Below are 72089 nucleotides of genomic sequence, written 5' to 3' on the forward strand. Positions count from 1 at the left end.
CCAGAGTAGCGCAATCACCGAGTCGGCCGCCATTGTTATTCTTTTTCAACACGCGTGGGATAGGAATATTTAAAGTAAAACTCAGATATTTTTAATTTGAAGGGCAAAACCGTCTAAAGGATCTTCTTACATTATAAAACATTATTGTCAGTCAACATACTAATGTAAAAAAAACTTCATTTAATAATTATAATAGCATAAATATACATTTAAGTGTTCAATACACTCCTTCATAAATGTCACAGTTATAGTTATTACAGCAGCATGAACTTAATAAATTACAAGTAACAAATGAAAACAACAATGTTGCAAATAAAATAACACTAGATCTAAACATTTCCAACTGCATTCCTCGTGCAAACTCTCCGGCTTCCGCATATAAGGGGACACTATACTGAAATTTCTCGTAGTTCATTAGTTTTAAGAGTTCACAACAGTGAAATCAAGAACTACCATACTTACGAAGCTAGATTCACCAAATTTTGATCACTGGTATATCTGCTTCATAATGACAAGTGTACAAAATTGCATCCGCCTATGATATGTAGTCTGCATTTTATTCATTATTTTATTAAAATATTGAACCGCTTTATATAAAAAGTCGCTTGCACTACAATTGACAATATTCTTAAGCGATTTTCACTTATATGGATCCTTACAGACATGGAATCAAAGCTTATTATAAGGTTTTGCTGTAAATTTATAAGTAAATTACTAGAATTTTTTATTATAAAAAATATAAAAATTAATAGTCATAAAAATTCCTAGTAATTTACCCATTCGATGTACACAAAATTCCAATAGTAATGTTTGTTCCAATGTATATAAAGATATAAGTGAATATCAATGAAAAATAATATAAATTGTGACGCAAGGGACTTTTTGCATTAAGCAATAAACTATATAATTAAGTTATTAATAAAATGCAAACCATTTATCATAGAGAGAGACGAAATTTTGTACGTGTGTTATTATCAACCAGATATACTAGTGATAAACATTTTGTGAGTTTAGCTTTAAAAATATGGAAGTTACTAATTTCAGTATAATGTCCCCAAGGATACACTGATGTGAGATTTTGTCATTTTTGGTAAAAAAAATCGTTTCTTTGTTTTTATCTTTAAAAATTCATTTATGATCTAAAGATGCCCTCTGCCAATTTTCATGACCATACGACCGGTCTATCAGCTGTTTAGGGTCACATTTTTAAAAGGCTGCGGGCTCGGACTGTTAATTTAAATGCTCCGTCCACGACCTCCACTCTCAATTTTGCGACCATTTTGGAAATTACGCTCTATTTCATACATTATTTATTATATTAGATTTCCGAATTAGCCAGTGTAGCTTCTCGACTTCTCGAAATATTTCTTCATAGAATCCAACAGGTGTTAGACCTTCTTCAAAGGCTGCTTTCCTTTAAAAGATATTCTGTTACAATGGAGAGCACAACTCTTGTCTAAAGGAAAATTCCACTTGTTGCTAGTAGCCATAACAACGCGTTTTCCATGCTTGGTTTTTTGTTTGTGACGCAAGAAATATTTGCAAGTTTCTAACAGTTTTATAGTCAGTGTTATAATAGTGTCTACAATCCATAGTGATTTGTAAATATTTATCTATTATAGTGTTTTCATAAGATTACATAGTTTTTTAGTCATCTTTATTTACTAGTGTAGGTTAGGTGTGCACTGCGTGGTAGTGTATATAAGGATAAGTTCTGTATATAATATGCTACAGTAGTTCTATATGTTTCAAAATGCCTAGAAAATAAAAAAGACAGAGACCTGGTTCATTATTATTATCCCAAACTTTTGAAGTCAATTTTCTCCACTTTAATTTTCTGTAAATTTTGCATTGCTAAAAATACTACTCTTTCTACAGATTCTGTACTACATGCATGATTTTTTGTAGAGGTTTTTGAATATGTTCTTAATAAAACTTACTATCAGTATTATACTTGACACTCATTTTTGCTGTTGTTTAGTCAACTGTCCGAAGACAGGTTTGAACCCCATAATTACCACCAATAAGGTATCACTCATGAGACAACTAGGCCAGGAGATAATGGGGTAGGGTGGCAAGTTTATTTCCCCCTCCAATGTATGCTTCGCCGATTAGCTACATATTCCACTAATCAGACTTCAGATGCTTACAAACAATTGTCCTTCCTCTGACACATATCGTCAAGTGAGATGTACTTCCTGATTATATATATGCATATCAGCCAGAACAGGTATTTTTTAATACTAATTATTTTACGCTCGAGTTGAATTTTTTCTGTTTTTACACTTTTGGTGCATGAAATATTTTTAATTTTTTTTAGTAAAATAAGGAGGAAAATTGTATAGTAAGTTTCGTTTCTGAAGGTTTAACCAGTGGCGTATACTGGTTTAAGGGTCAGGGCTACCACTGACCCTATTATTACACAAAATATATTTTTAAAATCCCTATAATAAAATTCCTTACCTATTTATATGTGAATTCCAGACGTCTTGATTGGGACGAAAATACTTTGATGACTTCGTCATTGAAATTACAGTTGGGCCGCTTGCAAAGTTTCTGTAGAAATGACTTTTCAATTGACATCAGTGCCAAGCCGGATAAACGTTCTTGTGTATGAGTTGATCTACAATAGGATTTTATTCTCTTCAGCGCAGAAAATGTTCTTTCTACCGATGCTGACGTAGCTGGTATTGTCACAATTAATGTTGCCAATTTAAGGACTTCAGGAATAACTTGGTTCAGCTGGTTTTCATATATGGCAGATAATATTTCATGGATAGGTTTGTTCGAAAAATCAAAGACTTCTGCTGAATATATTACACTTAATTCATTGATCAAAGTGACTGTTATAGGACTGAAATAATTTGTTTAGTGCCTCATTCGGGAAGTTTTCTCTATAAGCAGAACATTTTTGAGAATCTAGAAGATGTGTGAACTGAAGCTTTCCATAATCAGAAAATCTGTCAGTAATTTCCATGTGCATACGATCTAGTATGCTGAAGTACAGCTGCCTGTATTTCAATTCATCACCTCCTTTTCTTCGCTTTAATGGTGGTTCCATTGTATTGTCTGAAGAATTTTCATTTTCCATATTACTCCATATGGACGGAAACCCACTACGTCTGAACTCGGATATAGTATTTTTTTTCTTTTTCTTTTTAACTTTGATACCTCTTGCAAGCAGTATGCTATGTCTAGACTTTTTGTCTGAAGAACATTGTAGAGCACGTGTGTGTGTGCGAACACTCTAGCATAGACTTCAAGAAGAAATATATTCTGAAACTGTGTGAAAAAAATACAAATATCCTTGAGCCTGCACAATTACATCATCATCCCAGTTTTCTTCAGAGTCATTACAAATTATATTTTCAAAGAAAGCAGTCAGTTGTTCTCTGTATTCCTTTACTGTATTTACAAGCCGAGATGTAAAATTCCATCTAGTTGGTGCTGCTTTTGGGAGTTTGTTTTTCATAAATTCCTTGAGTTTTTCTGATCTTTTAGGAGATGATGAGAAAAATGCAGCTAAACCCGACAGTGTTTTGAAAAAATGCGGCATTCTGGAATGGATAAAGTAGCCTAGTTTGTTGCAAAACTAAATTGAGAACATGGCTGTAACAATGGACAAATAGTGCTTGAGGATACTTTTCTTGAACTTTTGTTTTTAAGCCATTAATATTTCCCGTCATAACTGAAGCACCATCGTATGTCTGTGCAATTAACTTATTGCCGACATTGTATTCTGCTATAACACCTTCCACATGCTGAAACAAACCAGCTGCAGTTTTGCCCGAACTGACATTTGTGAATCCTATAAACCGTTCTTGAACATTGGCAGTACTGTCGACGTATCTTAAAACAGTGGACAATTGACTCTGATTAGAGCAGTCACTTGTTTTATCAACAACAATGGCCACAAAAGGTGCTTCTTCTATTTCAGATTTTATGTTCTTTATCATAACCCCACTTATAGCAAATATTAAGTCATTCTGAATTGCGGGAGAAGTACCACGGAATACTGTTGAACTCTCAAGATGATTGGCCAGTAAATGGTCAAATTCACTTAAGGAACTTAAATATTCAATATAATTTCCTCTATTGTCTCATTCCACACTCTCATTATGACCCCGAAAAGCCAATTCTTGTTTTCCTAGAAAGCAGACTGCGTTAATAAGATGCAGTAAAATCTCCCGATTTTTTTTCACAAGAGCATTGTGTTGATTGATGTGTAGAACTTTTTGCTTATCTAGCTGTAAATCAATTCTTGTCTTCCCAAAGTTTGCAAAGTTCATGCTACTATAAATATGAGCTTTTGATGTGTCGTGTTTTAGGACTGCTGTTCGAAGGGAGTTCATATTAGAAAACCCCTCTTTTGACCACACATTAGTTTCGCGGCTAAATAACAAACATGGCCAGGAAAATAGTTTAGATAGTTTAGAGCTACCACACAACCAATTCCACTTACCATATGATGTTGAAGTGAAATGGCGTGTGTACTCACGCTGTTTTTCTTTTACGTCCATGGACAAATATAACTCAGGAGTTGGTCTTTCCATTTTCACAATTTCAACTTTCTCGTTGTACTGTATGTACGACGGTTAAAAGGCACTTTTAATAAACCTTCTATTACACAGTCATTTTCAACACAAACCTCTCCAGAAACTTGTTCTGCCATATTTTTCACAATATCACTTAATTGGGAAATTAAAAACTTAATAATTCACAATTAATATAACTCTTAGACACTCGAACAAATCACAGATTTAAAATACTGAACTGCAAGAACACAATCACATTAATGAGCTAGCGTACTAAGCATATTGTTGCTTCGCGCCTTCGAAGAAACCGATCACGAGAGCGGCAACTCACCCACCTACAGTGCACGATGGAAACAAGAGGGAGCGGGGGGAGGGGGAGTTGTGCGACGTGAGCGGAACGGTCACAGGCAGCGGTTTCTCCAGTGATGCCGCCTTGACAACTTGTTTATTTTCGAGAGCAGAGAGCGCATATAAATCTAACAATTACTTTAATTTTAATTACTGTTGTAAAACTAATACGGTAATACAAAATTATTACATTATGTTATATTATAAACTTTATCTTTTGTAATTTCCTTGGGCTACCGCCGGTAGCCCCGGTAGTCCGCAAAATACGCCCCTGGGTCTAACACGTATGTAGACAAAAATTCTGGCCAAGATAGTAGCAATTTTTGAAAATCTAAATTTACACAATTTAAAATTACAAATTAAAAGTACAAAAGTTCATAGATCTACCTAGAATAGTTTAGAAAATTGAAATTTCACATCAGTCTAACTTTAATAGGGTTTCTAGTTTCTACGGTCTTTATATTTTCCAATCGAGCCAAACAATACAATCTTGTCTCAAGAATGAATTCAGAACTTCACAAATACATTATGTCATTCTTGCAAATAGCAAATAGGATTAAATTCAGAAATGCTTGGTTTGAAAGGGAGAAGATGGTAAAAATTTGAAACTGATCCTAATTGGTACGTGATTTTCATTTGTTTTATGTAGAAGTATCATTGCTGAAACAACTTAAATTCTAGATTACTTTTATAAAAAATATTTTGGGGCCCAAATTTTGAATAAATAAATATCAAAATACAGTCATTCATTAATCTCACAATGTATGCTCGCTTAAGTAGCGAATCGTTCCTTTTTATATTTATAGTCACTTCTTTCCTTTTTCCTTATTTCTTTCACCTTGTCACAGAGAAAACAAATATGCGCTTTTTTCAGTTCTCTGTGAACAGTTCTGAACACAGTAGCACTGCATTTTTTTTCGCAATTAAAGTCCATTCTTTGCCTATACAACTGTATAGTGCATAGCGCAAGCTGGACTAACAATGGCGGATTTGTCGGCATTTGCCGGCTCAAATGATTGCGGTACTCTGGATATCCACGGACTCTGGGTCATTCAGCCAAGCTGCTCCATCTATGAGTGACGCGACGAAACTGTAGTTCTTTTCACCGCCATAGGCGTTGTCCTCTATGAATCGTAGGAGGCGAACCACAGTCTACTATATACAGTCGCGAAGTTTGAGGTGATTTTTTGCAAATCTCGTGATAAAGCGCTCCAAGCGGTTTAGCAACTAGAAACTATAGATTGTCCACGGTCGACTTTGGACCACTGCCATCGTGATCTAATACAGGCCGTATGGCAGACCACGTGACTCGCTTAACAGCTGATCGCGAAGGGCGGTCTTTCAACCATATCAATTAGTTGCAGTACATGAAAAATAACATATATTTATCTGAAATGCAGTGTAATTGCATCAGTAAAATTTTGAACAGTGATTGTGAGACACTTGAGACATAATTCACTTGCAACGTAAGGTATAATATTATTTTTGGTGTAAAAATTACGTTGTTGCAGGCAAAGTTCGTATGTGTAATACCTGCCTTTATTTCGATTAAACATTGAGCCCTTATGTGGTTAAGTGAATTTGTGGTGTTATAAACAGTAAATATGTGTAATAATATACACCTGAAAGTGAAACATTGACTGGGATGTAAAGTAAATTATGATTATACCTAAGTGCAGTGTTACTGATGTTACTCTTGTCTAATCCATTATTGTTAGTTTACCGTATTTGTTTTATTAAATTTAAATTATTGCGCCCTTCTTATGTGTAAATAATCTACATTATAAATAATACGACGTTTGATAATATACACAATTTGAACTAAAAGCGAGATACATATAGTATAGTGTGAAAAATTATAGACTACCTTATAGTTTTCATTACTGTTACAGTATCTAGTATTGTAATTAATTGAAATAAAGCACGCTCACTTCATTACGAAATTCTTGCACATTCATTTAAGCACGTTTCAACAATTTTCAGTTGCATCGCACGCATATTTTGATGTGTTGAAAATATAGGTTATGTTTACTCTATCAGTACTTGCCTTATTTCTATATTCGCAATTATGCATCATAATTAAGCATAACGCTACGTATAACTTGTAAATGCAATTTGTCTACACTTCAATTGTATTTATTCGTTTCATACGGTACTCCAGTCTGATTAGTTTAATATGTTACCAGGCCTAAACTAGCACTGAGGTAGTTCCCTTCGTATTCATACACCTTGCATATACTAATTAGTTCGGTTAGTTCAGGCTTTTATTATGCCTTGCTTAGAGGATTAAATGCATCTCCACAAAAAATAAATTCAACTGTTTTCAGTTCAGAAATTACCGGAACTATACCTCAGCGCTAGTAAGTAATATAACCGTATGTACATTTCCTAGCAGGGAGTGTGGTGATTTTTCTACCTATAAGTAAGGAAGATAACCGTGTTCTGAAGTTTATTCTAAATATATTCTTCTTTATTAAATCTCAAAATAGCTTTCGTTCTCAACTTAAAATGTTGAAGCAAATAGGTTATGCTAACATGCTGAATTCTCTTCACATAAAAATAACAGTTTTATAATCCTGCCACATTATACAACAAATAAATGGAACTTATGCACACATTACATTGAATAACAATTTAATTGTTTTATTTATTTGTTCCCTACTATACTGGGTCGTATTTAATTCTATTTATCTAACCTACCAGATGAAGTAACACACAACCGTACGTACCTACACTAATTTCATAGGAGGGACTGTGGTAAATTTTCTACCTGCAAGTAAGGAAGATAGATGTGCTAAATTAAAATCATAATATAGATAATTCTTCTTTATTAAATCTCAAAATAGCTTCCATTCCAAACTTAAAATGTTGATGCAAACAGGTTATGTTAACATGTAAAACTCCGGTCACATTAAAATAACACCGTTTTGTAATTATTTCTGCAACATATTATGCAATAAGAAGTGAACGTATCTTATACACACATTACACTAAATAAAATTGAGCACCGACACGCAATGAAGTAATATATTTCACTCAGCTCCGTATACTCAAATAAAAAAGCCCGACCCATCGAGTGACGTCACACATCCTGCATTACGGCCTGGTCTAGATCACGATGGCAGTGCTTTGGACTGTGTCGTATTTCCATAGAGTGCTAGCTCGTTGCGTATTTCACATTGATGCTTGTGAAATGTTCGTTATTGGTTGTAATGAAAATGTTAATGGCTAAAATACAATAATTGGAATAATAATATTTTACTAGAGACGTAGAAAAAATAAGTTTGTTTTCATGAAACTTATTGATCACGTTTTATTTTCAATTCTGGTGGGATTATTATTGCTTAGGCCTACTTTTTTTTTTCAAAGGATATGTTTTTAATTATAGCTGTTAATTTTGTTGTAATTTTTTTTGTTACTTTGCTAGAGACGTAGAAAAAGTCTGTTACAATAAAAGTTATTCATCACGTTTTATTTCCAATTCTGGTGTGATTATTATTGCTCAGTGGCGTATACTGGTTTAAGGGTCTGGGCTACCACTGACCCTATTATTACACAAAATATATTTTAAAATCCCTATAATAAAATTCCTTACCTATTTATATGTGAATTCCAGACGTCTTGATTGGGACGAAAATGCTTTGATGACTTCGTCCTTGAAATTACAGTTGGGCCACTTGCGAAGTTTCTGTAGAAATGACTTTTCAATTGACATCAGTGCCAAGCCGGATAAACGTTCTTGTGTATGAGTTGATCTACAGTAGGATTTTATTCTCTTCAACGCAGAAAATGTTCTTTCTACCGATGCTGACGTAGCTGGTATTGTCACAATTAATGTTGCCAATTTAAGGACTTCAGGAATAACTTGGTTCAGCTGGTTTTCATATATGGCTGATAATATTTCATGGATAGGTTTGTTCGAAAAATCAAAGACTTCTGCTGAATATATTACGCTTAATTTATTTTTAAAACGTACTTGATCAAAGTGACTGTTATAGGACTGAAATAATTTGTTTAGTGCCTCATTCGGGAAGTTTTCTCTATAAGCAGAAAATTTTTGAGAATCTAGAAGATGTGTGAACTGAAGCTTTCCATAATCAGAAAATCTGTCAGTAATTTCCATGTGCATACGATCTATGCTGTAGTACAGCTGCCTGTATTTCAATTCATCATCTCCTTTTCTTCGCTTTAATGATGGTTCCATTGTATTGGCTGAAGAATTTTCATTTTCCATATTACTCCATATGGACGGAAACCCACTACGTCTGAACTCGGATATAGTATTTTTTTTCTTTTTTTTTTTTTAACTTTGATACCTCTTGCAAGCAGTATGCTATGTCTAGATTTTTTGTCTGAAGAACATTGTAGAGCACATCTGTATGTGCTAACACTCTAGCATAGACTTCAAGAAGAAAAATATTCTGAAACTGTGTGAAAAAATACAAATATCCTTGAGCCTGCACAATTACATCATCATTCCAGTTTTCTTCAGAGTCATTACAAATGATATTTTCAAAGAAAGCAGTCAGTTGTTCTCTGTATTCCTTTACTGTATTTACAAGCCGAGATGTAAAATTCCATCTAGTTGGTGCTGCTTTTGGGAGTTTGTTTTTCATAAATTCCTTGAGTTTTTCTGATCTTTTAGGAGATGATGAGAAAAATGCAGCTAAACCCGACAGTGTTTCGAAAAAAAAAATGCGGCATTCTGGAATGGATGAAGTAGTTTGTTGCAAAACTAAATTGAGAACATGGCTGTAACAATGGACAAATAGTGCTTGAGGATACTTTTCTTGAATTTTTATTTTAGTAGGTTATTTTACGACGCTTTATCAACAGCTTAGGTTATTTAGCGTCTGAATGAGATGAAGGTGATAATGCCGGTGAAATGAGTCCGGGGTCCAGCACGGAAAGTTACCCAGCATTTGCTCATATTGGGTTGAGGGAAAACCCCGGAAAAACCTCAACCAGGTAACTTGCCCCGACCGGGAATCGAACCCGGGCCACCTGGTTTCGCGGCCAGACGTGCTAACCGTTACTCCACAGGTGTGGACTACTTTTCTTGAACTTTTGTTTTTAAGCCATTAATATTTCCCGCCATAACTGAAGCACCATCGTATGTCTGTGCAATTAACTTATTGCCGGCATTGTATTCTGCTATTACACCTTCCACATGCTGAAACAAAGCAGCAACAGTTTTGTCCGAACTGACATTTGTGAATCCTATAAACCGTTCTTGAACATTGGCAGTACTGTCCACGTATCTTAAAACAGTGGACAATTGACTCTGATCACTTGTCATCAACAACAATGGCCACAAAAGGTGCTTCTTCTATTTCAGATTTTATGTTCTTTATCATAACCCCACTTATAGCAAATATTAAGTAATTCTGAATTGCAGGAGAAGTACCACGGAATACTGTTGAACTCTCAAGATGATTGGCCAGTAAATGGTCAAATTCACTTAAGGAACTTAAATATTCAATATAATTTCCTCTATTGTCTGATTCCACACTCTCATTATGACCCCGAAAAGCCAATTCTTGTTTTCCTAGAAAGCAGACTGCGTTAATAAGACGCAGTAAAATCTCCCGATTTTTTTTTTCACAAGAGCATTGTGTTGATTGATGTGTAGAACTTTTTGCTTATCTAGCTGTAAATCAATTCTTGTCTTCCCAAAGTTTGCAAAGTTCATGCTACTATAAATATGAGCTTTTGATGTGTCGTGTTTTAGGACTGCCGTTCGAAGGGAGTTCATATTAGAAAACCCCTCTTTTGACCACACATTAGTTTCGCGGCTAAATAACAAACATGGCCAGCAAAATAGTTTAGACAGTTTAGAGCTACCACACAACCAATTCCACTTACCATATGATGTTGAAGTGAAATGGCGTGTGTACTCACGCTGTTTTTCTTTTACGTCCATGGACAAATTTAACTCAGGAGTTGGTCTTTCCATTTTCACAATTTCAACTTTCTCGTTGTACTGTATGTACGACGGTTAAAAGGCACTTTTAATAAACCTTCTATTACACAGTCATTTTCAACACAAACCTCTCCAGAAACTTGTTCTGCCATATTTTTCACAATATCACTTAATTGGGAAATTAAAAACTTAATAATTCACAATTGATATAACTCTTAGACACTCGAACAAATCACAGATTTAAAATACTGAACTGCAAGAACACAATCACATTAATGAGCTAGCGTACTAAGCGTATTGTTCCTTCGCGCCTTCGAAGAAACCGATCACGAGAGCGGCAACTCACCCGGCCTACACTGCACGATAGAAACAGAAGGGGGGGGGGGACTGGCAGTTGTGCGACAGGACAGCGTTAGCGGAACGGTCACAGGCTACCCCTCGTAGCAGCGGTTTCTCCAGCGATGCCGCCTTGATAACTTTTTTCTTTTCGAGAGCAGAGAGCGCATATAAATCTAACAATTACTTTAATTTTAATTACTGTGGTAAAACTAATAATACAAAATTATTACGGTATGTTATATTATAAACTTTTTCTTTTGTAATTTCATTGGCCTACCGCCGGTAGCCCCGGTAGTCCGCAAAATACGCCCCTGTTATTGCTTAACCTCATCCCACTTTGTTAACTACGTAAGCCTACACTTCAAGTACCGGTACACGTAAGTTACTCCATTAATTCATATTTCCATTATTATTGCTGTAAAGGGAAATGCAAATTAATATTTATTGGTTTCATAGTTAATTATCGCTATAATTTTGGATGAGTGAAGCGATTATAGTAAATTTCAGTTCGTTTTTTCTTGCAGGTATCTTCGAGTTTATGGTGGAATTTAATATACTTCATTAAAATAATAAATTAACTTTATGTTTTTAATATTTCAATAATGGAGGGAAGGTGTTAATTTCTCCAAAAGAACACGACAACGAAAGTGTAACATATTTTGTCGTCTGCTAGGAGAGAGATCTGCGATGATGAGGCGATAGTAGCGATCCTAGTGGTGGGCAACTACCCATGTTTGCATTTTTACTACATATTGAGCTTCGCGACTGTATATAGTAGACTGTGGGCGAACTATACTAGTATTAAGGTACGTTTTCCTCGGTGCGACTATTGCGATGATCGTTCAACGATGACCGTGCATTATTTCTTTGTATTTTCTATGGAGCTGTTTTCTTCCGAGCGACTCTAGAAAATACAAAGAAATAGTGCTCAACGATCATCGCAATAGTCGCACCGAGGAAAACGTACCTTAACATCTCATAAAGATGATTAGTGAAGCAATGGTCCAATACTAGCAGAGGAAATGGGAGTGCTCCAAGAAAACCTAGCACCAAGCACCGTATTTGTCCACCACAAATTCTACTCATACTCATCGGGCTTCGAACCCGGGTTACTAGTGTTTTAAGCCGGTGCTACAGCCCTTTCGCTTACGATGCGTCTAATCTTTTCTTTAGTGTAGGCCTTCATGTTGTCATGGAGATGTTTGTAAACGTTACAAAGTTCATGTAAGTAGGTCTACAGAACAGAACTCTTTGCGGCATACATTACGATAGCCAGCTGGCATCAAACTCAAGGCCAGTGCACTGAAACCTCACCTCAGTTTAAAAGTAGCTGTCCTTTGTGTGTAATATTAGTCTTATTTGGGTTAAGTATCCCATGTACATACAACAGTATTTGTTTGTTTAATTTCTTGTTACTATGGGAGGATTCACATTAAGGGAACGTCTTACAATACATTTTTGATTTTTCAGATAAATCTGTTCAAGACTATAAATTTGTTTTAAAGTTTCAATCATATGATTTATCGTTTTTGCAAAATTATTATTTGCTAATACATCTTACAGAAGAAATTTTATGAACGTTTTCGCCTATATGGCACCATCAGATATTCAAATTGTCACAAGAAATCTAAACGTAAGTCTAATAAGGTGTTAACAGTAACATGCATAACAATAATTTAAATAATTAATCATGAGTTATATGTAATAAAATCCAATATTGGTGTGGGAAATGCTCAATTTGACTAATTTGTTTAGTTTTGGCCGACTTGCCGAAAGTGAAATCTATATATATATATATATATATATATATATATATATATATATATATATATATATATATAACATGAATGTACATTACATAGAACTCATGTTACATTTCTTAAATGACACTATTATATATAAAAAAATTTTTAAAATTGATAACATTTTAAAATATTGTACTTCATGTCTGTGTAAGACAGATTCTGCGTGGTGTTATGCAAATATAGACGTTAACAGTTAAATGGTGTATGTTTTATATGCAATACATTTGTTGAAAATCTTCTATAATTGTTCACCAGGTTCTTGAATTGTATTGTGTAAATGTGGAATAGGTGCGGCATTATTCATGTTAATTATTTTAAGATATGCAAGGTTTGATGATCGTTTTGGATTTGTATTCGTTAGAATGTAGGCCTATATGTTAAAGGCGTAATTAAAATGTGTATTGATGAAATTGTGTGAAGATTGTGTATATGTGTGCATTGGAGTGTATCACGTGTTCTCGTTGTGGATTTACTGTGTATTGCGTGTTGAATGGCTATAAGACATACCTACCTATTAGTTTCCATTACAAGAAATTCACAATACACTTCTGCAAGAAGATCACAATTACTCGAACCTAGCTCACAAATTCAACTGATAGGACGGAAACAGATTGACAGTAAAGTTTCCATAAATTTACGATGCTAGCAGAGTGTTACGGAATAGATTTTAACAATAATATCTGTAAAGTGTAATAGCCAGATTATTATAGAATAGTTCTGCATTGGTTTCTCATTGAAAGAGCGACTTTAGTTTTTCGATTTTTATCCACTTAAAAGTATTAATATATTTTGCCCCTCTGTGTGCCATTTTCAACCCTTTCCCTCTCTTCATCACGGCTCAGGGATTTAGACCCATGGCCTGGAACGAGTTCAGGTTCTCATTTGAACTATTATACCTTGATATGAGTCGTCCATTTCCAATACCTGTTAAGTCCTTCCAACAAAATTTTACAGAAATCAGGAAAATCTGTCATTTGTTTTCAAATTAGCTTTTCTGTAATTTCTTTGTTTAGTTTTATATGGTAATTTATTTCCATCTGATCTACATGAAGTACTGAAATCATATTGTCATAGTTCCTTTTTAATTAAATATTTTAAGTTGGACTTAACGATATTAGGTTCTGTAACTGGGATGTAACAAGCTTCGGAACTGCATTTGACTATTCAAGATGGCACACAAGGGAGAATACTTAAAACATTTTAAATAAAAGTGACTTAATTACTGATTTATTATTAAAAATGTAGACTATAATTAGACTATTACTATAGTATATTAGCATCATTTTATCACTAGAAAAAAAATGCATATGGAAAATAAAATTTACAAGAACTATGATTCATGAGTGATATATTAGGCCTAAGTAAGGTAAACAAGCCTTTTAAGAAGTTATTTTTAATAACACAGTTAATATGGTAACGTGGATAAAAGCTAAGAAAATAAATATATTTTTTATGATTCTGTCTTTCTAATGAATAATAATTATTTTCTACTTTTCACTTAAAGGTTTATCATTGTATCATCTTGATTTGGTAGTTCACCTATTTCACTATTCTTCTGGCTGCTCAACTCCTATCTGCTGTTGTGTTAAATTTTTGCAAAACAGAAGATCATCGTAATTCTCCCATTCAGGCCCATAGTGATTATTTAAGAAGGTTGTGATATATTTAATTTCATATTTTGTTTAGCTTTACGCCCTTTTCAGTTTCTGTGTGCTGAGTTTCCTTGAATGAATTCCCTCTTCTGCAGATATGTTTTCTTACTCCAACATCAAGGTTGCAGCTTCACTCACCTTGAATAGTTACTGAATGACCCCGTATGGGTTTCTTCTTGATAATATTCCTTTTACGTCTTTAATTGGAAATTCCAAGCTGAAGAAGGCTTTAATATATCTTTGACAGCCGATTTCCAATCAGACATCTGTACATCTGTTCCCAGTTTTAATATAGTCCCAAGTTGAATAATATAATTTGTTCATAGTAGGTTTCAAGATAAGGCTTCTTGCTTTAACTTGCTCCACTGTATGACAGAACAATCTATCGGGAGGTATAAACGAGTGGCCAAAAATAAGGGACAGTAGAATAATATTCTTGGCAGTTTTTGGAGATTCTTTGGTTATCCAGGAGCATAGCATACCTAACATAATGTGGTTTTTATTTATTAATTTAGCAGAAATGATGGATTCAAAAAAGTGCGATTGAAACTGTATCTTCTATAACGCACTTTTTTCTATTGGATTTAACAGGCTTTGCTCCTTATGGACATAACGTTCTATGGATTTGTAACAGTCATGGACTTAACAGGTTCTGGAACTGTAACCAACATTCAGTCCTAAATTTGAATAGGAAATAACGTCTATAATACCTGTAACTGTGGTTTAAAATGTGTAAGACAATGCCAGCTATCAGATGATGTACAAAACTCAAATTTGAATTTTTGTGGACTGGAAATGGGCGACTTATACGAAACGGCCTCTGGATGAATGTGCTATTGATTTAGGCCAGGCCTGCGCAAGGTTTGCGCTCTCCGAGCCGGCTCACAGCTCATGAGTGGAATGCAGATATTAGCTGCGCTCTGTATAAGGGAGGACTGGAAGAAGGGGTGATCTCGTACAAAATATACATAAAAGGAAGTACTATTACGAGTGTTTATGAAATGAATTCCCGTTCAGTGTTTGAAAAACTATCTTGGACTATTATTAATTAATAAAGAAATGTTATTTTACAGAAATAATAGAAATGCTATAGCTACTTAAATGTACAATATCATTTTGTTATATTTTTATTTACCACGAGGTTTGATGCTGTTGGCAGCTGAAAGCAACAGTAACCTACTGATCGTAATGAAACATCAGGTACAGATGTTCGATGTCTGCCTTTATTGCTCACATTATATAAATGTTGAGCCAAACATAGCAATCATTTTCACAGCCAGCCTGTGTAGTCATGGATATTATTGCTAATGTTTAGTCTTGTAAAACTCAACCAGGCTAGTAGTATTATTCAAACGATCTTTAGCCCTTAGATCACATTGAAAATCAATAAGTTCAAGCTATAAATCGTTAAATGTTAAATGTTATGTTCCGTTAGATTCCTCCATACTGTACTGTAGCAGTAGGTAAGCAACGTGAAACAGTTACTGAGAATAGGCCTACACACTGCACTCCACTAGATAACTGAGCGGTCGTTTCCCTCTCCTCTACCTATAGCAAGTCTATGTCATTCTGACGTATCTTCCTCTCCGTTTCGGCGAGCGGTAAACTCGGCTCTCCCGCTCCGAAGGAGTGCGCTCGCTCGTTGAGCGCTGTTTGTGCAGGCCTGATTTAGGCTATAATTTTAATGTACTTTAGAATCCTATTCTCAGGCATAATATTGTAAACGTTGAAACCAACGTATCCATACTTTAGCCATTTCCTGAGATTGAATGCTTGTAGGTTATTTGAATGTATGCGTTTCCTTGTTATACCGAGAACGGTAGTGTAATGGATATCATTTCTACCTTTAATTTAGGAGGTCCAGGGGTTGATCTCAAAAGCCAGCCATCCTTACTTAGGTTTTTCGTGGTTTCCCTAATTCCCTCCAATTTCAAGGACCACGATCTCTAAAACATCACTTCTCATCTATCATCCTATCATCTCCCCTCGATGGGCCTGTCACCTGTCCGGCGGATTAGTGCACTCGGCAAAGCTGTGCCCGATGGGTACGGCAATAGGCCACTGTATTATGGTAAAACGTCGGTAGAGAAATCCTTTTTATAATAGTGTACTCTAAAAGTGAGCGGAGATACTTCACCTCTGTTGCTTCTGTTTCACTTAAGTTTCGTTGGTATAAAGTCCAATTTTCAGAACCATATATCAATGTAGGAACCGCCATTATTATAGTTCTGTAGTGTATTTTTAAATTTTTGTTTTATTATTCTTCTTGCTATGCTGTACATTTTCTAGAAAAACCCTGTACAAACGGTGCTCATTGAAGGCGAGCACTCAGCTGAAGGAGAAGTGTCGAAGAAATAACTCGCGAGCGCAGAGTAGGAGTGGTATCGTTGCGGTGGAGTAGAAGGAGTGGAGTTCTCTAGTTAACTCTTCAGAATTCTTCAATATTATTTTGTCTCTTGAGTTGTAATTACCTGTAGTGCATAATGGACGTAGGAAACGAAAGAAACGTGATCACCAACCATGTTGTTATTTTTTTTTTAGCATCTGGAGAACATTCTTAGTGTCTTATATGTCAGAAAATTATAAAAGGAAGACGAAAAATTAATATAATACGCCACTACGACACCATACATAAAGCTATATAATATGATGATTTTGTTGGCGAAGATCGCAAGAGAAAAATTGACGAGTTCTAACTATCTCTATACCCTGAGGTAGGTTATAAATGTATCGTCACATGTTGAGTGGTTTTAAGCATTTAAAAATATATTTCAGTTTTATTTATAAAATGCTACAAAATTAAAGGCGCACAATTCATTTTATTTAGTAATTCTATTTTTAAAATATTGTAGTATTTATTAATTTCTGCGCAATATGTTTCTACAGTTCATAAAAACTATTTAAATCAGAAATGCAATAGTTAGAAGCAGACAACAACACTAAACAATACTACTAATAATAATGAAACAACTACTACTACTACTACTACTACTACTACTACTACTACTACTACTACTACTACTACTACTACTACTACTACTACTACTACTACTACTGTTGCTGCTGCTGACGATGATGAGGATGATGACAATGATAATAATAATGAAACAGGATTGCAGTATTAAACGTAAAATACTTTGAAAAAACATTTGCATCTGGAGTGGCAATAAAGTTAATGAATTTAAATTAAAAATTGCATAGATAGAAAACTTTTATTTCATTTCTTTCAATATAGAGAACTCTGACCAATATACTCTCAAAATAAATACAAAGGAAACCAATTAATTCTAACTCCATATAAAAAAGCTTTTTCTTCTGTGTATGTGTATACATTTTCAATCGTCTGTAAATTCTCAACTTCTCTTTTATCTCTTATCCCCTCTCACTCCTTTTCCGTATAGCAGCCGAGCGTTCTTAGCAATCTGTTCCGCTCGCGAGTCGCGAGTGTGCTCAGTGAGTACAAATCGTGTACATTCCTGTTCTAGAATATTATAATATATAATTTTTTTAAAGTGTTGTTTCTGATCTTACGGAACGTTAGACCCAAAATATATCAATTTCAATTAAATATAACAAAATATTGGAAATGATTGATTACATCAGGGGTGGGAAACTTGTATGGTAAACAGAACAGTCGGACTGATGTTTGATTTGCAATCGCAATGTTTAAATTACGGATTGTTTAGGTTTTATTTCCATTGTGTAAGCTAATTTATTTTTCTTTTCAATTTGTTTTATGCTTAGGCCTATTTTTTGTGTAAAACTATAGCCCTAGCATACATATGTAAAATAGGGCTACCCCCCATTGGAGATACAATAATAATAAACAGAACAGTCAACATGAGTATCTACTTACAACAGTAACTCTGTAGTGGGAGAAGCTAAGGTAGTAGTAGTATTTATTTTAGTAGTATTTATTTATTTGTATATTCTGGTAGAGATAAGGCCGTCAGGCCTTTTCTGCCCCTCTACCAGGGGATTACAAGTATAATATGAACAATAAAATTACAAGGTCTCTGAGAGTGGCTGTTTCCAGGCCCTGGATTACACTATTTTAATACCTATTTTACTTAAAATTCTGAAGAATTAATTGCATGTACAGCAGTGGCAAAAAAAAAAAAAAAAAAAAAAACCGGACCGACCCTTGTAGCTGACTTCAGAGCCTTGTTCACTCAGCGCACGATAGACTGGTAACTAAGACTTTCGTGGTTCGAATCCTGCATGGGAAGGAAACTTTTTTTTGTTCCTTATTCAAATTTATTCCCAATACTTTCGAACATTATGGAAAAAGAATAATAATGAAAAAGTATGTTTCATTTTATATACTTATAGAGATTTTCTTATGTTATATGACAAATCTTCATTCTTCGCAAACAATATACCAGAAAGAATTACTAAGAGAGTAAGTTGACAGCAAACACAAAACTCGTATCTCGGTGAACTCGTATCGCCTTTTCTTCCCCCCGTTCCAGCCAATTGCATTTCTGCACACGTAGCCCGCTGATAAAAACTACAGGAATTTCCTCTCCAGTTATCTATTGCAGTAGAGATTTGAGGAAGAACTCAGATATAGCATTCTTTCTCGTATCTTTTGACACAACGAAAAGAACAAATAAAACTAAGGCAACACCATCTTCGTGGAAAGCAGTATTAATGCAGGAAGAGGATATTTTGCAGCTATACCAGGTGACCTAAAAGTTTCAATCTGTTTTAATGAAATATTACTTTCTTTCAGGGCTGTCACTTCTTGTCGAAGTTTGAACGGGGCATTGTAAGAATTACAAGCTTAAGTATAGTGCAAATATGGTAGGCCTACTGTGCATGTAAATTTGTTAAATATGCATATGTGAGATAACCATTTAATCGAGTCCTAGTACATTTCTGTTGCTAATAAAATTACAAAATAAACTGACAATTGAACACAACTTTAAATTGGTATCACGTCAGCCAGTGACGGCGTTGTAAGCGTTTTAAATTATCGTGCGAGGAGGGGGGGAGTCATTCTAGTGTGAGCAAACACTACTTACGGTGGAAAGTTTCATGGAGGAATATGTTATGAAAATAGTTATGTCTGTAGTGTGAGGTTAGGAACATAATATTTTCCATGTCTCGTTTTTAATAATAGTTATTCTTAGTGCCAGTGAGAGGCACTAAACACAATATAGGCCCTACTTATCTTTTAGTTACGACATCGTGAAAGTTGGAATGATTCGTGTTGTTAGTTTGCGGTTATCTTATTCCAGTTATTTACTGTATTTATACCAAATTCTACTAAAAAGGCGTCGATGTTATAATTTGTCGATACTTGATATCGATACCTGTTTTTGAACTTCGATACTGCAACTTTAAAATTAAAAACTGAAAACATACGAAAAATTAAAATACTACTAGAAATGTGGGAATTTCTTATATTTTAGTACAGTAATATATTTCACGCCTATTGGCCACGTTTTATTTATTTCAAAATCAGGCAAGGGAATTCCTAGGTTTATATAAATTATTTTTCTGGGTAATACCGGACGTTGCTAATTTTAATTATTTATCTGGAGTTGATTCACCCGACTTATATCTGACCGGAACAAATTTGGACGGACGATGTTGTCATCGTCAACTTTTACATTATGTCTATTTCCCTAGGTATTCCTCTTCTGTAGAGTTTCCGAACCCCATGACTGAACTGGGTCTGTAGAAATTTTTGATTCACTCAGAGTGAAGATTATTTACTACTTACTGTCATAAAAGAAAATACAACACATTTCTGTAAACGCGAACAGAGATGGTTATATCACAAGGCAAAGAGTTAATCTAGTTCATCGCTGTTCACCACCTTGTTTTATATCAGAGTTTACTATTGTTATTACCTTTTTACTTAATAAATTGATAAGGCAAATGTTTATATGTCCTATTGGTTGTTAGTTCCCTTCTTGCCCAATGAGATATTCATCGTTATCTAACGATTCATGGCGGGGATGGCAAAGGACCCCGTTACAACATGTTCACAGTTACTCCACCTAAAAAAAATACTATTACTCTTGAATCACTCCGTATAGGTTATGGGTACAGTAACATCAATCTTCCATTTAGTAGAACTCGGGGCGTCATTTTTAAAATAATAATTGCGCTTTGTAACATATTTTTGAAATGTAATATTCCATTAAGCACAAGGTATGTGTAAAAATAGAAAAACGAAATAATTTTATTCACAAAATATTGAGACAGTCGTTTTCATTTGTTTCATTCCGGTTTCCTTGGTAATGTTTGTTTCAATATGTAACAAATGAATACTATTCAAGCTGTTCCTAGAAGAGAAAAATTGAATTACTGTGAAATTTTTCACAAATTTTTTTCTCGAAATAATTTTGTATCGGGAGACGTGGATTGATGCAATTTTGTGCTGTTATGTATGTAATTTTCCGTAAATATCGCGTTGACATGATTTGTAGCAATCACTCCATTAAGTGTGACAATTTACAGTTCGTTGAGAACGAGAGTAACATTGGAAAATTGGAAGCTTGGTGGCTCCCAGCTTTTTAAGTTTGTTTGCGTGACAGCGAATAATTCAGCCAATTACAAGACAGTAGCGATACGGTAATGAAAAATCGATAGCTCATTCGAAACCCATTATAAACCTAACATCGTCCTATCCAGCGTATTTTCTGCCCTCAAATGTGCCTGTAAGGAACCAAGTGGTATTGGAAAATTTGTTTGTAATAATACAATTAGCACCAAAACTCCATGACACAAGACATAAATATATGAACTTATTGTTACGGTAAATATATACAATCGATTCTTCCTCATAATTTAATCGATTTTCAATATTATGAAAGAACAAAACAATACCGACAACTGAGGTGACTTTATATCATAACTAGGCAGCGCATTTTCGTTCCCAAACATACAGAGGATCGAGTCGTTTCGTCTGATAGCTACATCTGTTACGTCACGTGGATACGTAAGCAAGGTCGAATTGCAAGCAGGTATATTAAATGATAATGAAGTAATGTATTATAAATAGAGCCGAGATTTTTATGTAATATCAAATTGAGAAATACAGTGCGTTCTTAGCTCGACCGGACCGTTCCTCGGCGGCCTTGGACTGGGTGAAGATTGGCGCGCCTGCCGCCAGAGTTACACGTAAACGATCGGCAAGTCATGGGTACGGAACACTACAGTAACTACTCTACTAACATTAGGCTTACCTGCATCACAACAGATGTTGAAAGTGATGACCTTCAACTCGAACACATTCCCTATATCTCCGAAAACAATTCTGGTTCACTCGCAAAAGTTCGAGTTGATGATTACCTATATTTCTCTCGTGATGTTGTCCTTCAATTCTTGTAACGTGTGCGGATTTGATGCGTACACTTTATTCTTTAACGTTCCTCATAAATAAAAATCGCTTGGAGATAGGTCAGGGGAACGAGGTGGCCACAATCCTCGACTAATTATTCTGTCACCAAACACAATTCGCAATTCATGCAAAGAATTCGCAGCGGTGTGCGTTGTAGCTGAATTTTGCTGAAACCAGCCCTCAATCGTTCAGTTCTTGTTACGGAAAAAATCATTTAAAATTGAAGTTACATAAACGTGTGAATCAACTGTTGTGTCGAAAAATATGGGACCGATAATTTTACTCGCGCTCACTGCACACCAAATCCCAACCTTTGCAGCGTGGTGAGGAACTTCATGAATAATATGGGAATCTTCAGTAGCCCAGTATCTATTGTTCTGAGTAGAAACGTGACCGTGAAGATGAAACCACGCTTCATCAGTGAAGAACGTTAAAAGTGGTCCACGTCGCCATTATGATCGGACTGCACAAATCAATTGCAATAATTAACCCTACTTACAGGATCTTGTGGTTGTAAAGCATGAACTACAGTTACCCTGTACTGCCTAAGTTTCAGAAGTTTCGTTGCCACAAAAGCTGACGTCTTGGAAATGTTAACCTGTTGTGCTAAACGTCGCAGTGATTTACGGGGTGAGTGCTCTAACCGGGCCCCTACTTCATTAAGCTTCTCTTCTGTCAGTACAGGGTGTTGTTGAACACGTTTCTTGTTCAAAAATGATCCTGTACGTCTGACTTTATTGACAAGGTCATGAATAGTTGACCTGCTAGGAATTCGCTAGGTCGTTTTCGACCCAGTGGGCACATTCATTGCCGTGTTTCACCTTCTTCACATATATCTAAAATCTTATTATTATCTTTACTGTTTGGCCTGCCAGTGTAAATACGCACAAGATTTTGGATATATTCTGGAAGAGAAGGGGTTACAGTAACTTGAGAATATATTTCCATTATACCTATTTCCTAGAGTCTTTCTCATTAGTTTCTGATCTCTCAGAATAGTACTTAGCCTTCATATTTTTTTTATTTTAATTAACATGTTTCGATATATATATATATATATATATATATATATATATATATATATATATATATATATATATATTTTAAATATATGATTTGATGTTTCCTGCAATTAAGTTATACATTATAAAATTTATCCTAAAATGTGTATAGTGCAATATTTTTTTTTTCTTGGACTTCCCTTTTCCTGTACAGTTAGTACATAACAAACATTTATAAAGTACAGTATGCACACCTGCTGGTCTGAACTAAGAGGTCACAAAATATGAATAAGATCGGGTTTTGGTACAAAAAGAGTGTTCTAATGGTATGGATTGGGTAGGAAGTGAGCATTTATAGAACTACGATCTATCCGGCTTTTTTGTTACCCCGTCTGCCTTCCGCCACATTAGGCTGGATAGCCGAGAATCTACTGTATTTGTTACTGCTAAATAGTATGACAATAATTGCTATTACTATTAAATATAACAATAAACTAGGCAGAACTGCACGCATTGTTTTCTTCACCAGACGTAATTAGCAACATGTGCCACGTATGGGCGAATCTAGAAATGCACATAGCGTGCTAGTTGGGAGGCCAGAGGGAAAAATATCTTTGGGGAGACCGAGACATAGTTTGGAGGATAATATTAAAATGGATTTGAGGGAGGTGGGATATGATGATAGAGAGTGGATAGGGATCGATGACGGGGTTATGTGAGGGCGGCAATGAACCTCCGGGTTCCTTAAAAGCTATTTCTAAGTAGGTAAGTAAGTAATGGTTTATTTGCCCTCCTGTCCCTACCGTTACGTATTATACTCTGTTCCGACAATCCAATTAATCATAAATAATTTTAGCCAGATAATTATTGCCCTCCTTCTGACGCTTGATTGCAGAAAAAAAAAAACTTTTTTTCTATTGTCTTATTTATTTTTGTTTATTGGTATGTTTCACAATAAATTAATTTAGTAACATAATAATAATAATTAAAAAAGCTTACTTTTACGTGAGTTTAGAGAGCCTCCACAATCGTCGGGAAAACTTCTTTTATAGCGGGAAATAGTAGGACCTGATAATTTGAAACTGAATCTTAAATTTGCAATGCTGTCACCAGTGACTGATAACCGTACACACATGGCCAGTGTGGTATCTGCTGGAACTGCTTCACGAAAAAAATTCTTTCTGATCCAATCAATTGTAATTTCATTTCAAAATCTGATCTTGACATCCGCGTAAATTAAAAAAGGTGATTTTTCTGTCAGCTCACTTCCTCAATCATGATTCTATTTTCATCCCTTCCTTCGTGATATTTACTTATCAAAAATGAATATGTGCGCAAATAGAAACGAGATGTGCGCAAGAGAATCTGCAGTTTTTAACTGGCAACTGTTATTTGCCTCACATTATTCCTGCGCAGTTGCAATAGAGGAAACGTGGCTTTATTGTCGTATAAAGCCACGTTTCCACTATTGCAACTGCGCAGGAATAATGAGAGGCAAACAACAGTTGCCAGTTAAAACTGCAGATTCTCTTGCGCACAACTCGTTTCTATTTGCGCACATATTCATTTTTGATAAGCAAATATCACAAAGGAAGGAATGAAACTAGAATCATGATGAGGAAGTGAGCGGATGTCAATTAAATTACAATTAATTGGACCAGGAAGAATTTTTTTCGTGAAGCAGTTTCAGCAATTACCACACTGACCGTGTGTGTAAGTTTATCAGCCACTGGTGACAGAGTTGCAAATTTAAGATTCACTTTCAAATTGTCAGGTTCTACTATTTCACGCTATAAAAGAAATTTTCCCAACGATAGTGAAGACTCTCTAAACTCAAGTAAAAGTAAGATTTTTTAATTATTATATTACTAAATTAATTTACTGTGAAACATAACAATAAAAAAATAAATAAAACAATAAAATTAGTCTTTTTTCTGCAATCAAGCTCCTATTTTTCGGAAGGAGGGCAATAATTATCTGGTTAAAATTATTTATGAATAATTGGATTATCGGGACAGAATATAATACGTAACGGTAGGGACAGGAGAGCAAATAAACCATTACTTACTTACAAATGGCTTTTAAGAAACCTGGAGGTTCATTACCGCCCTCACATAAGCCCGCCATCGATCTCTATCCTGTGCAAGATTAATCCAGCCTCTATCATCATATCCCACCTCCCTCAAATCCATTTTAATATTATCATCCCACCTACATCTCGGCCTCCCCAAAAGTCTTTCTCCCTCTATACGCATTTCTAGATTCGCCCATACGTGCTACATGTCCTGCCCATCTCAAACATCTGGATTTAATATTCCTAATTATATCAGGTAAATAATAAAATGCGTGCAGTTCTGCGTTGTGTAACTTTGTCCATTCTCCTGTAACTTCATCCCTCTTAGCCCCAAATATTTTCATAAGACACCTTATTCTCGAACACCCTTAATCTCTGTTCATCTCCCGAAGTGAGAGTTCACGTTTCACAACCATACAGAACAACCGGTAACATAACTATTTTTTAAATTCTAACTTTCAGCTTTTTTCGAAAGCAGACTGGATGACAAAAGCTTCTCAACCGAATAATTTCTGACATTTCCCATATTTATTCTGCATTTAATTTGCTCTCGAGTGTCATTTATATTTGTTGCTCTTGCTCCAAGATATTTGAATTTTTTCACCTTTTGGAAGGATACATTTTCAATTATTATATTTCTATTTCGTAGAATGTTTTTGTCACGAGACATAATCTTATACATTGTCTTTTCGAGATTTACTTCCAAACCTATCTCTGTACTTGCTTCAAGTGAAATTAAAAATGAATTAATCAATAAGTGAGTGAATATGTAAGTGAATGAACAGGTGAGTGAATAATTAATTGAGTGAATAACTGAGTGAATAAGTGGATAAATAAATAAATAAATAAACAAACAAACAAATAAATGACTAAGTAAACAAGCGAATGAATAAGTGAAGAAATGCATTAATAAATAAATAAGTTAATAATTAAGGGATTAAATAAATGAATAAATAAATAAGTGACCAAATAAATACATAACGGAATACATATATGAACAAATAAATACGTGAATAAATAATTAAGTGAATAACTAAATAATTAAATACGTAAATAATTACATAAATTAACAATGAGACAGGTCCATATAGACAGGCAGATCGTTTTAAACACGTTACAAAGAACACATCACAGCCATAATCAAATAACAAAACACTTCCACATATGCAGAATACATCACAAACGCCAACCACACCTACAGGAACGAATACAGACATGGAAATTCTACATCTCCAACCGAAAAACCAGACAGAAACTAAATACACTAGAACAATACGAAATATACAGACACACAAAAACACACCCACATCAAATCCTCAACACATAACTCAATTTCAGAACACACACACTTTTTGACTCCACATTACACTACACAAACACACCCCCACAGGAACCGCAATCAGAAAGCGCAAAGATCACGAGTTCTGAGGATAACTCACAGGCTGAAACTAGTCAACAATGTAACTTATTAATGTCTGTGTTTGTTGCTGTAGGTGTGGTTGGCGTTTGTGATGTACCTATTCTGCGTAGCCTATGTGGAAGTGTTTTGTTATTTGATTATGGCTGTGATGTGTTCTTTGTAACGTGTTTGAAATGATCTGCCTGTCTGTATACACCTGTCTGATTATTAATTTATTTACTTATTTACGTATTTATTTATTTAGTTATTCACTTAATTATTTATTTATTTACTTATTCACGTATTTATTTTTTCATATAGGCCCTATATATTCCCTTATGTATTTATTTGATCACTTATTTATTTATTCATTTATTCACTTAATTATTCACTTATTTACTTATTCATGCATTTATTCACTTATTCATTAGCTTGTCTACTTAGTCATTTATTTATTTATTTATCTATCCATTTTTTCACTCAGTTATTCACTCAATTACTTATTCACTCACTTATTCATTCACTTACATATTCACTCACCCATTAATTCATTTTTAATTTCACTTGAAGCAAGTACAGAATTAGGGATTGGAAGTAAATCTCGAAAAGACAATGTATAAAATTATGTCTCGTGACCAGAACATTCTACGAAATAGAAATATAAACATTGAAAATGTATCCTTCGAAAACGTGAAAAAATTCAAATATCTTGGAGCAAGAGTAACAAATGTACATAAATGACACTCGAGAGCAAATTAAACTCAGAACAAATATGGAAAATGTCAGAATTTATTTGGTTGAGAAGCTTTTGTCATCCATCTGCTTTCAAAAAAGCTGAAGCTGTAGTCGGGTGGTCCAGCGATAGTAAGATATTTTTTCTCCTATATAAGTTATAGTATAGTTTCATTTTAGATATTTCTATCTTTCTGTAAGATGTTTAACTTACGCGAGGGGGATCAGCGAAGCGCGTAATAGGCTCTTTATTCACTCAGTCTGACAGGCGCCTAACGCATTTAAAACCAGTAGACGCGAGGTAGGTTACTGAACTTTAGTATAGCATAAAGGGGTTTTTCCTGTCTAGGAACGCGCTTGTAGCGTTGTTTGAATCTTGCAAACAATAGTAGCGTCTGGTGAGCGCGTCACCTGAGTGAGTATTTAAAAGGACGTGAGCCGAGCGTGTACCCCCCCCCCCAGACGATTTCCGTCCTGTGAGCCGAGCGTGTATTTTCTCAGAATATTACCGGCCAGTGAGCCGAGCGTGTATTTTCTCAGAATATTACCGGCCAGTGAGCCGATCGGGTGTTTGGTCAGAAGACTGCCGGCCAGTGGCGTGTTTACTCACTTATATAGTCTACGGCCTGTGAGCCGATCGCGTGAGTATTAATAATATTTCCGGCACTTGTTCCGATCGTGTATATCTTATCATTCTCCGTTTTCCAGCCGAACGAAGTGATAAAGTGTAGATTTCGCACCTTTTAGCTTTGTGATTTACTCAAAAAGTTGACGGCAGCGATTTTAAACTGGCGTTAGACGAGACGCCGAAATCACACGGAAGGCAACAGTCAGTATTCCGTCGCTTGGACTCAAGCAAGGGAAGTGAGCCGAATAAATACACTTAGTGGAACTTTACTCCTTGGTTTCTTTTCGTGGGAATGACAAACATCACATTACATCCTACACCCACACAAAAACCACAAGGTCCCTGAGAAGAGATCGCCTCTACCGGGGGACCAGATCTTCCACCGACGTATGACTGAGCTAGTCGACTTCTCCTCTGCCGGCGACGCGACAGAGAGGAAGATAACAACAACACGCGTGCCACCAGGTAAAACCCGTCGCAAATGGCGCCCAACGTGGGGCCCGAGAATCAACAATACCACCGAGACAGTGTGGCTACGAGAATAAAGTAAACAATACTAGTGTGTGGCTACGAGAATAAAAACAACACCAACGCGTGGCTACGAGAATCAACAATACCACAAGACAGCGGAACGAGAACGACAGTAGCAGCAGCAACGTGATTAACATCTGTACAAGAAGACCGCGGGGTGGCGAACAGCATCTCCACCGAAACAGCGTGACGAGGGTGGAAGCTGCGAGAGTGGCAGGATCATCACGTCCACGCGGGACGAGCAGGGTCGACGCTACATCGAGGAGGAAGACAACGTGGATGGTAATATTTTGGAGGGTTATACATGTATGAACTTTCTTTGTGTGTAGGGAGGATAACATTTATTAACGCATAATTCTGTCTAGGGTTATATGTATATATATATATATATAAGTGTGTATAATATTTTGGAGGGGATTGTTATTGTGTGATCCGTATATAGGTTATGGCATATCCAGATGTTATTAAGGAATAGGAGAATTGAGACCGAAGGGACGGAGAGTGAGAGGAAAATAATAAGTAGAGAGAATAGAGGGATGGAGAACGTAGGAGACAGCGAAATGGAGGGAAGATTAGAATTGGAGAGCAGTATGGGGGACGACGAGATCATAGGAAATAGCGAAGAAACCCAGCAATGTAGCGAGAAGGAAAAGGGAGAAGAAGGGATGATGCTAGGACAGCCAGGAATTTTAATGAAACATATTACAGAGCAATTGAAACAGAGTACAGAACAAATGAAGCAGAATTTCGACAAAATGAAACAGGATAATTCGGAGCAATTGAAACAGAGTTTGAAACAAATGGATGAAAGATTAGGTCAAAGTACTGAGCAAGCGAAGCAAATTTCAGAACAAATAAAGCAAATAGATGAGAGGCTAGGCCAAAAGACCGAACAGCTGATGAGGCAGATGGACAGCAAACTATCAGAAATGGAGATTAGGATGGGAGAAAATTCCAGAGAGATTAGGGAACAGGTGAACCAGCTGATAGAGAGTCGAATAGAAAACTTGGAGGGGAAGATAGCAGACAATAATACGGAAATAGAAAGTCAAATAGGCGTCGTAGTAGATAAGATGGCAGAGAACATGAGAGAACTAGAGGAGAAGGTGAGGAACAGCACAATTGCTGAGAACGAAAAGACGAGGTCGGCCATAGAAGGGACGGTAGATGAGAGGTTACAAGGGATGGACCGAGAGATGGAGGCGATTAGGCGAGTAGTGAGAGACCAGGGAAAGAAAGAGAGAGAACGCCTAGAGAGTTTAGAATCAAGATGGAATTCGATGCAAGACAGCTTGTAGCTGTAGACGAACATGGTCCTATGCCGATGTCTGCATTTGGACATATATATATATTTTTTGTAACATATGATGTGTTCACTAAATTTGTAAAAATCTACCCTGTGCGATCATTATCTAGTAAAATTTGTGCAGATAAGATACTTAATGATTATGTACCGAAGTATGGTCCAGTGAAGGCATTGTTGTGTGATAACGTTTCTGTACATAAATCGAGGTTGTTTACTGACAGACTAAGAAGCGCAGGTATCAAAATGTATAACTGCTCCGCCTATTTTCCTAGCGGAAACCCATGCGAGAGAGCCCTCAGGGACATATCATTGTATTTTAGAATCATATGTCATAGGAACCACAAAGACTGGTTTAAACAATGTACTGTAATTGAGAAGATGATGAACCATTCGGTGAACCCTACTACCGGGATCGCTCCCATAAAACTAATGTTAGGGATAGACCCGGATCCAATGATCGGAAAGCTCCCGGAGGCTATACAGGAGGGTGATTCGATGAATGAGGAACAACTGTGTAGATTGGCATTGGATAGGACAGAGAAAAAGGCAGAAAAGAGAAGGTCAACAGTAAAGAGGTATAGACACCGGTGGGAACCGAAGGTTGGAGATCAAGTGTTATTAAGAGACATAAAGTTATCGTCGGCTTTAAGAGGCCGGTACTCGAGGATGGAGCTATTGTATAAGGGACCATTCTCTATAGCAAATAAATTTGGAGACCATACCTACGAGTTGAAGGACCTAAACAAAAACAAGGTTCTAGGTAGATACCATAAACAGCTGCTAAGACCATTCAGGCAAGACAATGTAAATATGGATACGTAAGTTGGAATGGTGAGCTAGACTCTATTGTGTAAAGGCAGGATACCAATGTACAGTGCGGCGCAGTGTAACTGCGTACGCAAGGCGGATGCGTGATTGAATAATGTGTGACACTGTAAATAAGAATCTTGTGAATTTTGTAGATAATGTATGTAAATAGTGTGAGGGATGATTAACAAGTATGCTTGAATGATGACTGTGTGCACAGAGAGATTGTTTAAAAATATATATGTCACGTTTATTTTAGAATTTGTATAGCTGAGCAAGATGGCGTGTATCCTGGCTGTTCGCGATAGCGATAACGGTAGAATGGCATTGTCGAAGGCGAGATTTCCCAACAATGAAAATTCTTTAGGGGAATTTCCATTGTTGAGAAAGGGGCATTTGAAGCTGTAGTCGGGTGGTCCAGCGATAGTAAGATATTTTTTCTCCTATATAAGTTATAGTATAGTTTCATTTTAGATATTTCTATCTTTCTGTAAGATGTTTAACTTACGCGAGGGGGATCAGCGAAGCGCGTAATAGGCTCTTTATTCACTCAGTCTGACAGGCGCCTAACGCATTTAAAACCAGTAGACGCGAGGTAGGTTACTGAACTTTAGTATAGCATAAAGGGGTTTTTCCTGTCTAGGAACGCGCTTGTAGCGTTGTTTGAATCTTGCAAACAATAGTAGCGTCTGGTGAGCGCGTCACCTGAGTGAGTATTTAAAAGGACGTGAGCCGAGCGTGTACCCCCCCCCAGACGATTTCCGTCCTGTGAGCCGAGCGTGTATTTTCTCAGAATATTACCGGCCAGTGAGCCGAGCGTGTATTTTCTCAGAATATTACCGGCCAGTGAGCCGATCGGGTGTTTGGTCAGAAGACTGCCGGCCAGTGGCGTGTTTACTCACTTATATAGTCTACGGCCTGTGAGCCGATCGCGTGAGTATTAATAATATTTCCGGCACTTGTTCCGATCGTGTATATCTTATCATTCTCCGTTTTCCAGCCGAACGAAGTGATAAAGTGTAGATTTCGCACCTTTTAGCTTTGTGATTTACTCAAAAAGTTGACGGCAGCGATTTTAAACTGGCGTTAGACGAGACGCCGAAATCACACGGAAGGCAACAGCCAGTATTCCGTCGCTTGGACTCAAGAAAGGGAAGTGAGCCGAATAAATACACTTAGTGGAACTTTACTCCTTGGTTTCTTTTCGTGGGAATGACAAACATCACATTACATCCTACACCCACACAAAAACCACAAGGTCCCTGAGAAGAGATCGCCTCTACCGGGGGACCAGATCTTCCACCGACGTATGACTGAGCTAGTCGACTTCTCCTCTGCCGGCGACGCGACAGAGAGGAAGATAACAACAACAACGCGCGCCACCAGGTAAAACCCGTCGCAAAGCTGAAAGTTAGAATTAAAAAAAAATAGTTATGAAAAGAATAACAAACAGTTAAACCCGTAGAAAAATAAAATAAAAAAGAATGCATAGATATTTACGTATCTCAAAGACACCATTTTCAAAATGAAATCCTTTGAATAAAAACCAGCCAAAAATGGCATGCCACATGAAGCAAAATTAGAGAAACCGGTTGTTCTGTTTGGTTGTGAAACTTGGACTCTCACTTCGAGAGAGGAACAGAGATTAAGAGTGTTTGAGAATAAGGTTCTTAGGAAAATATTTGGGGCTAAGAGGGATGAAGTTACAGGAGAATGGAGAAAGTTACACAACGCAGCATGTAGCACGTATGGGCGAATCTAGAAATGCATATGGAGGGAAAAAGACTTTTGGAGAGGCCAAGACGTAGATGGGAGGATAATATTAAAATGGATTTGAGGGAGGTGGGATATGATGATAAGAGGCTGGATTAATCTTGCACAGGTTAGATATCGATGGCGGGGTTATGTGAGGGCAGCAATGAACCTCCAGTTTCCTTAAAATCATTTCTAAGTAAGTAATGGTTTATTTGCCCTCCTGTCCCTACAGTTACTTATTATAATCTGTCCCGATAATCCAATTAATCATAAATAATATTAACCAGATAATTATTGGGCTCCTTCTGAAAAAAAAAAGTAATTGATTGCAGAAAAAAGACTTTTATTGTCTTATTTATTTTTTCATTTTGTTGGTAGTTTTAACCGATAAGCAGAAATACAATGGGTTCGGAATGAATGGTGCCGTCTATTGCTTATCTTACAATGTAGTATTAATATGTTACGTTCATCAATAAAATGTAACATATTAATACTACATTGTATGATAAGCAATAGATGGCCCTATTCATTCCAAACCCATTATTTATTTTTGTTTATTGGTATGTTTCACAATAAATTAATTTAGTAACATAATAATAATTAAAAAATCTTACTTTTGCTTGAGTTTAGAGAGTCTTCATAATCGTCGGGAAAAATTTTCTTTTATAGCGTGAAATAGTAGGACCTGACAATTTGAAAGTGAATCTTAAATTTGGAACGCTGTCACCAAGTGGCTGAAAACCTTACACACATGGCCAGTGTGGAAATTGCTTAAACTGCTTCACGAAAAAAAAAAAATTCTTCCTGGTCCAATCAATTGTCATTTAATTACAAAATCTGATCTTGACATCCGCGTAATTAAAAAAAAAGTGATATTTCGGCCACCTCACTTCCTCAATCATGATTCTAGTTTCATCCCTTCCTTCGTGATATTTACTCATCCAAAATGAATATGTGCGCAAATGGAAACGAGATGTACGCAAGAGAATCTGCTGTTTTAACTAGCAACTGTTGTTTGCCTCTCATTATTCCTGCGCAGCTGCAATAGTGGAAACGTGGCTTAAGTGAACAGCCGCAAACGTCGAGAGATTTGGACCGTACTGTAGACTGGAATTCATACATAAAGCAATTTCACGATTAGTTTTTACCTGAGGAACTTACTGTTGGTGACTGCGAGGTAGACTAATCTGTAGGTCACTGCTCCTATGTCGAGCTGTGAACTAAGGCTGTATATTTCCGATCTTTTGACGAGCACGATCTGGTTGTAAACGTATTTGTTGCCTACGTGCACGCCAGTGCAGTCTTGCACTGCGGACGAGGTATCTGATGTAGCGAGAATATGAGGGCTGGACACAGATGCTTTGTAGTTGTACCGTGTGCCGATCTGCACCTCCCTGGAGTCCTTCACCTGAATGCTCGCCGCTGAGTCCTCAGAATTCATAATGCTTCAGGAGGTGGCCAGGCTCGTTGAATCCTCCTCTTCCTCAGAGTCGAGACTGTTGGAAAAGAGGAGACCAACCTTACAAATCCCTTTTCCTCTCTTTCTTCATCATCATAGTCCACTTGCTTTCTGTCGGTGCATGTGGTCAGATTTTCAATAGACCTACCGTCTTCCTCACAGTCTTCATCGTCGGTACAATAAGCAAGGCACGGAGAATCAGCATCTATCTCCACAACGCTCATTGCACTTGACTTTTGTCTGGTGAACGTCCCCGTGCGAGTTGCAATCTCAAGTGGCTGGTTGCTGAGGCGCGACGCGGGGAGGGAAAGACCACTGATGTCAACGAGAATTCTGTGTAATACAGAGCGACGAGTAGAATAAAATTCATGGTTCCGTGTTCATGATCATATATTTCTCTCTTTCTGATACTTTTATTTATGTACCGTTTGCATACAATTTCGTTTCTTTTTACAACTGATAAAGGCTTTTTAAATTGTGTTTACTTATTTGATTTCAATTTATTATTACAGAAGGTTAAACAGCAAAGATCAGTCACGAGTTTTTCGCGAAAATATAAGTTTTTGAGCATACTAAATATTAAGGAATTTATTTTGGGCACTGTCTGTGTCTGAACTAATCTTTATAAAAAAAAAAAAATACACTACTCAACAAATTTGAACTTATTTTTCATAACATTAATAAAATAGGCTAATCTTAACTAATTTGCATGTGCTGAACACAAAAATGACAATGAAAAGTTCGTAACACGTCACGTTTTTGTGTTATAGATACTTACTTGATACATTGAAAAATCAGGATTTTTGACCTATTAAAAATTACTTTGTTCTCATTTTTTTGTGTGAAAATTTCCAAGGGCAGCTTAAATATGATAAAACTGATACATTAATAACTAATCAGCTATTAAGAATTATAAAAACCACTCTGCGTGGAATAAAATAGAGAAAGATAAAAAAATACCTTCATTTTTTCTCTTATGAGAACTGGAAGATTCCCTGTGCCGATTAATTTTCGGTACCTTGTGTTTTCAGTATTGATTTTTCATCCACCGTACTTGTTTGTTTGTTTTCTTATAGATGGCTCCTTCTTAATCGCCATTTTCTGTCTAATTTCTTATTTGCATATGGTAAGCGAGATTATTGGTTGAGTTCTAGTTGATTCTTATTGGTTATTTTTCTGCTTGCTTATTAGTTCTTACTTACTTTATTTTTTTTTTCGTTACTTGGTTGGCGGTTTCTGGTGACGGAGTCGATAGGGGGACTTGTGAGCAGGCAGTCTCGGAGATCGAGTCGAGAGGGTGACTTATGAGCTGGCAGTCTGCGAGAGGGACATGGGAGATGGAAAGTCGATCTCCGTCAAGCAAGTATTTGGATTAGAGCAGTGTGTCTCTGGGAAGCAAGCGTGTGGGTTAGATTGGGCAGCATTCATTGCGTCGGGAGTTAGACGCCGGCGGGTTGTTAGTGGAGATATCGTCGGGTTTTATGCCTATCTTCGATATTGGAAATAGTTTTTCTCATCAGGCACTGAATGTTAATATTGTACATTAACATAGTTTCTATTTGTGAGTTCTTCGAGAGCTATTGCCTATGTTAGACACTGAAGCATTCAGTGGTTTGTGAGCAAACCGACGACCTATTCATTTCTCAGCTATTCGGGACTTAGTGTCTGTGTTCGATATGGAGGTAAATTATGCCGATTCATCGCGGATCATAAACCTATGTTACATATTCATATAGTTTGTATGGTAAAGTTTCCGACGAGTGGGTGCATTATTACAATCGGACTTTGTTTAATTCTCCGTGGACCGAGTGTATGGTTGAGTTTGATGTGTATAGGGAAGCTCCCGCCAAGGACGTGCTACGGCGCACTGTTTGTGTCGGAAGAACGTTATGGTGTCCTCAGTGATTACACGAACTGTTGGACAATGTGTGATTATGGACCTATTGTACGTGTTTATGGAAACTCTGCTCTTATCTGCTCCTCCATTTCCTACGACTACAGTGTGGTTGAGGCATGGGGAAAGATGGCATTGACTATTTGCGGTATTTCGTTGTGCTCACATGAGTGTTTCAGTTATTTTCTAGAGATTGCGGGATAAATGAACTTCCACAATGGCTTCCTGTGACCATCGGTCTGGCTGGGGCCAGTGGAGATCGATCGGTGTTCGGTGATGTCGGCGCATTTATCGCGTATCTTCTGATGACCGAAGATCAGCGGCTGCAGCGCGGTCAAAGTACTCCGTTACGATCGAAGATGTTCTGTTGATAACGATCTGGGACCGACGAACGCCTGACCTTAGATTGCCGAGTCAGCAGTGTCCCGCTGTGGAGAGCTCCGAGATTTGGGGCGTTCGGTGAGGAACGTCTCAAGCCTATGTAAGCGCGGTCAAAGGACTCCGTTACGATCGAAGGCGTTCTGTGGGTAGCGGTCTGAGACCGACGAACGCCTGACCGTAGATTGCCTAGTCGACCGTGTCCAGCTGTGGAGTGCTCCGAGATTTGGGGCGTTCGGTGAAGAACGCCTCAAGTTTACGAAGCCGGTTTGACGATCTTGCCATTAACAGTCGCAGTGCGGTCAAGGACTCCGAGTAAGCGTCGGATGGCGTCCTGTGGATGGCGGTCTGGGGCTGCTGAACGCCCGATTTTTTCCGGACGAGTCGACCGTGTGCCTGTTGTGATGTGCGGTTGCCAGGCTATTCTGTGCGGGTTGTGTTGAGTGAGATGCCGGAATTTAGTTTTCAGATTTTTCTCTGAGCGATATTGTCGCATATTGATTAGCAACGCCGCCTAGTATGTGTCAGCACCAGGGATTGCCCCAGTGGACAAGCTACTCGTATTATTGCCCTGCGGTATGTGCATGAACCATTTGTGTAAATTGTGGCGAGCGGGCCACGAACCATTTGCCACAAGATTATGCGTGGGTTTTCCCTCAGACCTCTTTGACTGTTCTATGGTATGTTGAATGTAGTCGTTTTTGGATCATGAATGATTATTATTATATTTTTGCTTGTGTGGGATTTAGTTGGTTGTGTAGGCCTATGGTTTGGATGATAGTCTGTCTGCGTACAAAATCATGAGTATGAGACATTTGAATTGTATTCTTGTTTGAATCCTTTGTCAGATTGTGCGTGATTAGCGTGGTTTTCTGTCTACGTACAGAATTTTTATTATTTATATTTATGTTTTAGATTTAGTCTTGTAAGTCGACCTGGTTGGCAAGTTGATATAGCGCTGGCTTTCTATGCCCAAGGTTGCGGGTTCGATCCCGGGCCAGGTCAATGGCATTTAAGTGTGCTTAAATGCGACAGGCTCATGTCAGTATATTTACTGGCATGTAAAAGAACTCCTGCGGGACAAAATTCCGGCACATCCGGCGACGCTGATATAACCTCTGCAGTTGCGAGCGTCGTTAAATAAAACATATCACATATCATTTAGTCTTATCTTTAGAAATTGTTATTAAAACGACCGTTTATATTTGTTAATCATATTGGATCATTTATTTACCCATCATCCAACAATGAGTTTCGTAGTTACACGGACACGGACCTGTTCCCCTTCCATTAAAAGGACTAACGGGAACTTTCACACTCCACATCCCTTTTTAAAAACTAGCTCATCATCGCTAGTTCCTATCTTCCTTGATATCGTTGCTCCATTATAGCAATGTCTTGGTGAAATCGCTCTCCGTGCTCGTCACAGTCCCCAAGTTCTCAGGAAAGAAGTCCAAATGTGAATGTAAGAAGTGGATCTTCGTTGACATAATGCAGGCCAATTTTTTGTAGTTTCTTAGTAACGTCTCTATTAATTGGCGATAATTTTCTGCCTTCATTCTCTAAAAACCTTTTGATACAAAAGATTTCCATGCTGGTAATTCCTTGGGGTTAAGTCTTTTCTCAAAAATGCTGTCCTTCAAAAGTTTTCTAATTTGTGGACCAACAAATATGCCTTCTTTTAATTTAGCATCACTGATTTTAAGGAACAGAGTCTTTAAGTATTGAAAGACTTCTCCACTCTTATCTAGAGATTTCACAGAATTTTTCATTAGCCCTAGTTTTATATGCAGTGGAGGAAGAAGTACTTTTTCACGTTGCACTAGCGGAGGATATTTAATATTATGCTCACCAGGAATACACCTTGTCTGATAGGCCAGTTCTTCACCACATAATGTTGTGCTGTTGCTCGACTGTCCCACAAACATAAAAAACAACATAGCTTAGTAAACTCTGCTTGTAATACAAGCAAAAAAGCTATTACTTTCAAATGCTCACAAATCACCCAGCAATGTTCATTACAATTTACTGCATTCGATATTAGTGACATGTTTTCATAAGTTTCTTTCATAGTGACTGAATGAGCCACTGATGGAAGGTTTGTATTGCCATTGTGCAATAAAACTGCTTTTAAGCTTAGTTTTGATGAATCAATGAACAGTCTCTTCTTCTGGATTACATTCAATATCTAATTCATCCACATTTGCAGGCACAAACAGAATTTTCCATTACAAAATTACTAGTCAGTTTATCGTTTCGTTTTCTGATCACGGAAATCTAGGTATCTTTTGCTAATAAGTCCCATTCTTGTAATCTAAAACCTGATAGTTCAGCGTATTGCTTGGAAAGACCTAAATCCCTAACTAGGTCATTAATTTCTGGCTATCTTATCAGATGTGGTGTTCTATGATGTTCGGGAATGTGGGTAGTTGAAGGGTAGTCTGAGGATTCTGATAGTTCATGTTCCTCTGGAATGACATAATCTTCTCCACTGGGCGGAGGGATAGGGACAGGAAGTTCAGAAGAATGTGGCACGGGTCTTATGGCTGGTGGGAGATAAAGATACACAATTTTATGTTTAGTTTTTCTTGAAAATCTCTCTGTTTTGGCAATGCAGAAGTAACAATCATCCATATGACTGGCACGCTGTCGCCAAATCATTGGAACAGCAAAAGATATGTTATTTTTCCCCCGCAACCATTCTGTTAACTTCACGTAACATGTTAAACAACACACGTGTGGTGCCCAATTTTTATCTTGTTCACCCACTTTACAACCAAAATACAAGTAATATGCCTTTTTTTTACGTTGTCTGTAATTGATCGACGTGATTTCAAAGTTAATTCCCCACAAACATAGCAGAAACTATTTGGAAAATTTTTACTTGAACGACGATTGCAATCCATTTAACACTATTGCAGAATAACTAGTACCGCTCACAACACTTCCATATTCAGAACCAATCGCTAAATTGTTCATTTCTTGTCTAACGATACAATAGCGACCGTATTTCCTCTTTCCCTTAGTCAGTTATAGCCAGTTGTGACCTACCCTCCGTGCAGCTGCATGATAAGGGTAATAAAACAATAAACCATCGCTAAGATTAACACTCATTTAACCTTCAAACGTGAAAGTATGTTTCAAATGGTACCTTAAAGGAACGGAAATGATATACAATTGTGCAAAAGATCTACGTTAAAGATAAGAACCTCTTCCAAAGTGGCTAGGTTTCAACACATTTTTATACGATTCACTAACTAAAAATGTAAGTTTCTGAAAAATTGTGACGTGTAGGCACTTTTTCAATGCCATATTCGTAATCAGGACATACAAATTATATAAAAATAGTTATTCTTGTCCATGTTATGAAAACCTTGTTGAATAGTGATAGCTATGAGTTCGAAGTCGACTCTATTTTTTTTTTTTTTATTTTGTTTCTTGGACAAGGTGAAGGGCTTAGCGCCGAGGCACCTTCAACTGTTGATCACTCAGGAATGAATAGTGTAATGGTAATACAACGTATATTTAAAAAAAAATTAAGAGCTACAATAATCTGTATTGTATTTTATAGTATTTACAATGATTTTCCCTTTTATTTTTGCATTAATAAACAAATAATAACTGTAACTCCTTGAGTCAGACTTGTCACACTGGAGGTGTCTCGTGTATTTGCACGCGGTCCATCTCACTCTATTCTGTTTATAACGTGCCTCGTGGTTTTCCACGCGGTCCGTCTCTCTCCATTGTCTAATTATGTGATAGGCTTTTAACATCTTCCACGATCCTGCCCTGTTGCTGTTTTGTTGTACTTCGTTCCCCTCTCATATCGTACCTATTAGGTTACGTCACTTTCGGATTTCCCCTTCAGTATTGGCTAATTATTATCTTTCATGATATAGAACGGTGAAAGTCGGAGTGAGACAAGTGGCCAACACACTTGGGGCTCACAAAGACACTTCCTCTCAGCCCCAGTGTCCTTTGCAAGGACGCTTTTTTTTTGTGTACATTTTAAATAGAGTGAATCTGGGGGAGATGACTATCGGGGGAAGATGCTTATTACTTTGTAGTTTCACAATCTTCCAAGAGAGAACGCCACGCACATGTCTTCATCAGAGTCCGTGGATATACCAGAGTAGCGCAATCACCGAGTCGGCCGCCATTGTTATTCCTTTTCAACACGCGTGGGATAGGAATATTTAAAGTAAAACTCAGATATTTTTAATTTGAAGGGCAAAAACTTCTAAAGGATCTTCTTAAATTTTAGAACATTATTGTCAGTCAACATACTGATGTATAAAAACTTTATTTAATAATTATTACAGCATAAATATACATTTAAGTGTTCAATACACTCCTTCACAAACGTCACAGTTATAGGTATTACAGCAGCATGAACTTAATATATTACAAATAACAAATGAAAACAACAATGTTGCAAATAAAATAACAATAGATCTAAACATTTCCAACTACATTCCTCGTACAAACTCTCCGGCTTCCGCATATAAGGGGACACTATACTGAAATTTCTCGTAGTTCATTAGTTTTAAAAGTTCACAACAGTGAAATCAAGAACTACCATACTTACGAAGCTAGATTCACCAAATTTTGATCACTGGTATATCTGCTTCATAATGACAAGTGTACAAAATTGCATCCGCCTATGATATGTAGTCTGTATTTTATTAATTATTTTATTAAAATATTGAACCGCTTTATATAAAAAGTCGCTTGCACTACAATTGACATTATTCTTAAGTGATTTTCACTTATATGGATCCTTACATACATAGAATCAAAGCTTATTATAAGGTTTTGCTGTAAATTTATAAGTAAATTACTAGAATTTTTTATTATAAAAAATATAAAAATTAATAGTCATAAAAATTCCTAGTAATTTACCCATTCGATGTACACAAAATTCCAATAGTAATGTTTGTTCCAATGTATATAAAGATATAAGTGAATATCAATGAAAAATAATATAAATTGTGACGCAAGGGACTTTTTGCATTAAGCAATAAACTATATAATTAAGTTATTAATAAAATGCAAACCACTTATCATAGAGAGAGACGAAATTTTGTACGTGTGTTATTATCAACCAGATATACTAGTGATAAACATTTTGTGAGTTTAGCTTTAAAAATATGGAAGTTACTAATTTCAGTATAATGTCCCCAAGGATACACTGATGTGAGATTTTGTCATTTTTGGTAAAAAAAATCGTTTCTTTGTTTTTATCTTTAAAAATTCATTTATGATCTAAAGATGCCCTCTGCCAATTTTCATGACCATACGACCGGTCTATCAGCTGTTTAGGGTCACATTTTTAAAAGTCTGCGGGCTCTGACTGTTAATTTAAATGCTCCGTCCAAGACCTCCACTCTCAATTTTGCGACCATTTTAGAAATTACACTATATTTCATACATTATGTATTATATTAGAATTCCGATTGAGCCAGTGTAGCTTCTCGATTTCTCGAAATATTTCTTCATAGAATCCAACAGGTGTTAGACCTTCTTCAAAGGCTGCTTTCCTTTAAAAGATATTCTGTTACAATGGAGAGCACAACTCTTGTCTAAAGGAAAATTCCACTTGTTGCTAGTAGCCATAACAACGTGTTTTCCATTCTTGGTTTTTGTTTGTAACACAAGATATATTTGCAAGTTTCTAACAGTTTTATTGTTAGTGTTATAATAGTGTCTACAGTCCATAGTGATTTGTAAATATTTATCTATTATAGTGTTTTCATAAGATTACATAGTTTTTTTAGTCATCTTTATTTACTAGTGTAGGTTAGGTGTGCACTGCATGGTAGTGTATATGAGGTTAAGTTCTGTATATAATATGCTACAGTAGTTCTATATGTTTCAAAATGCCTAGAAAATAAAAAAGACAGAGACCTGGTTCATTATTATTATCCCAAACTTTTGAAGTCAATTTTCTCCACTTTAATTTTCTGTAAATTTTGCATTGCTAAAAATACTACTCTTTCTACAGATTCTGTACTACATGCAAGATTTTTTGTAGAGGTTTTTGAATATGTTCTTAATAAAACTTACTATCAGTATTATACCTGACACTCATTTTTGCTGTTGTTGTTTAGCCAACTGTCCGAAGACAGGTTTGAACCTCATAAGTACCACCAATAAGGTATCACTCATGAGACAACTAGGCCAGGAGATAATGGGGTAGGATGGCAAGTTTATTTCCCCCTCCAATGCATACTTCGCCGATTAGCTACATATTACACTAATCAGACTTCAGATGCTTACAAACAATTGTCCTTCCTCTGACACATATCATCAAGTGAGATGTACTTCCTGATTATATATATGCATATCAGCCAGAACAGGTATTTTTTAATATTAATTTTTTTACGCTCGAGTTGAATTTTTTCTGTTTTTACACTTTTAGTGCATTAAATATTTTTATTTTTTTTTTAGTAAAATAAAGAGGAAAATTGTATAGTAAGATTCGTTTCTGAAGGTCTAACACGTAAGTAGACAAAAATTCTGGCCAAGATAGTAGCAATTTTTGAAAATCTAAATTTACACTATTTAAAATTACAAATTAAAAGTACAAAATTTCATAGATCTACCTAGAATAGTTTAGAAAATTGAAATTTCCCATCAGTCTAACCTTAATAGGGTTTCTAGTTTCTACGGTCTTTGTATTTTCCAATCGAGCCAAACAATACAATCTTGTCTCAAGAATGAATTCAGAACTTCACAAATACATTATGTCATTCTTGCAAATAGCAAATAGGATTAAATTCAGAAATGCTTGGTTTGAAAGGGAGAAGATGGTAAAAATTTGACACTGATCCTAATTGGTACGTGATTTTCATTTGTTTTATGTAGAAATATCATTGCTGAAACAACTTAAATTCTAGATTACTTTTATACAAATATTTTGGGGCCCAAATTTTGAAAAAATAAATATCAAAATACAGTCATTCATTAATCTCACAATGTATGGACGCTTAAGTAGCGAATCGTTCCTTTTTATATTTATAGTCACTTCTTTCCTTTTTCCTTATTTCTTTCACCTTGTCACAGAGAAAACAAATATGCGCTTTTTTCAGTTCTATGTGAACAGTTCTGAACACAGCAGTACTGCATTTTTTTCGCATTTAAATTCCATTGTTTGCCTATACAACTGTATAGTGCATAGCGCGCGCTGGACTAACAATGGCGGATTTGTCGGCATTTGCCGGCTCAAACGATTGCGGTACTCTGGATATCCACGGACTCTGGTCTTCATGATCACTGAGACAGTTGAATGTCTGTAGAGTGGAAGCTAACTCATTTTGCCACGTGTTCTTGTTCTGAGAAGAAGAAAAGCAAGAAAACAGCTCATTTTTTCTGCTATAAAATAATTGCAAAGGTATGTTAAAATTTTAATACATCCTTGAATTCGTAATAACTGTCAAATTTTTGTAATGAATATTGTTGTAAAGGTTCTAATGTTTGTATTGTTAACAACCAACGAACCTGTTCCGCCATTTTAATTTGCGTCACAGTACTAAACATTTTACCCCGATACTTGGGGAAGATGATCACTTTTTTTCGGCGTAAGATGACAACTTGTTGCAAGAGTTTTATTTTTTGTTTTATTGCAGGGAATGTGTAAACATTACGTAAGATCCTCTGATAGAAGTCAGTGGATTGAGGACAGTCTTCAACTTGCGATGGAACATGTTATAACAGAGGGTATGAACTGTTTTAAAGCATCGCAAGCATACGGGATTACTTACCATACCCTTAAACGCCGCTTAGAAAAGACTGATGACAAAAAATTGTACTGGATTGAATTCATTGTGTGCAAGAATTGATTTCACGAGTCTTGCACACGGCTATAAAATATGTGCAATGACTGTATTGCTAAGTAGTGGTAAACGAGTGAAAAAGTGTCCATTATCTTTAGATTAAGTCACTTTTGTTATAGACATGTACCAAATCAAATTCAGGTAAAATACATATATCAGTAAATGTGTTAATTGCATTTGACATCTTACCAGACTATCGGGGAAAGATGCCTACAGTGCAGGCAAGAAGAAACCTGTAGCTATAAACAAGGTAATTAATGTTTTCTGTTTTGTACCAAAAATATAGTTCAAAATACCTTCCAGACTTTGATATTTCAATATGAAATTCAAAACTAAATGAACAGTATCTTAAATTTTCAATCAAAGAAAAATTCAGGCATCTTTCCCCGATCCACTCTGTCTCCTCCTATTTCTCATATTAATTAATTCATTCATTCGTACAAATTTTCAGTTGCATTTCGAATATTGCGATACAAAATCTGACAACTAAATATTATAAATAATAATGGGGGATTTTTTCACATAGATACGTTTACTTATATCGAATGGCCATTATGCCTAAAGAGTAATTTTAATAGAAGACGTAGGTATGTCAAATTCTTCGGCATCAAGGCTCCATTGTAATTTTTTTTCCGAAGAAATGATTTTGTGTACACTTTCCAGTTATCCTCTAATTGAGATTATGGCTGATATTGACATCTATTATGAGGCAGTACATCTCGCTTGACTGTGTGTGTCAGAGGAAGAAGAATTATTGTTTGTATATATCTGAAATCTGATTAGTGTAACATGTAGCTAATCGGCGATGTATGCAATAGAGGGGGAAAGGAACTCGCCACTCTACCCCATTATCTCCTGGCCTAGTTGCCTCATAAGTGGTGCCTTTTGGTATCACTTGTGAAGTTCAGACCTGTCTTAGGCACGAGGAGGTTTTACTCACCCGGTTGAGGATTGGCCACTGTCATCTGACACATGGCCATCTCCTACGTGGCGAGCCTCAGCCGGAGTGTTATATGTGCCGTGATCCACTTACGGTGGAACATTTTTTATTGCATTGCCGAAAGTATGACCGTGTCCGTCGGCAATATGGAATTCAGCCGACTCTACGTGACGCTCTTGGAAATGATTTTAATTGTACAAATGTAATTCTGAGATTTTTATCGAATACAGGACTAGATAAGGTGATTTAGTTTTTTATTGACCCGTTTTACTTATCCTCCGGATCCTTTACATCCGGAGATTACAGTTGTTGTTTTTTTATATTTGATTTTACATAGTTGACATTTCGGACTTTATACATCCGAATATCTTATAAAATTTTATTGTTTTTGAAATGTGATACACAATTTATCTCTGGTGGCCTTAGTTTTATTATTTTATTGGCTCGTTTTGAACACTACCTAGGGTCGTAGAACTGCTCACTTTTATGATTCTTTACAAATCATCTTGTGTATACTGCATTTGTGTACCTCGTTTTACCGTAACAACGCTTTTTAGTTCTTTTAGCACTCGGATCATTATATTATTTGTGTCTTTGTTTTATGTAGAATTTTAGATAAGGCGCAAATAGTCATAGTAACTGACGCGCCCTTTTTAAACCCTACAACTACTACCTGTCTTAGGACAATTGGTTAAATAACAACTTTCCAGTTTTCGTTGCGCATTTTGCGAGTCCGCAAAATCTCTCACCACACAAATTTAAGCCAGGTATGAATATTACTCAGTGAAGATAGCGTCGTTATAGGGTTAGATCCCTTGTGAGAAACATAGTTATGTGTGATGGAATGCAGAGTTTCATAAATATAAAATACGAGAAATTATTTCCGTTCGGATACATAGGCCTATTTAATGAAAATATATGCAAAGTTTATTATATAATCTTTCTAATTAAATCATGTGACGTATAAATGAAGGAGAATTGAATCTTACTGTTAGGATAGTTTTTTTTAAGGTTACTGTTGACATTTTAATATCGTTTAATTGTCAACTCTAGGAAGAACACTCTTTACTTGTAGACTCTTTGCCCAGAGCGTTGTCCTGGGTGCACCATGGGAAGTAGTCTGCAGCATACTAGTATAATTATGGTTATGATTAATGCTGGAAATCCTGGAAGAGAAAACAGGAGTGTGCCGCAAAACACACCACCGAACACTGCCTTTGTCCACCACAGATTCCACGTGGACCCATCCAGGATTCGAGTCCGGATTACCAACGTGGTAAGCCGACGCTCTAGTCCAGTGGTCGTCAGCACTCGCTGAAATGTGCAACGGGTACGCGGTGCCGTCCAGTGTGCACGGTCATGCAACAGGGAGAGATGGAGAGCATACCCGCTAGCAGCTACGAGAGCACTATAGTGCACTGCGTTTTCAGCGGGTAAGAGAGGCTAGCCCCAGCGTGCTCTGTGCTGACGACCCCTGCTCTAGTCGTTCAGTAATCGATGCGTCATCTTTTGGATTATAAATGTCTTTTGTGTTCAGTCCAGAAAAGGAAGTTCATCTTACTTGAGTGCTTAGGCTATAAATGTTTTCATTCACGCTATGGCTTACGAAACGGTTCAAGAATAGAAACACTAACCACGTTGTTGTGAAAGACATAAATATAATGAGATATTGCTTTTTTGACAGTTTAGTAAAGCTGGGACAGTGGTCTAAAACGAGCCAAATATGCCAAATAGAAGTGTAATAATTAGCTAACTAAAATAAAAGTTATTACCTATTTACTTATTTTGGACAACATTAATAGTAAGGAAAATTTCGTGCAAAAGTCCTTCATAAGGAGCATTCAGCCTTCTTACCGGTTCCTTCCGGTCCCGCCATCTTCCCTGCTTCCGACTTTCTCCCTGGTTCCGCCATCTTTCCAGGTCCCGCCATCCTTCATGGTCCCGCCTTTCTCTCTAGTTCCATCATCTTCCCTGGTCCCACCATCTTCCCAGGTCCTGCCATCTTCCCTGATCCCATCTTTCTTCCTGGTTGCACCGTCTTCCCTGGTTCCGCCTTTCTAAATAGTTTCATTCAGGCTATGGCTTTCGAAAACAATTCAAGAATAGAAACACTAAGTGGTATCATATTCTTGTGAAAGGCATATAAATATAATGAGGTATTTCTTTTTGACTGTTTAGTAAGGCTGGGGCAGTGGTCTAAAAATAAGCCAAATGTGCCAAATAGAAGTGTAATTATTAGCTAATTGGAATAAAAAAGTATTATCTAGTTGCTTATTTTGGGTAGCATTAATATTGAAAAATTTCGTATAAAAGTCCGTCATAAAGCCCAGTCATCATTTTCACCGATTCCTATTTTTTTCGCTGTTCTTTTCCTTTGCCCTTTCTTCCCTCTTGTTTTTTTCGCCTGTTTTCTAATTCCCTTTTATTTTACCCTCTTTTTTTTCCTGGTTTACCCTTTCTCCCTGGTTCAGCCTTTCTCCCTGGCCCCGCCATCTTCCCTGGTCCCGCCTTTTTCCCTGGTTCCACCATTTTCCCTAGTCTCCCCTTCCTCCCTGGTCCCGCGATCTTCCCAGGTCCCGCCTTTCTCTCTGGTTCCGCCATCTTCCCAGGTCCCGCAATCTTTCCTGGTCCCGCTTTTCTCTCTGGTTCCGCCATCTTCCCAGGTCTCGTCATCTTCCCTGGTCCCGCCTTCCTCTCTGGTTCCGCCATCTTCCCTGGTCCCGCCTTTCTTTCTGGTTCCGCCATCTTCCCAGGTCCCGCCATCTTTCCTGGTCCCGCTTTTCTCTCTGGTTCCGCCATCTTCCCAGGTCCCGCCATCTTCCCTGATCCTGCTTTTCTCTCTGGTTCCGCCATCTTCCCAGGTCTCGTCATCTTCCCTGGTCCCGCCTTCCTCTCTGGTTCCGCCATCTTCCCTGGTCCCGCCTTTCTCTCTGGTTCCGCCATCTTCCCATGTCCCTCCATCTTCCCTGGTCTCGCCTTTCTCTCTGGTTCCGCCATCTTCCCTGGTCCCGCCTTTCTCTCTGGTTCCGCCATTTTCCTTGGTCTCGCCTTTCTCCCTGGTTCCGTATTTCTCCCTGGTTCCACCATCTTCCCTGGTTCCATCTTTCTCCCTAGTTCTGTCTTCCTCCCTGGATCCACTCTCTTCCCTAGTTCCAGATTTGTCCCTGGTTTCAGCTTTCTCCCAGGTTCCACCTTTCTCAGTCTTCTTGGATGTGGAGCCCCTGGGTGTCTCTGGCTGTGTAGAAGCACCGAGACTGTGCCCGTGTGGTGGATCTCTGACTCTCTGTATATGGTACAAAATGTTGCAAAGGCTTCGGTGGCGTGCCTTCGTCATTTAATACCGGTACTCTTTTCGGTGGCGTGACTTCGTCATTTGATACTCTTTGTTGCTGTGTGATGTAATTGAATTTGTCTCTCAATTTCTCGCCAGTATCTATTGATACGAAAAATATGTATTTGTTATAGAAGTCTAAGTCCAAATATTTTAGAAATTCAAGAATAATTGAGGCCTTTATAATTAGAAAATTCACTTTGTTACAAATAGCTATCTAATACGGTAATACAGCTGTAGCGCCGTTAATTGTTGGATTCTCCGCTAAAAGAAGCGAGATCGATCCCCGGCAGGTAATGTAAAATCTGTGACGAATGAGTTTAGGGGTTAAGATTCCTCACCAGTAACTCTGGCTTCCTTTCAATACTCATTTTACAATTCATACATTAATATTTCATTAGCATTGAGAGATTTTCGTGTGGAAGCATTGTGCAGCTACCTGATTAGCTGGTTGGCTGATGACGAACTGTCTCCAACAATGGCTGACCGACGAATAAACTGACGGGCTGGTTGTTAGAATCACTGATAGGTTGAGAGATCGACCGACTGGCTGTTAGGCTGAAAGAGTAACTGATTGGGTAATGAACGGATTGACTTTTAACATAATATTATGTAAAGAGGACACAGTGTAACATAAATAAATTCCTTAGATTTTTGTCTATTCCAACATGTCCTGTAATTTAATATTGGCAATGGAAATGCCAAGTTACAGGACACGGTGGAATACCTGAAAGTGTATTTCTAGACACAATCCCCGTGAAAACATAAGGAACTCTATGATGCTCCTTATTATTTATTTCCTAGCATTTTTGTTATTTTTGTTATTTTTATTTCGCCCTGTTTTGTTTTTGTGAGAATTTTCTTCCTTTCCTTTTGAATCACTTTCTTTCTTCTTTCAAGTATCAACTAACAGTGTTATTTTTATTTTTGTTGTAGGTCTATTGTTTGAAGATTGCCTCTTCAATATTTTTTACACCGAGGAGAAACGGTTGAAATCTTTGTGTGTACACTTGGTCAAAATGAAACTGGCCGGACTCTTGAGCAGTTAAAATTTTCTAAGTCTCTTCGGGTGAGCGCGCAGTTCACTACCGTAAACCTCCGTGGGCCGCGCCGCTTTAGTTACTCCATAATACAAGACGCTGATTTGGGCTACCTCCAAGCATGCTTCGAATCTCCGCAGTGAATTTTTTGTTTTGTCCTTTCTTTTATTTTTTACAACTCCTTTTAGTGTAATATAGTCAAATAATTTTGCTTATGTTACTTCATTTTACTTACAGATAATTATAAAATTGGTGAAAATTTGTGGTTATAATTCCAGGAAATCAGGTTAACATATTTTGTCATCAGAATTATGATATTTCTGCTTGTTTACAATTACTACGTTTAGCCCTGATGATTACGGATTTAGATTAGTATAATAATCATATTCCCTGTAGCACAACTTGCAAATTAATTATTGCCAATTATTTAACCCTCAACATATTATTTACTGAATGTCCCTTAGGCAATAGAGTGTAAAGCAGCAGGGATTAATAAAATAATTAACACAGCATTTTAATACCTCCACATATGATTGCCGTGAAGCAGTGGTTAAGCTACTTAACTTCTATGCAGACAGTTCGAATCTCCGTAGTGAATTTTTTGTTTTGTCTTTTCCTTTATTTTTTGTAACTCGTTTCAGTGTAATATAGTCAAATAATAATTTTGCTTATGCTACTTCATGTTACTTACAGGTAATTAAAAAATTGGTGAGAATTTGTGGTTATAATTCTAGGAAATCAGGATATATTTTGTCATCAGAAGTATGTTTTTCTTCTTGTTTACAATTACTACGTTTAGGCCCTGATGATCACGGATTTAAGATAGTATAATCATCATAGTCCCTGTAGCACAACTTGCAAATTAATTATTGCCAATTATTTAACCGTCAACATATTTACTGAATGTTCCTTAGGCAATAGAGTGCAAAGCAATAGGTATTAATAAAATAATTAACACAGCATTTTAATACGAAAGCACCTAATTTTCGTCTTTAGTGTTACTTTCATCTAGCGTCAAAAGTTTCTATTAACACGAAAAAATAATAAAGTTAAAAGTATTCTAAGGATAAAAAATGACGAAAACTTGTTATATTTTCATTGATGCATTTAAAAGCCAAAAACGAAGTTTAGTACCTCCACGAAGATCTCAACTTGCACCCTCACGAACTCCTAGCTAACGCTCTACCACTACGCTAAGAAAACTACTGCAGTAGGAATGACATTGTAACGAGCAATGGTCATACTCCACTTGAGAACCTGTTATATAGTATATAGTGTTTGTGTTAAAATATTCACTGTTTAAAAACTCTGAACGATCTGTCTGTTTTAAATCTCGTATATGAATTATTTTCTCGTAAGATTTTAGTGGTTAATAGTTGTGTTCTCCATTATAACTGCTAGAAGAATATATGCAATCTTTTGAACAAAGCCTGGCTGTCTCGAGCGTTCACGGAAATACTCGATTCGAACTTCGTCTCTCAAACGCCGGGCAGTTTCATTTTGACCAAGTGTACGCAAGATGTTTTACAAATTGAATTTAACTTTTCAGAACAGTAAGGACCGCACAAATATAATAACAATCTCTACAAAGCATTATAATATTTTCGAACAGTTTAGCAATCGTAAGTTGAAAGAGTTTTCATGACAACTACCAGTATCACAAAAATCTAATACTAAACAAGCAATAAACAATTTGTGGCTACCATCAGTGCTACGCAGATCTAATACTACAAAGCAATGCGCGTTCGAACAATTTAACAACGCTGAACTGGAAAAGTCTCTATGGCAACCGCCAGTACGTTGAGTAGTTTTCATGTCAACCGCTATTACTACGTTAGTGTAAAGATATTCCTAAAAAGTGTAATAGTTTATTATCTAAGCAATTTTGACAGCATTTGATTGGAAGAGTTTCCAAAACAGCCGATAGCATATACTACACAAATGTAACGCTACTCATCCAAGTCATTAGTCTACTAAAGACATGTACAATATGAAGAAAATTGTACCAAAATATTAAATTTGGCATAATATGAAAATATGAAATAATTTTTCCAGTGTTAAATTATCTTATTTTGTTAACAATTTGAAGCAAGATTACATCATTTACAAAATAAGGTATGTATTGGCCTATAACTTATTTATTATGCTGCCAAATAAAATACAATAAAATAAATAATTAAATAGTTTGTCAGCATGATAAAATCCTTATCTGAATATTACTACTATAATTCAATTTTTACATTGAAGGAAATAAAGATAATAGTTCTTACATTGGATGCATTCAATACTGGTTACAGTACAATACAAGCAACTTATTTCTCTGTTTTTCTGGTAAAATATTAAACCTTCTGTCAATTGATGTTGTTTTGAGCGATGAAAACTTCATGGAGTTGCAAAAAACATAATAAAATAAGAGAGAGGGATTAAGTAGAAAACAAAATTGATTATTGAAACCCGATTAAAACATTAATTACACATATAAAATTAGACATGACAACACTGTAAAGACTTTCACTGGTTTGGAAAGATTGGGCAAAGGTGGAATAGAAACCACTTTGTTTTGACTTCTCAAATTTGTTGACACTACAAGTTCAATGACTTTAGAGAAGAATTTTGAGATTTCACTTGCTCTTGGGAATCCCGGAATGCTGGTGAAATGAGTGGCTTGAGCTTTTCAAGTGTTTCTTAGAAAATGTCTCTATTGTCTCCTTATAATATTTGGAAAACGCGGTTCAGTGGTAGTTAAAGAAATGCAGTAAATGGAGGAGGGAAATTCGTACAAAATATGGATAACTATGAACTTTTTATGGAACATGAACATTTTACGAAAATATGAAATATGAAATAATTTCTAGTGTTAATTTACATTCTACACATAGTGAGATACGAAAATTAGTTATTGCAATACTTCTAGCTGGAATGATTCAGATGATGGAATTTCATATTTTTGCCTGTTTTTAGTCGTTACCTCTACAGTGAAGTCACAGTCTAGTATATGCAGTCACGAAGCTTGAGTTTATGAGGGTACTATGAACAATAGACTGTGCAGGTACTATTTCGCATTGTCTGTGATGAGGCGATAGTAGCGATCCTAGTGGTTAGCAACTATCTATGGATGCATATTTACTAGGTCTACGTATTGAGCTTCGTAACTGCATACTAGACTGTGCTGGAGTTGTAAGCTGTTTCACAACCTATTTCTCTTTAGAAACCTCGAGTGTAATTCATACTTAAAGCCATTTCACGATTAGTCTTTACCTGAGGAACTGCTGGTGACTGCGAGGTGGTCTAAACTGGAAGTCACTGCTTCTATGCAGGGCTGTGCACTCGCGCAATACAATTCCGGCCCATTGACGTGGACGACCTGGTTGTAAATGTATTGGTTGCCCACGTGCACGCCAGTGGAATCCCTTATCTGTGGTGCGAGCGAGGTGTCTGATGTAGGGACATCATGAAGGTTGGACACAGGTGCGTTGTAGTTGTACAGCGTGCCGATCTGCACCTCCCTGCAGTCCTGCAACTGGATGTACGACGAGGAGGCCTCAGGGGAGGTGGCCAGACTAGTAAAATCCTCCTCACCTTCTTCTTCTTCTTCTTCTTCTTCTTCTTCTTCATCCTACTCTTCCTCATCAGAGTCGAGGCTGTTGGAAGAGGAGGCCAGGCTCACAGAACCCTCTTCCTCTCTTTCTTCGTCTTCTTCGTCCATTTGGTTTCTGTCGGTGCATGTGGTCAGGTTTTCGATGAGCCTCCTCACAGTCTTGATCGTCGGTACAATAAGCAAGGCACGCAGTATCAGCATCCACCTCCACAACGCTCATTAAACTTGATACTTCTACTGGTGCAATTCCCAGTGCGAGTCGCAATCTCAAATGGAAGATTTACAGGAGGAGTGGAGGGGAATACCGACTTAAGTATATATGATTTGAGATGGCCGATAAATGAGTGTGATGTTTTGTCACAGATACGAGGCAGTCTTTTAGATATCTGTGTTTGAAGAAGCGAATTATCCATGATAAATTAACACTATCGATCTTTGGCCTACCAAATGGTATTGAATATACAGTATAGTATAGATTAGCTCTAAACTGATAGCACTACTGGTAGCTTGTGCGGCAGCTTATTCCACTGTGGTGCGACACAAATAAACCGGCAAAAAAGGGACGGTTAGGGATGGGGTAGTCCTTTTTTCCTAGCAAACGACGCGACGCACAGTGATCCTTTTACGCTATCTGGCCGCGCAAAATTGAATGCAATATTAAAATGATGTAGAAACATAAAAAAAAATAATTTTTACTTGTGTTAAGCATTTTCCTTATCCATATCGACATAATTCGAATTCAATTAGGCTTAATATTAACTCTGTATCACAGATATAGGTATTCCATAGGCAATAACACTGTAGGACTTCAGGTCTTCATCACTGCATGTAAAAAATATATAAGTAAAATACATGGAAGAAATCAGTTACATTGTAATTTTTATTTGATTTGCACTCTTAACTTCACACTTGACACTAATATTTCAATAAAACACTACATGGTTTCCTTTGTGTTAATCAAGTAAAATATTTCACTACAATCAGTAAGTACATTTTCTTTCCATACAAAAAGTAGTGGCTGCCCCAAATTTTAACAAGTTTATCATATAATTTACAAAACATATATGCTATTCACTTATTGAATGATTCATAATAAAATACAGTCAAATGAAGGTTCTTTTTATTATAATTTGTTTGTAAATTTATCATAACAAAATACATAATAAATTAAAACTTGATACACGTGAGTCTATTCCTAAATCTTCTTATTATAAAAGTCAATGTGGCTATGTATGTATGTATGCATGCATGCATGTACTCTATACAAATCTACACGCTTTGACCGATATTTGCCAAAGTTTGCATATTTACCTTCATAACCAGGAGAAGAACATAGACTACATTAAAATCGGACAAATGGACGTTAAATTAATTTTAAAAAATAAAATTATATAGGTACGAACATTCTGTTTCGTAACACAGAATCGCTAAGCACGTATTTTTAGTAAAAACCTGGAAAACTGTCGTCGATAAATCACATACATATAAGATATAAGTTGTATTACTTGAGGCTTTCCCGGCGTTTGATGCAGAATAACTCTTCTCGGGTTCTCAGCCAGGTGAGTTGGAGATTGGAAGCTAATCTCCAACTCACCTGGCTGAGAACCCGAGAAGAGTTATTCTAAGATATAAGTTGTTTAAATTGACAGCTCTTCAAAATACAATATGATATTTAATACTTTGGTTGGTTGAAAAAAAATAAAGAAAACACTTTGACCATATTTTGCCTCTGGTCCAACAAAAATGCTAACTTACAATTTACTTTCATAGATTGATCCATTTGCTTTGAGTTAATAATGCAACTGGTTCTTTAATGCATATTCTCTTCCTTTTGCCAGTATTTCATATACATGTCCCGGTGTTATTTAGAGAAAGTGGAAACCACTTAACCATATATTATTGATAGGCTCTTCGTTAAATTGTTTTGCTTTAACATTTTTAGGGTACATAATGAAGTTGACAATAAAAAAAATACAAAATGTTACCATAGTTATTGCATTATTATTCATGTTTGCGAATGAAAATTAATTTCTACTAATTGCTGATTGCAGTTCTTTCTATTAGTACCCATGTAAAGTAAAATATGTAGAAATAACTAAATTCAAAGAATTTATTACCAAATATCATGTAATTAATAGGCCTACATATTTATTTAGGTAAATTATTACTTCACTTAAGTTTCTGAAGTGGTTCCCAACCTTTCTAACTGACGACATACATTACTGTACGCTCAGATATCGCGACACACTTATTTGGTTAATAATAATAATAATAATAATAATAATAATAATAATAATAATAATAATAATAATAATAATATAACAGTCAGTGCTTTTCTTCTGGAGGAAAAGGTGGTGGAACTCTGTGTAGAATATTTTATAGCGGACTGGGAGATGATTACTGTTCAATGCATGGGAATTTTTGTCGTTTTTAACCTCCTTTTCGTTCAACTAAGACTTTCAAGATCTAAGCGGAATTAAAAGAAAAATTATATTTAAAACATAGTTATTCACACATATTTCGGTTCCGTGATGAAGAATGCAACAAAAAGGAACACCGTTCCAGCGCGTTCAGTTAGATAAATTCTATGTAGTGTCGGACATCCAGTGTTATAGATAGATCAATGATAATACACAATCGAAAATTATTCTAAATAAACAAGCAACGACTTGAGTAGCATTAGAAAAAAACAAAGGTATGGGTAAAAAAATCCCAACCTATCTATGCTGGAAGTCTGATAAAATATTTTTATTATCGCTTTTGAAATCTCACCTGTTTGAATTAATATGAAGTCTGCGCTTTGTGGATTGCACAGAGTTTCTCTATTCGTGACCTTATGGTTGACAGGCTAACACGTAAATCATCTTCAAGATGCAGCAATCTGTTCATTTGTTTAGATTTCACTATTTTTATGGTATAAAATGGTGATTCACACAAGTATGATGTTGAAATCGGCAGTTATAAATGTTTTTTTTATCACCATCGACTGATTTGAAAAAAAAAATTGTGTATATAAGACACTCGGGATTTTGTTTATATTCATCTCCACGCCATGTAAAAAGCATATTGCAAGTATTTACCACTATATTTACGAAACGTAGTGCGTTCTTGTGAATCCTGAAGGGAATTTTCGCTCAAATTATTTGAATTAGCATTTCATGTAACCCAGAACGTGATTCAGATTGCCTTTTTCGAATTAAAAATTTGTCCATGATAACATCGAAACAAAGTACTTTTGATAAAATAGTCGCACTATCACCCGTTCTTACTTATTTACTGAAAATGACTAATATGTTCCGACGATTCTAAACTCTGTTTATTACTAAGTGGGAAGAATAAACGAATTACTGAGCTTTGTTGCAGGTGTTCACTTTCATTCGAATTATCGCCAGGCAGAAAAATTAAACTGAGCATTGTTGCAGATGTTCACATTTCATTGGTAGTCTACCTCAAAATAAAATGTATCATATCAAAGACTTAGTTGTAAATAAAAAAAGCGTTGTAAAGAGACTTTTTGGATGGCATAAAATTTATTTTTCAATTGTAAAATTTCGCGACACACTCCATGGGGCTGCGCGACACACTGGTTGGGAACCACTGCTATAAGCTATGGTAGTTTCCTACAGGCCTAACGTACCTGTATTGGTAACAGGATTGTTTCGACGGAAGTATGTCGTCATCTTCAATTACTTCGTCTAGACTGATATTTATTATTTAATAATATAATAGTTTTCAGTTTAATAATAGTTCCATAGTATTGCATACGTTAATACAATACTCATAAAATGAATATGACAAGGATGATAATGACTTTTAAATGATTTAGTTTTGTATGTTACCTCAAATTTTTGTAATATGATTATCTATTCTGGCCAATCTTCGATATCGCCCCACACCACACACGGGGCTAACATCTGATTTAAGTTTCTTTATGGGTTAGATGTGTTAAATGATAGCTAAGTGACATTAAGCCTAGTATGTGAAAGGTTAGTGGGTTAGTTGAGGGGATCATTTATAAGTGATACGAGGTCGAGGAATTGTGCAGTGTGGGGAGATACTGAAGTTTTTATTTTTTATATTTTTATTCGATTCGGTTGAAGAGAAACCTAGGTACACCCAATGCTGGCTTTCCTATAGCACGCGACACTGAAACTTCCAACTTGGGTAAAGTTATGTTAGCTTCGCTCGTAAATGCTTCAGTCAGCAAAGCTTAAGTTTGATTTCGTGGTATCGTGATTATAAAAATTAATTTCAATAATATCAATATCCTACTATACCTTTCTCTTAATCAGAGTAATATATGAACAATATAAATCTAACCTAGGCTAAATAATTATAATTATAATAAGTACATTCCGCACATGTATATTAATAGCTGTGAAAAGTTATTCCAATAATTTTCTTTGAAAATCTGTTTGTGTAGTCATACGCAGTTCATGTAGGCATCTTGAAATTAGTTGATTCATGAATAAAAACGATATGTAACGCCACAATTAACTGCCCATGTGCTAAGCTAGAGCTAATGTTTTGGTAGCATCCTGATGGCGACTTTCCGCAAGCGCGGATTCACCTCCAAGCTGTTTATGTCTACTCTGTGTCTTCTGTGCTCGTTGGTTGAAATCTCCTTGATCAGACAAGACTATATGGACTCATACTGCATTTTTTTTTTTCCAAGGTTACTTCTTTGTCATACAGTCTTCTCTGCAGACCTCCTTCCAGATCGCTAGAAATTAAATGTTTACACTCGTGGCCCAACACTTCTTAGGAACAAAAGCCTACAAGCTCTTTAGTAGATGAGTATTCCTTTTCTTAGAGAAGATATCGTTCATTACAGTAATGGTCATTCACATTCTTTATGGTAAAAATGATTAGAGGAGAAAAACTCACTCCGGCGCCTAGGATCGAACCCGGACCCTTGGTTCTACGTACCAAGCGCTCTAACTACTGAGCTATGCCGAAGTTCAATCCACAGCATGGGATCGAATCCCTCTCTTCTAGTGTTTTTCCCTTTGTGGCCTGACTCCATGTTCGACATAATGTTGACATAACTTATATTAAGTCAATTGTCATTATCAGGGAACGGATTTATATGGACTAAAAATATATGAAATATGTAAATATATATGTAGTTATTTTTACCAAAATATGGAATTAAATATGGATTTTTACCAAAATATGGAATTAAATATGGACTTAAAATTATAAAAAAATGACTATGTACGTTAAATATTGGTACATTTTAATCAAACTAAACAAAAAATATAATGGACGTACCTTATCTTCCAATGTAGTTTCAACAAAACACAATTTTTATTGTCTGTTACCATAACAATAGGTTACAAACATTTCTTTCAAGTGCTGAAAAGTGAATCTTCTTCTATTGTCTCTGAGGATAGATTTATACTGACTAAAAGAGCGTTCGACGTCACAAGAAGTAACTGGTACATAATTCAATTTCACAATGTCTGCTGGGGATAAGTCCAAGTTAATCTTCACTGTTGATTCACCACTCATCACAGCAACAACCTTTTGTAGTTCTTCATATCCAGGGTTTTTTGAAAGTACAGTGTCCACCTTAGCTCTTACTGCATCTGCAACTTTACCTCTACCACGATTCAGTTGTTCCACAGTACTATTTATAATTTCAAAACTTTCAGATAGTGAAAGGTGCCTATTTTGGAGACTTTTGAGCGTTTTTATGATGCATGAAAATGTATGCTGAATGTGAGCTAAGTCATTCTTCACACTTATGTCACAGGTAACTGTTTTCGCAGTATCAATTGAGACTGCATCTTCAGAGTCCAATGCAAGGAGAACATTGTTAATAGAGTCTATATGTTCGGCATAATATTCAACTGCTTCTAGCCATGTACCCCATCTAGTTAAAATTGGCTTTGGTGGCAATGGAATTTCAGGGTACATTTCTTTCAACACGTTAACTCTACTGGGAGCTTTGAGAAATACTTTTTTCACTGATGAAATCAACAAATCTACTTTAGGGAAATTGTCTCTGACCACTTCTGCCACACGATGAAATGCATGCGCCACACAAGTAAAATGAGTCAATTTAGGATATACAACAGATAATGCTTGTCCAGCTTTGACCATATAAGGGGCAGCATCGCTAATAAAGAATAACACATTATCGTACATAATACCCTTTGGCCACAGGATACCCATAGCTTCGTTGAACAGTTTAACTATAGTTTTGTTATTGCACTTTTCTAGAACATCACAATGTAAAAGAATTCGTTCAGAATATTGTTCACTTAACAAACCGATAACTACATTACCAACAAGTCTACCTTCTTTGTCGGGAGTCTCATCAATGGAAACCCAAATTGAACTATCTTTAATTTCATCTCTTATCTTCTGTATTGTCTCATCGTAGATGGATGGAGCATACGTCTTCCTAAGTGTTGACTCATCCGGGATTGTATGTTGAGTATATTTTTCAAGGAATTCCCTGAAGACCTTATTCTTTAGTTTGTAGAGAGGAATATCAGCAGAGATGAGAGAACGGCACAGGTCGATGTTAAACTCAGATCTTACATTCGATGTTGTTGGTTGTGTTAAAAACAATTGTCTCTGCTTGGAATTTAGTTGTTTGTTGGCCTGATGTTTACTAGTTGTAATGTGTTGTTGCACCAGGAACTTTTGTGTAGATGATACTGCACACTGACACAAATTACAAAATAATATTTTATTGTCAGTTGATAAACCATCTTCTTTAAATTCTGAAATGTAACTTGTTAGTTTTGATTTTAAATTGACTGAATGACGTACTTTTGGCATATTTACCGTCTTTATAGTATGATTTACAAAACTGAACCTATGTGTACTCTGACTGGCATTTAACTGTTGAGCTGCACAACTGAAGTCTGTTAAAAATTTTAAATTAAATTAATACAGTTTTGTAACTTACTTTCCCATTGTTGATAGGACTGCTAATTTTCAAATAACTCTGATGTTAAAGGGATTACTGAACATGTGTTTAAATCTCTATTGTTGAAATGTATTTTTAAAAGTTAATGGAATTTTGTTTTGTTTTATTGTTAAACCTAATATAATATGGACTGTTTTATATGAAATATGGAAAATATATGGAAATTAACGAAAATATGTACTAAACTCTAAAATATGGAAAAATATGGAAAATAAAAGTAGGATTTTTCAACCCTACACATTGTGAAACATAAAGATAATGCAAAATATAAATTATATTAGCTTTATAAGTAAATATGTATTTACATATAAATCCTTTCCCTGGTCATTATACAAGGAGCGCACTTGCTCTGGCGCTGGCAATCGAATCCGGAACCTTGGTTCTACGTATCAAGCGCTCTAACCACTGATGTACGCCTATGATAACCACTGTTACCATAACAGATATATTCTGTAGGACCAAAAATTAATCTTTACGCACATTCTTTAGTTGAAATTGGAACAAACTCTATAATATAGTATGTAATTGGACTCTGATTGAGGTTCTGGCTGATATGTAGGCCTACATATATTATCAGACAGCACATCTCACTTGATGATGTGTGTTAGAGGAAGAACAATTGTTTGTAGGCCTATACATCTGAAGTTTGAAAATATGTTACTAGTCAGCATGTATGCAATGGGGGAGGAAAGGATCTGGCCACCCTACCTCATTATCTCCTGGCTTCGTTGACTCATAAGCGATGCCTTATTGGTGTCACTTATGAGATTCAAACCTGTCTTCGGACAGTTAACTAACCAACAACAACAATGCGTAACAAACTACAAAGCTCTGGTGGTTTCTCGTTAATGTCAGTATTAGAGTCCTGCAAAACCGGTTCTGAATATTTATTTTATTGGGTTATTTTACGACGCTGTATCAACATCTCAGGTTATTTAGCGTCTGAATGATATGAAAGTGATAATGCCGGTGAAACGAGTCCGGGGTCCAACACCGAAAGTTACCCAACATTTGCTCGTATTGGTTTGAGGGAAAACCCCGGAAAAAACCTCAACCAGGTAACTTGCCCCGACCGGGATTCGAACCCGGGCCACCTGGTTTCGCGGCCAGACGCGCTGGCCGTTACTCCACAGGTGTGGACGGTTCTGGATAATTTTAATTTTACGATACTGAGCGTCTAGCGGTGTAGGAGTATGCAAAGCTCTTTCACCACGCGGACTGCCTTATTATTCGGTTTACCGAAGGCTCGATTTGTTTCGCTCTCTTTGTGGGAGAACAGCTGCTGCTTTTGGATGTAAAAGGCAGATCACGTCATTGAGCCATCCAGATATTACAATTACCTATCTTCAAGAGCAACAACTCACAGCGTAAAACTATATTCATCAGGAATTATATTCTGTCTTAAAACTGACATTCTTTCTCCATAGAATTGAATTCTTAATGAAATAATAATGCATGTGTACTTACAGTAGTTAAAAACATTATATGTGAATAACAACTTTTTAGGTATACTTTTTCATTTTACTTATAAACTATGTACAGTACAAAGATTATACAGGACTTATACACCATTGGAACGTAGAACGTAACTAATAAACAGTCTTCAAGCTATTCTATATAGGCCTATAAGAGTTGTACAGTTACACATGATAATCGTTACAGAATCTACCACCCTAGTATAAGCGTTGCACAGGACAAGATGGCCAACTCCTTAAACAGCTGATCGTTTGTTTGCTGACTTTTTTTTTTTTTTTTTTTTTCGAAAACTGAGCTAAATATCTCCTGTAAAGAAAGTTATACAACCGAAATGGAAGATTTAAACCATTATTTAATAAGTACAGAGGACATTGAAGACATTGATGGTATAAATAATTGTGGCAATAGAAAAATAAAGCAGTACAAAACTCGTTTTTATCCATTTAAATTTAACAATGAGAATTTTAAAGGAAAATGTAGATTCACCAAGCAATATATACGAATTGTTGCTGATATTGTAAAAGAGGATTCTAAATTGCAAATTTTAATATCACGCTAAAGTCTTTGCACATGGGGAAGAAAAAATATATTGACTTAATTTAAGTAGGTCTAGATCTATGTATACGGTTACCATATTATATAATCTGTCCGAATTCGGGAAAATGAATGGGCCATGCCTTTTTTAAAAAATATATCCTTTCCTATCTTAGAGGGGTAGAGAATGGGTTAAAGCACTCTTGACTTTCGTTACTAAATGCATTTTACTCTAAATTGAGCTGTATTTATGTATGATTCTGTTTCTATGTAACTTATAACATTAACAAAAAACATATCAATGCATGGTATTACTAATTTCAATAATTACAGTACATCTAAATATATTATTTTTGTAAGAAATGTATTATACTTACTGTGTTATTAATTACAGTATATGGATTAATCACAACATTAGTTACCAGTGCCTGTATTTGGAACTCTAGCGCTATGCGATCAATACTCGAATACTGAAGGCGACATGTTAAAGCCAAGGCTCCCATTTCAGAAGGCTTTAATTTGGAAAAGTTGATTGGGGGAAGATGTAGGTCCGTTCTTCCCCCTTTCTTTCTTGCTTCCCTCTTCTTTTCACTGGTTCTACCATTTTCTCTGGTTCCCTCTTTTTCCCCAGGTTCTCCCCTCTCTCCGCGTTTCACCCTTTTTTCCTGATTCCCCCCTTCCTTTCCTGATTCTATTTTTTCCCTTTTCTGATTCTCTGTTTTCTTGGTTTCTCCTTTTTTCTTGGTTCCCCCTTTTTATCTGATTCCCTTTTTTCCCGGTTCTCCCTTTTCCCTTGCTCCCCCTTTATCCCTGGTTCCCCCTTCTCCGTGGTTACCCCTTTTTCTCTGGTTCTTCCTTTTTCCATGATTCCTAATTTTTCCCCAGGTTCCTACCTTTTTCTCAGTGGCCCATTTTTTCTCTGGTGCCTTATCTTTCCCGGGCGTCCTATTTTCCTCGGTGCCCCATTTTTTCTTGGTGCTTCATTTTCTCCTAATGCCCCATTTACATTTACCCTGGTTTCTCATTTTCCCCAGGGCCCCCCTTTTTTACCTGATGCCCCATTTTTTCCCTGTTGATCCATTTTTCCCTCGTGCTCCACTTTTCCACTTGTGCCCCATTTTTCCAATGGTGACCTACTTTTCCCCTGGTGCTCCATTTTTCTCTGGTGTCCATTTTAACTCTGTTACCCCTCTTTTTCCCTGGTGCTCTTCTATTTTTCCCTCGTGCTCCTCTTATTTCCCTTTTTGCCCTCTTTTTTCCCTGCTTGCCCTCTTTTTTCCTGGTTGTCCTCTTTTTCCCTAGTTACCCCTCTTTTCCCTGGATGCTCTCCTTTTTCCCTGGTTACCCTCTGTTTTTTCCTGGTTGCGCTCTCGTTTTTTCTGATTGTCCTCTCTTTTTCCCTGGTTGCCCTTTTTTTCCAGGTTTCCTCTTTTTTTCCGTGGTGGCCCTCTTTTTCCCTGGTCGCCCTTTTTTTCTGGTTTCCTCTTATTCTTCGTCCTTTTTTCCCTTTTGTTACCTTCTTCCTCCTGGTTACCTTATTTCTCTGGACATACTTTTCTTCTTTTACTCTTCTGTTGCTTATTAGCTTTTTTGTTATTTCTTCCTTCATTATTCATTTTATAAGATTTTTGTTATCCCCTTGATCTTCTCTCCTGTACTTCCTTCCCTCCGTTTGATACTAATTAGTTCTTCAGTTGTTGCTACTGAAACTGTTCAAGTTTTTCGCCGTCTTGAGATTCAATTATATCATCAGAGCTTACTTGGCTTGTATCACATAAATAGAGAAGTAAATACCGGTATAAGTTAATCTAAGCAGGTACAGGTCTCTAGAATCAAACCCTTAGCCTCCAGACCACACATCACTGCATCTCAGCCCACTGTCTGTGCAGTGCGTGAAAGGGGTGTGGTCAGATCCCTGGGGCGCATATGATTGTACTCTGTAATGGATTATAACCACCAACCCCGACCTCTAGGGAGCGTGGAGAGCAAATTGCCTTCGAATACAGAGTAGGCCTACTGTTGAATTCTGCGAAATACAAATCCTAATTCGAAACGTATGTAATAGTAATAATATGAAAAATAAGTCGGCTATCATTTGATTACCGCTGCCTTAGTGAGGCTAATATTCGTTACGTACAAGAAAACTCCGCATGTCAGTAAATATAAAACAGAATCCTTCCGCGCTCCGACCGCAGCTAATAGGTCCTATTTTCGCGTCAGAATATGAGGCATGCATCAACATGCGCGTAGCAGTGTCAAATGACGTGCCATAACATTATTATTATTATTTTAAACTAAAAGCCTAACATAAAGCATCGAATGCATGCTGAATTTTTAAAGGAATGCGGGCATACTTACATTTTGAAGCGTTCACGTCAGGTTACGGACTGTTTCAAATCCCTTAAATGTTTGACCTCTGAATAACCAGAAACTGGCGAAACCATTAAAGCCTACGCTGTGAGGCGTTCAGAGTGGATCAAGTCACAAATTTTCATAAATTGAGTTTAATTCATTTTCTGATTATCTGAAGTTGGATCTTTTCCGAGTAGTAATGAATCAAGTCTTAATTCCAAGCATTCGCCGGTAGGTGGCACCAGTCACTTTTGGCTCAGATTATTTGTTCACGATGTTCTGAGCCATAGTGGATCAAGTCACCAAAACGTTACAGCAATTAAAATCGCAATTGTTTACATTTTATAAATCTAGAATTTGAGAATGAAGCAATCAAATTATTGCTAGTGAAATTAGATAATCAACTAGAGCAAGTTAACTTTAAGTCCTACGTCTCATGGACTTGATCCACTTTAGCTCTGGACGCCTCATATGTGTCAAGACGTTAATGACACACAATTTAACACAGGACTGCATAGAACAGACACTGTATTCTAATAAGCCTACAGTACAAGAAGCAAACCGTAACAAATTCATTGGCCGACCATCCTTTCCATCTTCCCTTTTTTTTTTTTTTTTTTTTTTGGTAAAGTTTTTGAGTGGTAACGTAGCCATAGATACCGATGAATTACACAATTTCCTTGATAACTTATTACACCTCATTGCCAACGGTCTGTGCTCGACTCCACCTGCAAAATACATTTTTTCCTAGTCAGTCTTTATTAATTCTTCATCTGCTTCATATACCATATTTCCTTCTCGTATTTAAAAAAACAGGAAATATCCCATTAATATTTGGAAAATATACAACACGTTGTGCTTTCAGACAGGGAACTAAATATCGTGTTCTAGGCCCCATAAAGAGGTTCTTTTTCCTGCAACCAATAGGAAGGGCTTGAGGGCGTGTATTTGTTCACATGCGGAGGTTTCTTGTATGAAATGAAGATTAGTGTTGTTTTCATCGAGTGTATGGATATTGGAGAAGGAGGGACGTGAAGAATAATTAACAGATACAGTTATACAATAGAAACATCTCGGCATGTAGCTCATGGGGAGGGTTAGCCTAGAAGAACTTGAACAATTCATTTTTAGGGGTGTATGTTTTTATGTTACCTATACCTGCTCATCAAGGACTGCGACTGCTCCCCAAATGCGCTCGTTTGACTGCCACTCGCATGTAAAGAATAGTCGACTTACAAAACTAATCAAAATAACAATAAAGTTAAAAAAAAAACAATAACCAAGGCAACCAGAAAGCATGAGAATCATTATGCAAATCCACATACATGGTCGATACCTTTCGCTTTGATCAATATTATGACTTGAAATAACATAATTTTTAAATTCATTATTTATACACATAAAGCATAAAGCATATTACTTCGTATTTCAAAGCGAGCGAGGTGGGTCAGTGGTAAAACACTGGACTTGAATTCGGGGGACATGGGTTCGGCCAATTTGATCGAGCTTTTTTATGTTTTCCTGGATCATAAAATAATACTAGAAATCTAGTTATTTAACCCTTATACTACCAGACATTTTTGTGATGCTGAATATAATGGGGTCAATGCTGACCCCAGTATTAAAAAATTGAAAAGAAAAAAAATTACATTTTCAATACTGACATTTACGCACAAAATTAGTCTTCAGCCACTGTTTTCATCATAATTTAATCATAAAATAATTATTTAACTACAATATTAACATTTTTATACAGTTATTGATACTGATGTGTAGAGAGGTAATACAATTTTTCAAACATTTTTCATATGTGCTTCGAAGGACTTCTCCAATCAATTACTATATTGTTTGCATATCAAATGGTCTTGACATGTAAACTTTGCACAATTTGAACACCTTCTTGAATGTTTTCGGTTAACAAAAGTGCCTCGATAAAAGTCCTAATCTTCCGATTTTATCCATCACAATTACTATTTCAGTCAACACTGGGAATTAAACTCGAGAGCACATAATGATAGGGATACGCGATAGCGCTGATGAACTGGAAGGCTTTCAGGTATAGCTCCCTATGAAGCTGATTTTAATAATTTCAAGGGAAAAATTGGTCCGGGGCCGGGTATCGAACCCGGGACCTTTGCCTAAACGCACCGCTCTACCAATTGAGCTACCCAGGAACTCTACCATACTCCGACTCAATAGAGTCCCTGGGTAATCAGACCAAACGGGGGTGCAGTGAAGTGAGGCCGAGGACTCGCCATAGACCACCCGGCATCAGTCCTACGGTTTAGAATTTTCATTATAGTATCACTTCAGGCAAGTGCACAGGTTTACAACCACGAGTTTTATCACCAAGTGTTAGAGAAAAACACATTTTTTTACGTGTCGCTAAACTTTAAATTTTGGCACCTGACGACTTCGTCAAAACACCTGTTTTGGTGACAAAATCACCAAACTGGCAACTCTGCCGAGCAGACTGCATTCAATTATTCTGTGAAGTTTTTCATGAAACAATTTATTGTTGACAATAAAATTGTTTATACACTTACGGTACCCGGATCCTTGGTTCTACGTACCAAGCGCTCTGACCACTGAGCTACGCCGAATTCGATCCCCGGCGCCGCACAGTGTGTAATTTCAAGCAGCTAGCCGGCCAAAAATCAATTTTCACACCCTATCTTTAATGCTAAATTCTTATATAGACGTGTTTATAACACTCCAAAGTATACTATCCAAGTGTAGACAGATGCTTACATCTGTTAGGGGACCCTCACAACAGAGCGAAAGTTGCATGTCTGTGATAAGATCATTTACGCTGCAGAGGCGGGCGCGAAGTATGTGTTTGGATGGTGCAAAGTGGTAAAGTTAATACAGTATTTTTTTTAATACAGAGTGTGGATATATTATAAGAAGGTATGTACTTACATCTAAGCTAATTTTCGTGACAAAAATTATTATCTTATTGTCTAGAATAAGTGTCTGGATAAACATATGCAAAGAGTTTGAGTTTTACCTTATTATATATTTCGAGTTGACTTTTAAAAGGTGTAGCCCTCTATCACCTAGATAAAATTTTGTAGAGATATTCATTATACTTTTTTGAATACAACGTCGTGATTTTTTTCTGCAAATAGGTGCAGACAGAGTAGCTATTAATTATTTTCAGACACCATGGGCTCCGTAATCCGGAGAGCTGTTTTCCAGATGTGGAACAAGAGCGAGGGAAAAGTGAAATTCTCAAATATAATTGAACATTTTTGTCTCAAAGATTACTCTGAAGACATTTTACAGTCAATAAAAAAATTAATTAAATTCCTATGCTCGAAAATTCGATTACGGTGGGAAAAATACAGCATAAATGAGAAAAATGTCTTAAAATATAATGCGCTATGTTTCAACCAAGATGCAAAGTCTGAAAATAAAATATATAATACTTTGCCATCTACTACAAAACAATTCCAATTTGATTCTGCCAGTACAAGCATTCAAGGACGTCCACGTAAACTTTTCGGAGACTTAGCGAAAGATCAAAACGGAAAAAAAAACTAGTCCACATTTTAAAGAAAGATCGCCAGAAGAAAAGCTTTCCGTTGCCCATATGAATTTCAGAACTTCTAGGAAAAGAGATGCGGCCAATATTGTAGGAAAGCTTTCACTTGCATTACTTCAACGTGCGACAAAATGGAGAAAAAAATCGTAAAAATTGATTTTGCAGGAACGACCAACAATTGTCACCTAATAAGGATCTCGCTTTGATTACTGATCTACAGTTGACCTCAAATCAATATAAAGAATTAAGGGAAATACAAAATCTTGTAACAGTTAATTTAGATCCACCGATTTACTTATTGCGAAACATTGAAGATAGGATGGGTTCAGGCATGTTGACATGACATGTTGTTGACATGATAAAACAAAGCAGTCGCAATAAAAACGATGCAAATATCGCAAGAATATTTTTCAGGGAGGTTTCCACTTTCGCATTTATTACGAGAATAGATGGAAATCTAATAAGTCGTTTACACATAATATATCCGAAACCTTTTTCATGCGGTTTTGCAATACTGATAAACGGGCACTTGACATGTATGCAAGGGAGACAAGGGAATTAGATTTATGCTTGCACAAATAGTATTATATGCCTAAAATCCTTCACAAAATCTTGGCTCATGACAGAAAGTCACAGGACACTGTTATACTTACTGGTAAACTATCTGAGGAAGCCCAGGAAACGAGGACTTTTCAGAGAAGTCTTCGCAAGAAAAACATCAAGAAAGACACAAATACCGATCTTTTACTCATGCTACTTATTTCTTTGGACCCTTACATCACCAGTTTAAAGAAATTAAGAAGAGGAAATTGCGGTCGATTTCAATAGTAGTGCTGCAGTTGTCTCCGAGCCTCCATTAGTCGGTGCTGTCAAAGGAGAGACTAGCAGCGAGGATACAGATTCTGATGGGGATGCATCTGACGTCCGAACGAATAAGATATGTGTAGCAATATTCCTTCGCCTTACGCTTTCAATTTTAAGTGTATTCCACATTATGAACATTAATTCCACATTATGAACATTAATTTATTTTTTTCACTCGAATCGAATTTTTTTTTACAATATTACTATTTTTATTTTCAGTAAAAATAGTTGCTATTTTCATTTTCATTATTAAAAAGTTATCCACTTCAACAATTGAAGGTACATACTAAATTTTATGAAAATTGAGCGATTAGTTTTCGAGAAATGATTTTTGGCCGGCTAGACTGTGCGCCGGAGCGAATTTTTTTCCTCAAATATTAATTGTCAATATTACAGATATTATTCTGTAGGACAAAATGGTAAATCTATAATATTCTCATAGCTGCAGTGCATATGTCTGTACAGATTACTGTGCACTTAAATGCGGAATCCCGGCCAAACAAGTCACTCAACTGAGTGCGCTCCTAATATAATGGCAGTTGACATTGGACATATACGTCAACATATATGCCTAACTTGGAGTCAGGCCACAAAGGGAAACATTGAAGGAGGAGGATTCGGTCCGGTGCTGTGGATTGAATTCGGCGTAGCTCAGTGGTCAGAGCGCTTGGTACGTAGAACTAAGGACCCGGGTTCGATCCCCGGCGCCGGAGCGAATTTTTCTCCTCAAATATTAATTGTCAATATTACAGATATTATTCTGTAGGACAAATTGGTAAAGTTATAATATGTAATTATTGTTAAATTGTCTGATGCGAAGTTACACTCTACACATATAATTATTGTGCTAAGTACTTTACCGTTTGTCAGTTGTAATTTATTGTATAATTTAATTCTGGTGTTGATTTGCGACATTAAATAAAACAACACGTTAATTTAGCCTATGTTCTGTTGTACTTTTATCAGAGAATTAAGCATATGCTGCAGGGGCAAGGCGAAAAAAGAACAGCAACAGCCGGCAACTATCACTTAGTTCCACTACAGTCCGTGAGATGGCAGAGAAATATCTAATGTACAATGCTCTAATGCACGCCCTTGAAAAAAACAAAAGAAGTTATTCTGTTTGCGTGCATTATTACAATTTACAATAACAGCGTTATGAGTAGACCAGGGACTTTTGGGTATTTGCTATTTTGTCCCTTAACATTAATTTAAAAAAGCAATAAATAAAATATGTTCACTTTTCATGAAGAACGATGAAATTAGTAAGTGCCCTAAGAATGCCTATTTGTGTCTTTAAAGCCTGTTTCATGGTTTTTGGTGCCTGAAGTGCGCATTTCCACATATTATAAAAATTAAATTATAAAAATGAGGCGTCTAGTATCAAAACCGCTTTCCATTTGGACTGATTAGCTGGTTGGATTTTTCCGAGGTTTTCCCCAACCGTAAGGCAAATGTCAGATAATCTACGTCGAATCCTCAGCCTCATCTCTCCATCACCAATTCCATCGACGCTAAATAACCTAGTAGTTAATACAGCGTCATTAAATAACCTAGTAAAAGATAAAAGCCTAATATTTTCTAAAATTACACGAATTTAACATTACCATTTGAATAATAGGGATAATTGCATTATATTATTAAAATAACTATTGAAATATTACTAAAACTTTATAATAATAATATTAATAATAATAATAATAATAATAATAATAATAATAATAATAATAATTTATTTTAGCTGGCAGAGTTAAGGCCGTAAGGCCTTCTCTTCCACTCAACCAGCAAAAAGTGTATATACTGTACATATTCATGAACTTACAAAGAATTCAACAATTTGATTAAGTGAGAGTTACATGTATACAAGAGTTATATACGAATTAAACAACAAAATACTATGAACTATTAATTAAACATTGAAATAAACTGTATAGCAGAATTAAGCTAAAATATATAGAATGTTAATATATTTCAAATAATATTAGATAATAGAAAGAGATTATTATGAGACAATTTTGAAAATACAGCACTATCAGGATGATGTCTAAAGAATGAAGTAACAATGTAGTCAGTGATAGTTTAAATCAGTAAGATTGCAGTGAAATGCTAATAAGGTTATCTTTTAAGCTGTTTTTAAAGGTGTTTATTGTCTTGCAGCCCCTAATACTTTGTGGCAAGGAATTCCATTGACGCGAGGTGGATACTGTAAAAGATGATGAATAACAAGATGTTCTATGAAGAGGTATACTTAGCGTGCTACAGATAAGTGATCTGGTATTCACGTCGTGGTTAGAGTATACATAGGAGAAGCGAGACGAAAGGTAATTTGGTGTTGAGGTGTGCAGAATTCGATAGAGTAAAGAACTTGGAAGAATATGTACAGGGTACATTTCTCTCTCACTACAATCGCATTTCACTTAAAACCTGAACACAACGTTAGAAACTTATATACATATGTATGTATATATATATATATATATATATATATATATATATATATATATTATAGTGAATAGTCTGTTATAGTAGCAATATTATGATAGACATTAGACACTGATTATACATCTAAATTATATATATATATATATATATATATATATATATATATATGTATAAAGTTCTCAACTAGCCCTCTCTTAGGCGCAATTCACACAAAGAAGACGTAGACAGGACGTGACTCGGACGTCGGGCGGAGACACGACGCGTATATGACGTGAGCAAAGCATACTGAAGAGTCAAAAACTCTTGCGACACTTGCGCGTCGCACAGCTTTCGTAATGTCTTCTTCAGATGATGAGGATGCCCTGGCTCTCGTACAACTGGCTAATATAAAAAAAAAACAGATAGGATATTTTGTGCACCCTTAATGGTAGAAAGAAAGGAAGAATGTGTGCCATATCTTATTTATTTAATTTATTTTATTTGGAAGGGTTCGAATCCCGGTCGGGGCAAGTTACCTGGTTGAGTTTTTTCCGGGGTTTTCCCTCAATCCAATACAAGCAAATGTTGGGTAACTTTCGGTGCTGGACCCCGGTCACATTTCACCGGCATTATCACCTTCATATCATTCAGACACTAAATAACCTGAGATGTTGATACAGCGTCGTAAAATAACCCAAACATATGTTTGCTTATTTTATTTATTTATGCATGTTTATTTATTTTTTTATTTATTTATTCATTCATTCATTCATTTATGCTTTTTATGCTCTTATTTATTCATGCATTAATTTTTTTATTCTGGTAGAATTAAGGCCATGAGACCTTCTCTGCCACACTACCAGAAGTGAAATACAGTATACATTGAAACAATAAAACGTAGTAATATTTAAATATAAAATCGTTATCATGCAAATTAAGGAGCTTACATACTGTAGCCTATAATGAAATACTGACTAACATGATACATAATTATTTACAATTTATATCCTATTGCCACTTTATAATAGGCTTAAATGACAATTTATGCAAATACATAGAATAACCTATTAAATTCGGCTAACACTCACAAATCAATTCCTTGTAAAAGTATGTAATTTTAATTCTTAATTTAAATTGATTAACAGTTCGGAAATCCCTGACATGACGAGGTAAGGAGTTCCATAGGCGACAAACTGACACGGTGAAAGAGATACGGTGACGAGGAATAGATAAAAAAAAGTCTGATGTTGATTCCGCAAAGTTGTAAGATATTCAAAGCGAG

The sequence above is a fragment of the Periplaneta americana genome, chromosome 14, assembly GCF_040183065.1.
Source record: "Periplaneta americana isolate PAMFEO1 chromosome 14, P.americana_PAMFEO1_priV1, whole genome shotgun sequence".
In the NCBI taxonomy this organism is placed as follows: Eukaryota; Metazoa; Arthropoda; class Insecta; order Blattodea; family Blattidae; genus Periplaneta; species Periplaneta americana.